At 38.3% G+C, this 72,089-nt stretch overlaps 3 protein-coding genes across 3 annotated transcripts in view; 1 reads left to right on the forward strand and 2 right to left on the reverse strand.

The window, feature by feature from the left end:
• Positions 1-10,880: 10,880 nt before the first annotated feature.
• On the reverse strand, positions 10,881-19,384 carry LOC130092439 (gastrula zinc finger protein XlCGF8.2DB-like). Its single transcript, XM_056260298.1, has 2 exons — positions 19,229-19,384; positions 10,881-12,602 (listed from the first exon to the last, which is right to left on the reverse strand). Exons 1-2 carry the CDS (start codon positions 19,311-19,313, stop codon positions 11,776-11,778), a joined length of 912 nt encoding a protein of 303 aa, XP_056116273.1. The 5' UTR covers positions 19,314-19,384; the 3' UTR covers positions 10,881-11,775.
• A 6,312-nt stretch (positions 19,385-25,696) lies between these two features.
• On the forward strand, positions 25,697-28,358 carry LOC130092584 (uncharacterized). Its single transcript, XM_056260486.1, has 5 exons — positions 25,697-25,978; positions 26,125-26,261; positions 27,343-27,480; positions 28,080-28,190; positions 28,296-28,358. Exons 1-5 carry the CDS (start codon positions 25,774-25,776, stop codon positions 28,356-28,358), a joined length of 654 nt encoding a protein of 217 aa, XP_056116461.1. The 5' UTR covers positions 25,697-25,773.
• A 40,121-nt stretch (positions 28,359-68,479) lies between these two features.
• The window catches only part of LOC130092446 (gastrula zinc finger protein XlCGF57.1-like), a 7,953-nt gene continuing 4,343 nt past the window's right edge, over positions 68,480-72,089 (reverse strand). The window contains exon 2 of the mRNA XM_056260301.1: positions 68,480-70,486. Coding sequence (XP_056116276.1) covers positions 68,814-70,486 — 1,673 coding nt within the window. The 3' untranslated portion in view covers positions 68,480-68,813. The remainder of the gene's footprint in view (positions 70,487-72,089) is intronic.

Below are 72,089 nucleotides of genomic sequence, written 5' to 3' on the forward strand. Positions count from 1 at the left end.
ATCTCCTTTTCTCTTTTTTTTTTTGGACTGCTTTTCAATACATTGGCGTTAAAGTTTTGCATACAGCCAGACGTTTTCTGCTGTTTGGATTATACAATTGGCGCAATGGAGGACTCGCATATCTCACTTGAAACTTTGTGGAACGCTATTCAACAGAATAAGACTGATATGCTGACTCATTTCGATGTAAAAATGGACGTCATTCATAGCAGATTGACAAGTATTCAGAATTCATTAAGCACTTTGGGAGATCAAGTTAATTTGTTAGAGCAACGTGTTGGGGCGAATGAGGACAACGTGCAAGTATGTGTCGTTCGGATGCAACAACTGGAGAAAGACAACTCCTACCTGCTGGACAAAGTTGACGATTTGGAGAATCGTAGTCGACGTTCTAATCTCCGCTTTGTTGGAGTTCAAGAGTCATCGGAAGGCAGTGATATTGCTGGCTTTATGTCCCGGTTGATTCCGCAGCTTTTGGGACAAGATCACTTTTCCATTCCGCTGATCATTGAGTGGGCTCATCGCTCTCCGACAGTTCGTCAAAATGATAGAGCCAGTCCTAGACCTATTATGATCAAGCTTCTTAATTTCCAGGACAAGGTGAAAATTCTTCGCATTGCGAGGGAGAAGAAGAAGCTAGAGTATAACGGGACACGCGTATATATCTATCCGGATTTCAGCGCTGACTTGATGAAGAAGCGTAGGAGCTTTGATCTTGTTAAACGAATGCTACGCGAACTTAATATGAAATACTATCTTCGATATCCTTGCACGTTGTGTGTTTTTGTTGATGGCAAACAGCAGCTTTTTAGCTGCCACAAAGATGCTGAAGCTGTCTACATGTCACCTCAGATTTCATAATAATGACTGCAGGTGAGGTTTGATTTTTCGGATAACCGAAGTTTGTTAGTAGCATAATTATATTTATTGTGTTGAGGTAGTTTTATGATGTAAAATACTATTCTGGAGCGTTGGATTTTGTATTTCCTCCCACAGTGCTACTGTTTGGCATAAAGTTATAGCCTATGTTTTCCTTTATTTAATTTTTTTTTCCCTTCTTCTATTTTATTTTCATTAAGTTACGTTCTTCTTTCTTTTCTTATTAATATTATTATTGCTGTTTGAGTTGAGTAAATGAGACGGGTTTTGACCTATATTAGTTGGTTCACTCACTGGAATGCCCTGGAACATGGTTTCTGGGGCAGCTGGGTTATTCTTGAAGGGTGTCGTGTTTTTATGTGTATATGTTTTGTTTGTAAATGTCCTGTCTGTTTGTTTTGTTGTGATCAGTTTATTTAATAGTTTTTGCACCCTTGTAATGAATTTTTGGGTTCAGTTATTTGTGTCCTTATATTTTACCAGTGACTTTTTTCAAGCTGGATAAGGTTAAGGGATTAAAAATTATTCACTTGAATATTAGAAGTCTGGTGTGTAAAATTGATTTACTTCGTGCATGGGTTAATTTAAATAAGCCTGATATTATCACTCTTTCGGAAACATGGCTCAATAGCAATGTTTCAGATATTGAAATTAACTTAGCCAATTATGTTGTTTATAGATTGGATAGGTGCTCCAGGGGTGGAGTTGATATGTTTCTATAGCAGGGGCGATTCTAGGATTTTTTCAACTGGGGGGCACAAGAGGGGCCACAATTATTACAGAGGGTCCATTCTTATGTTGTGTATTTATGTAGAACTGTAGATATCCAAATAATTTCAAGTTCAGTAAGCTTTAAAATCAGCAATAAACAGTGATACCCTATTATCTTTTAATAGCAGTTATTCACTGCTCAAAATCAAAACAATAAAATACAATTTATATTAACTTTTCACTTTACAAAAGTGAAAGAAAAACTGTAATAAATAAAATAATCCAATGTATTAGTGTACAACTCACAAATAATAATAGAACAGCCTTATTTATATAAATGCATAATTATATTAATCATTCATATAATAAATACACAATTAATGAATTCATATAACTGTAATAAAATGGTATATAATAAATCTTTTTTAAATCCTTGATTATGCGGCGATGGAATATGCAGGATATTTATGCAATTTTATGTGATGAAATTGCGGGAACTTGCAAAAACTGCGGTTTGATGAAAAAGAGAGAAAAAGTGATTCCCTAACACCCTGTTCTCACTAGGCTACTATCTTAATGTAAAGAGCTATTTCTTATTACTTCCTATGATAAGCAAGCATACTACATCACAGAAAGTGCTGGAATATTTCATTTTGTTTTATTTCAGACCTTAATAAACACATGGCTCAAACTTACAAAACATTTTTCAATTATGTTCATGTCGCGTAATTACGTCACTTCATAACGTTCCCATGGCAACAGGGGGAAATGGCTGCTCTTGTGTGAAGTAAACGCAACATTTTTCAACTTTCTGCTAAGATATATGTCACTTTCTTTTTTTGCAACAAAAATACGGGGATTATGAAATCATACGAGCCCCGCATATTTTGCGTGGAAATCGGCAATTTATACGGCAAAAGTGCGGCGTATTTGAAAAAATGCCCCCGCATAAATATGCAGACTTTGGCTGATTATGCATTGAATCATGCGATCGCATAATCACGTTTTTCTGGAGGGACTGAAAGGTGATGTTCATAATAATAAATTCTAGATGGAATAGCAATTGGCATTTTACAGCACCCTAGTGCCAATTTTGAGAACATGCCATGATAGCTTACAGCAACCTATTTTTGTAAAAAATTAATCGAAATAAAAATATATTGCAGGACTTGGGACTTTCGGACAACTGTGGACATCTATACTTTATTTTTATGAAACAAAGATATTTTATGATATTTACAATATTTCAGTTAAACTACACTTGAACAATAACTTTTATCTTAACGTTACTTCTTAACAGTTGGACAAAAAAAAAGTGTTCAATGAGTAGTATACAGATTACATCTAGCCTACAGTAAATTTATACAACAGATATTTTATAAAAAATATATCAATAAAACCTAAATCAATGTATTCGGTATTGGACATCAATTTAACATTGACATTAGATGTTGAATTTACATTGAATTTTGGTCACCCGACGTCGCAACTAAAATTTAACCAAATATCAACGTTTTATGACGTTGTGTGCCTGCTGGGAATAATCTGTTATGTCTCATTTAACAGACGCTTTTATCCAAAGCAACAAGTAGGAGAGCATTTAACACACACTCGACACAATCCGGCGCAACGAGGTCCGTCTTACTGCGTTACAGTAGGTTAAATCATAACAAGGAAACTTTACGTGTGATTCATGTCATCGCGACATACTGTAACACATTATACTTACAGTGTGTGTCAAAAAAATGATGTAATCGTCCTCTGCTTTTTTTCTGGGGTGCATCCATGGAATACATTAGACGGCCAAACTGCAACTAAACGAACACGAAAATTCGCAAGAGCAACAAGAGATTTGAAGCACATGGCAGACGCGCCCAATAGATGATTCGCGCTGTGATTGGCTGAATGTTAGTTCACTCAAGTCTAAGTAACAAATCAGAGAACACGGGCGGAAATATTGGCGCTTGGTCAAAAAAAATGAAAAAGAAATAGAAAAAACTCTAGCTCGCTATTCTTGGTCCTCGTTGAGAAGCATCGCGACGCGGAATCATGAATTATTCTACTACAAACTGAAAGATTATGATTTGAATTTTTGAGTGACAGACAAGTAGAAGGGTGGGGGCACACTGGGGGGCCAATCAGGTTTCAGGAGGGGCCAGTGCCCCCATGGCCCCTCCCCTGTCTACGCCACTGTTCTATAGGTCTTGTTTCTGAATTAATTATACCCTCGGTTGACCCTTTATATTTTGAATGTACTTTTGTTAAGGTGGTTTTCCATTTAAATAAATGTATAATTATTGGTAGCATATACAGACCACCCTCCTCACCAGTGGAGTCATTTAACTGCCTGATATCCACTATTAATTCAGTTTTTGGTAAAAATTAGTTAATTTTATTAGGCGATTTCAATAAGAATTGGTTGGATACATCATGTAATAAAGAGAAAAATATATTTAATAATTTAAATCTTACCCAATTAATTACTGAGCCTACTAGAATTACTTCTCGCACACAATCTCTTCTTGATTGGATACTTGTTTCACACCCAAATAGATTTCTAAGGTCAGGTGTTATGCCTGATTGCTTTAGTGATCATTCGATTATATTTTGTGTATGGAAAATTAAAGTACCTAAATTGCCACCAAAATTAATTAAAATCAGACAATATAAATTTTTTTTTATTTTTATTTATTCATGATTTGATTTCTATTAATTGGAATAGATATAATTTAATTCCAAATGTTCAAGACGCTTGGGATTTTTTTTATACTGAGTTTATAAATGTTGTAGACAAGCATGCACCTTGGAAAATTGTTAGGGTTAAGGGCAATCATCTTCCTTGGATTAATTCAGAACTTATTAGTCTCTTTAGGCAAAGGGACAAAGCATGGACAAAATTTCGTCAGACAAGAAGTAATGTTGATTGGGAAGTTTATAGGCATTTGAGAAATTCGAGCAAGACAAAAACTCGAAATGCAAAGTCTAATTACTATAAAGAATGTCTTTCTCTCCATTATAAAAATCCTAAACAATTCTGGAATAAAATTAAAAACATTATTAATACATCAAATAAACATTTAGTTAATCAAATTAGAGTTGATAATAATACTATACTTCATGACTCCTTATCTATTGCGCAAGAATTTAACCAGCATTTCTCTTCAGTTTGGTCTACTTTAGATTCTGCCTCTTACTTGAATACTGATATTTCTAATGTGACTGCATCATGTAATAGTTCATTTTCATTTGGGAGGATTGCTCCAATTGATGTTCAGAGTGCCATCGATGAATTAAAAGTGACTAGTGGTGAAGGATTAGATGGAATTGAAAATAGGTATCTTAAATTAACTTCACATATTCTTATGTATCCACTAGCTGATTTATTTAATCTTTCTTTGTCCACATGTGAGTTGCCGGTGATCTGGAAATGTGCACGTAGTACTCCACTTTATAAGGGAGGTGATGTACTTGATATCAATAATTATAGACCAATATCTATTATATGTTCTATATCCAAAGTTTTTGAAAAATTAATTTATAAACAACTTTCAAATTATTTATGTATTAATAATATTCTATCACCATCTCAATCTGGTTTTAGGACTAACCATTCCACAACTACTGCACTACTTAAGTTTACAAATGATGTGTTTTCAGCTTCAGATAATGGCAAGCTCACAGGTGCTATTTTTCTTGATTTGACTAAAGCTTTTGATTTGGTTGATCATTATTTGCTTTTAGACAAACTTCATGCTATTGGTTTTTCAAAAAAATTGTATTTTGTGGTTTAATTCATATCTGCATAACAGGAAACAATGTGTTGTCTTAAATGGAAACAAATCAGATTTTTTGATTCAACAAAGTGGTGTGCCTCAAGGTTCAGTTTTGGGACCACTTCTCTTTTCTATTTATGTAAATAATCTACCATTACTTCTTAAAAATTGTCAGGTTCAACCAGGGCTGGACTGGCCATCGGGCATACCGGGCATTTTCCCGGTGGGCCGACGTGCTTTGTGGGGCGATACATCTCGTACTTTTCTTTCTTTTTTTTTCGTCTTTTTTTTGTCTGAACGGCCCATAAAACTCGTACATCGTCGGCCCATTGTGTTTAGTTTTGTTTAATTGGCGGCTCTGGGATCTTTGTAACGGTGTAATGCATTGGACAAAAAAGTCAGCGTAGGTATTTTTTTTTCCTCACAGACCGGCGCATGATGAAACGCGTAGATCAGCGGCCCATTGGTTATTTTCTTGATTGACACTGGGCTGGTCCAATCACATTTTTAAATAGCTTTGAGTGAGCGAGTGTCAAAATAGTCAGAGCGATGGAGAAGAAACGCAAGGAATGTGCCGTGAAATAGCGTGAAAAAAAAAAGAAACTTCAAAGGCCCTTCAAGTGGCTGATGAGGATAGTAAGCAGGATAAGGAGAGAAATAAGTGAGTGTAGAGAACTGTGGTAAGCAGAACTAGGCTACTTTCAGAACACTTACGGTACTGATCCACTTGTCCGTGCGACACTTCAGTCGCGCCGCACTCCACTTTATTCCTATGGGTGACGTCACGCGACTTTAACGCGCCCGCAAAGCATCCCGGGAAGGCGGCGCTTCATTTGGAAAAATGCTGCGCGTCAAAAAGCTGGCCGATGCCCAGCTTTATGTAAATGAATCCGTCAAACGCGACGCGTCTATCCAATAGAAGTAGTCTCTCGAGGGGCCTTTGTTCTAGACTGGCCGCTGGGTCAAAACCACGCCCATAGCGGTAAACTTGAGGAACGCGCATCAACTTACAAATGTGGAGAGGGTGCGACACCACGCTTCAGTCGTGTCGCAAAAATGGATCAGTACCGTTAGGCTGTAGGAACCCACTACAGTTACACATTATTTCCACATCTGCATATTTGATGATTACGCATTATTAGAATTGTAATGAGACAATAATAAGTAATGAGTTTGTAAACCATGTTTTTCGCCAAAATAAAAGCTTGATGCCGTTTCCGTCAAAATAAAAGATCATGTGTTTATCTCTTTCAAGTATAGAAATTAGTACGAAACTAATTATGAAAGTTGCTTTTATTTTTCAGTGCATTTGTTTTACAACATATGGCTATTACTGCCATAGGATTAATATTATAACTATATAGTAGTGTAATGTATACAGACACTATATTACAACTAAAAGAGTTTTGAGTTTTTCTTTGTTCAATTTGCACACTGAATATGGGATGGAGCTCTTTATTTTGAACTCTCAAAGTGCACCAGATTGATGAATTTAACATTAAAAAGCACAAAACTTTCTTACGGGGAGGCATGCCCCCGAACCCCCCTAGAGGGACAGAGGTGCACTCACCACAGATTTCACTAAATCCTGATTCAGTTATAACATGGCATTACTGGTTTTAATAGGAGTTGGTATACATATTCAAGGGCGTGCAAAGTTCGGTTGTGTTTATGATCATATGTAGTGGGCCGGTCTGGGCCAAAATGCCCGGGCCGATTTTTTGTCCCAGTCCAGCCCTGGGTTCAACTTTATGCGGATGATACTGTCATATATACTTCTAATTCTGACCCTATACAAATTCAATTATCTCTTCAATCGGATTTTAACAGTTTACAAGACTGGCTTTTGGCTAATAAATTAGTGCTTAATAAAACCAAGTCATATACTATGATCTTTGGTTCTAGACATAAACTTAACTCTAAAACCAGTTCTTGTGCTATATTATGTAAAGACGGTACTCCTCTGCATAGAGTTGACACTATTAAATACCTTGGTGTATGGCTTGACTCTAAACTTTCCTTTAAACCTCACATTAATCATGTCTTACGAAAAGTCAATGTTGGAATGAGTATCTTGCATCGATCTCGAAATTGCTTTACTTATAGTGTTCGTAAGAAACTAGCTGCTCAATTAATATTTCCGTTTTTTGATTAACTGTGATGTGGTTTATCAGACGGCATTAAAATCTGATCTTGTCTTACTTAATTCGGCATATAATAGAATTTGCAGATTTGTTTTAGGATGTTCTTTTTCCACTCACCACTGCATAATGTATGATGCACTTCAGTGGCCACCTTTGAATGTGAGAAGGCAGATGCACTGGCTCCAATTTCTATTTAAATGTATTTACTTTGATTATCCTGGTTATCTACAACAATATTTTGTACTCTTTTCCTTAAACTATCAAGTTAGGCATTCTGTCCAGACTTACTTTCTTGTTCCTCGTGTTAAAAAAACAATTGGTAAGAGAGCATTTATGTTTAAAGCCCTATTAGATTGGAATAATTTACCTATAGATATTAGATCCATTACTTCACTTCGGTTGTTTAAACAATCTTTATTATTTTATTTGAAAGTAAATTGCACATGCTATCATTGAAACTGGTGTTGTAGTTTTGTGTATTGTTGCTTATATATATATTTTTGTATTTATTTTATTTTGCTTTTTTTATTTTTGGTGTCTTGTTGTTTGATGTATTGTTAATTGTAATTTTGTTATGTTTTTTTTGTTTTGTTTTTTTTGGTTCTAATTGTGTTTCATTGTAAGGATCCCCTCAAAAACGAGATGATACATCTCAAGGGGTTAATCCTAATAAATTCTAATAATAATGCCGGAGTTGTCCTTTAAAACAAAGAGAAGTCACAATTCACACTTAAATCGCTATTCTAGACATTAGCATTAGGCTATTAAATTGTTGATAATGAAGGAATTAAACAATTTAAGCTACATGTAGTGATATTTCTGACAAAAAAGTTTATTACTAAATATTTAATTATTTCAATAATTGAGATATATCCAGCTGCAGACCCGCAGCACCACCAGTTTCAGAACCCCAGTGCCAGAACCCCAGTGCCAGACCCGGAAGTGAGGGAGGGGCGGAATTATTGACAATGGCACTAGCATGGGTATTTTTGCAAGTATTTAAAAATATTTAAAATTGTTGCATCTTTTAAATAATATTTAGGGTATTTTTATATTACACAGTGAGTCTATAGGAATACCAGACTTACATTTCACTGCTCGTTGTATGAACTATAACTGGTATGTGACAAATAAAGAGCAAGACAGCGCTCGTGTTGTTTGAAGACAGAGTGCGCGCGCGCGGCCAGGGCTCGCTCTCTCTCTGCTCGTTAAGCGCCCGTCATGCGCAGCAGTCATTCTATTCTACATCACTCACCGATCAAAATAGGCTTTGGCGGGACACAAATTTGCTTTGGCGGCCGCCAAAAAGCGGACGATCTGACGGGTTTTAGAAGATTAAATACAACCTGAAACTAAAAAACAGACCCGACCTCTATTTGAGACCGGCCTTTATTGACCCAAACCTGCAGCCACACCAGGCGTGTGTAGGCTAAAGAGACAATCGGCTATTTGGGACTCGGCTATTATTTGAAGTTTTACGGTACATTTTTATTGTTTCTTTTAAAACAATGCCGAATGTTCAAAGATTTTGGACATTATTTTACATAAAGAAAAATGCATGCTGCACATGTTCTTGTGAAATAAAGTATATTTTATATAAAATGCCCATTTGCATTATTTTTTTTACCATCATGACCAGGAAGTAACTCTCATAATACAATGAAACGGATAACTATATACAATTATATTACACAAAATCATTGTTTTAAAATGCTTATTGTACTATACCTTAATGTATCATTATAATACGTATAAAGTATGACGTTTCGTGTGTAATAATGCCGTTTCGTGTCTAAGCAAATTACGCTCCAAAACGTTAGGTGGCGTTACTCGGTTTAGAACGTAAGCTCCGCCCCTCACTTCCGGTCCTGGCGCTGGTGTTAGAACGTAAGCTCCGCCCCTACTTCCGGTTCTGGCGCTGGGGTTCTGAAACTGGTGGTGCTACGGGTCTGCAGCTGGATACTATTGCAATAATTGAAGAAATAAAACGCTACTTCATTTTGGGCCAGCTTTTCCCAAGCAAAACTAAATATAATCTTCAAACATGTTCATTTGTTGTCATGAACAAAATGTTCAACTCAATATTAAATTCCACAGGGATCTTTGGATCTTTACAACCAGGGTGCATGCGATAAATAAAATAAAAAAAATCTCAAACCACAGTGCGTCGTGGTGCTGCTGTTAAACTAAATAACATTTATAGAATAATTATGAATTTAGATTAAATAATTTATTTGTCGAAATGTTGCGATATTTTTCTATTTGTTTTTACATTTTAATTCAGGGCGATTTAGCCTACATTTAATTAGAACGAGATGTTCACCCTTGCCTTGTCCTTTCCTCATTGGGAAGCGCTCACATCATAGCTAAACATGTTTGAGTAGACCCTCTGTACCTCTCGGTTTCAGATGGATTACATAATCAGTAGGGGTTTACAAAATTCACAGTTCGGTTCGATGCGATACACTTGTGTCACGGTTCGGTACATTTTCGATACAGCAAAAAGAAAGAAATGGCAGAGAAATTTCCTTGATGTAATTTTTTAAATTATATTTTTATTGAAACTAACATCATAAAGTATGATATTTTTTTACTTTGAGCAATGATGGAGCTGTACTTGACTTTTCTTAGGAGCTTATAAAACAAAACAGCTCCTTGGACAAAATGAAATGTAATATTTTAGTAGTTATAAACAAAGGTTTATTTTAGTTCAGATTAACATTTGAGGGCAGCAATTGTATATGTCAAAATAAAACCGACGTGATGTTACTTGAAAGCATTATAGCCTTCTATTCCTACCAAACTTCCATGGTTACAGTTAGTAGTGTTACTACAGTAAATCCATGATGAATGTTGCTGATCTGTGGACACTGGATAGTTCATTCATGGCACAATGTTTCTTCCTGGTTTCCACGTCAGCGCTGTTTGATCCGTTAATAACGGAGAAATGTGAATGTTTCTCACCAGATCTCGCAGCAATATTATTACTTCAGTGTAGCCTGGGTTTCCCCATGCTGACTTGCCGCAGTGCGATTTTATTCACAAGGGAATAAAACCACCAACCTCAGAGTCCATCATCCTGCAGATTTCGCCACTGTACAGAGAATAAGTTGTTTGTGCTAGTCCTGAAATGGGAAATGTTACAATAACCTGTTAACGGTTTATGTCTTTCTATGTTTTGTTTTTATTTTAGATCCCTTGATGTTTTTAGTCCAAAATTGTGCTCATTTGGATAAAAACTTAAGGATTATTGTAAGTTTACTTCAAATATCTTTAAAATGAATGTTTTGTTGTATTTTTACAAAGTCTGGTCTTAATGTTCCATAAATCTCAGAATTTTATCATTGATTTAATTAAATATGACAACAAGCTGCCAATGTTATCTTTTAAATGAGTCTACAAAGTTTTAAGTCCAAAGGCTTCCTGAACTATGTATTTCAATTTGGATATGCCATTTATTGGATTTGGGTTCCAAATGGGGATGGCTTATGGTATTAGTTGTGTTGTTAAAGCTTATTTATAATACTGTTGAACTTAAAACTTTTTTAAAGGTTTCAATAGATATCGCAATATATTGTTACCGTGAATTCTTTTGGCCACGATAATCACGGTGTGAAAAGTCTGATATTAGGGGCTTTCACACCGGAGGAACCTTTTCATAGTTCCAAGAACTATTGGCGAAAGTACCCGGATTTTGGCGCGTTCGCACCGCAGGAACTAGAAACTATTTTAGTTCTATGAATTTTTTTGGAAAAACTAATTTAGCTCCTACTTCAGAGTAGGGTCTAAACCAGCATTATAGGAACTATCCGTGACGCAAGTGTACGCTGATTGGCCGAACGCACGCGGCTGTGTAAACAAAGATTATAGCCTATATATTTACTCCAGAAAGTAACTCTGCGAACATGGAAAACAGTGATAGATGAGCCTCTTAACCTTTACGCTGAGGAGAAAATCCAACGCAACTTTGAACGGACCAAGAGAAACATGATTAGGCTATGTATTTCTGCTCAGCTAGCGACACTGGACATCAACCACACGGCATATGCTAATAACTTTTCACACAACTAAGTTCCAAGAACTATCCGGTGCGAAAGCCCCTGAAGTGACAGCCCTAGTTTGCATTGCTATTTCAGAGCGAGACAGAACTAATATTTTGATTCAGAGGAAGCAAAAAAAGAATGGAATGACTCCTCTATACAATCGAAATTAGAGGGAGTCAGTAGTGTTATGTGAAGAAGAAAAAAAGTCTCAAAGCCTCATAACATTCAGAATTCCACAATTTCGTGAGTTTGCAAATGACTTTTCAGGTCTCTTTGATATGTGAAACTCTTCTCGCACTGAAGACATTTGAAAGGCTTCTCGCCAGTGTGAAGCCTCATGTGAGTCTGAAGATTTCCTTTAAGTGTGAAACTCTTTCCACAATGAGGGCATATGAAAGGCTTCTCTCCAGTGTGAAGTTTAATGTGAGTGTTTAGGCTTCTTTTATGACTGAAACTCTTTCCACATTGAGGACATATAAAACAATACTCTCCTGAGTGAATCCTCATGTGGCATTGAAGGGTTTCTTTACAACTGAATCGCTTTCCACACTGAGCACATATGCAAGGCTTCTTTCCAGTGTGAATGTTCATGTGAGTATTAAGACTTTCTTTTCGTGAGAAGCTCTTCCAACACACATTGCAGGTGAAAGGGTTTTCTCCAGTATGAATTCTCATGTGGGCATTTAGGTTTCCTTTATGAGTAAAAAACTGTCCACATTGAGTGCAATTATAAGGCTTCTCTCCAGTGTGAACTCTCATGTGGGCTTTAAGGTTTTGGTTTTGAGTGAAACTCTTTCCACACTGAAGGCAGGTGTAAGGCTTCTCTCCAGTGTGAACTCTCATGTGGACTTCAAGGTTTTGTTTTGAATTTAAACTCCTTCCACACTGGAAGCAGGTAAAGTAACTGTTAGAGTCGTTCTTCTGAGCTCTTTTTCGTGAGGAAGTCTTTTCAGTCTTTGTGGATTTTTCTCCAGTCATGAAATCATGATGTTTCTCATTCTGATTTTCCATTTCATTTAGTTCTCCACTCTCCTCTTTTAGTGACATAAGGTCTAAAGTGAAAAAACAAACAAAAACAACAACAAATAAAAGCTAAACCCCCACAAAGCAATACGAATAGATCTACTATAAAATCATTGGACAACATAGACCATGGTATTGTTTAGGTTCTATGTTTCGCTAAAACTTTGCTTGCTTAAATGAAGAAATTAAGTGACACAGGGCTCAGTATTAAGTATTATTATTTTCTCCTTGTGTACTCTGAACTATAGAGACACAATATCATTAGTTTCACTGTTTTGGCACTGATACTTCTATAAATAAATGTTGGGGATACAATTTGCAAGTGGCAATACAACAGTTCAATAAACATGAAGTTTATACTAATAGACTTGCATTTTAGACACAATATTGTTAAAAGAAAGAGTTCCAAACAAAGCCACATCAGAATCTTTGCATATCCAAGGAGCACACAGAGGTGTTTTGTTAATGATTGATCCAGCGTTGTTGAATGAATCGAGTGAGTCAATGATTTAAAGGGTTCAGAACCGGAAGAGAATACAATGCTGAATAAAGCCGTAGTTTTTGTTATTTTTGGACCAAAATGTATTTTCAATGCTTCAAAACATTCTAACTAACCCACTGATGTCACATGGACTACTTTGATGATGTCTTTATTTCCTTTCTGGACAAGGACAGTATACCGTACATACATTTCCAAAGGAGGGACAGAAAGCTCTCGGACTAAATCTAAAATATCTTAAACTGTGTTCCGAAGATGAACGGAGGTCTTACGGGCTTGGGACGAGGGTGAGTCATTAAAGTCCCTGTAAAGTCAAAATTAAGTATGTGTTCTGAGTTGTCACACCACAGAAAAATGTGTTATTAGCCACCCAGCCAAATTTGAATGATAAAAAAAGCCGGCAAGTACATAAAATAAGCTATCGAAATCTTGAAATAATTAGCATTATTCTCTGCTCTCAAACGCTGGGGGCGTATCCACTGGCTGCGCTGAAACCACGCCCACTCGCGGGCAACCAGCCGACGGTGATATTAGGGGATACTGCTTTCGGGACGGGAGGATGAAGGCCGAGGCGGGAGATAGTCGGTTCGGCCCCATTTACCAGTAACAGCGGATTATCAGTGAATCCCAGTTGTCTCCGACGAAAGTTTATAAAACTATCCCGTGTAAATCACTACAGGCGGGTGTTGGTGGTGGTGATCCTCAGCTTTCCATCAAGGTTGGCTCTTCACAAAATGAATCCACCTTGATGTGTGGATGTGATGATCGTTTTTAGGAAATTTAAATAAAGACACCGATCTGTTTTGTACATGATCGCATCCAGTTAGTAGCCTACGCATTTCCGTGTCGAAGGCATAGCTAGCTAGCAAACTGTAGGCTGTAGTAACTAATAGTTCGGGATTGAGCGCCAAACTGATGCGAATGTGCTCTATTGTTAGGGGAGGGGCCAGCCTCAGTGGCCTTAGTCTGTCATCAAGTAGGGGCGTGTCCAGGGGCTCCAGTGCGTCATTGAGCCCTGTTTTAGCCCCGCCCAAAAAATCCGGAAAATAGCAATGGTGAAAAACTGTTTAACGGTCTAACTCCACAATTCAGTACTTCAGTTCACAGTCTTTGTATTATGTTTTAGCAATACATTTCTAACATTTATAATGTGTTTAGCAATTATTTTTTAGAATTGCCTTTACAGGGACTTTAATGACATCATTTTCATTTTTGGGCGAACTAACCCTTTAAAGGGTTAGTTCACCCAAAAAGGAAACAATTGTCATCAATTACTTACCCTTATGTGGTTCAAAACCCATAAAACTTTTGTTGATCTTCAAAACACAAATGAAGATATTTTAAATGACATTTGAGAGATTTCTGTCCCTCTGTTGATAGTCTATGCAACTACCTTTTTGTCGATTTGAAAAATTCATAACGGATTGTAAAACTAATCCATATGAATCGAATGATTTAGTCAAAATCTTCTGAAGAGACTAAATTATATTATATGCTTTATATGATGAACATATTGAATTTATGCTTTTATTCACATCTAAACATAGATCAGAAAACATAAACAGAAGCTCAACTGAACCTGCTTGACACGTGAGAACAAACCTCATTGTTTTCAAGCTCAAACGTGCTGCATAACACAAGAATGAACCTCATTGGTTCTCGCACGTCAAGCAAACATGCTTGACCTTCCGTTTACCACAACTGATGTGCGAGTTGATGAATGTTTATTTGTGAATAAAAGCCTAAATTCAATCATGTAATATGATCGTGTCTCGTCAGAAAATTGACTAAACTGCACAATTCATATGGATTAGTTTAAAGATCTCTTTTTGAAGCGTCAAAGTGGTAGTTGCATGGACTGTCAATGGATGGACAGAAAACTCTGAGATTTCATAAAAAATATCTTAATTTGTAGCTATGTTTCCATCCACACGTTTTTATCCGCATTAAGTGATATCGAATGAAAAATGCCTTATGGAAACAGTAAAATTCGATTGAATTTCATGAATATCGACTCCAATGAAATACGATCGGTCTCATCCGATTTTATCTTGATCGATATACGGCTTATGCGATAAACGTGGATGGAAACGTTATTATGGTGCGATCCATTTTGCCTAGTAAAACTTTGTTCGCAAATGTTGGCTTGAATGTTGTGCAATTAGGTGAGAAAATGAATGGAAACACCTTAACATGTCTCAAATCAATTTGATATACCAATTTGATCGCAAAACAGCATGTGACGTCATTACGCAGAGGTTTTTATCCGCTTTAAAGCCGTTTAATGGAAACACACTTTCACCAGCTTTATTCGCATGAGGTTTTTTACCGAACTTCAGATAATTCGATTGACAAGTGGATGGAAACATGGCTTGTGTTCCGAAGATGAACGAAAGTCTTACAGGTTTGGAACTACACGAGGGTGAGTAATTGGTATTTGAAAATAAAAAAAACTATTTTAATTTTTGGGTGAACTTTCCCTTTAATGACCAATTCATAGACAGTCATTTGTTTTTTCCCTGAATAAATCAGCTATTTTAAATGAATCATTTGAATCAATGATTTGATGACTCACTCATTAAGACGATGACTCGCTACCACCTACCAGTGTTAGTAGTTTCATATTTAAAAGTATTGTTTCAGTTTTTCATATAAATATCTTGTCTTTTTTTTTTGCATCTTAACATTAGTGTTTCTGGTGGCAAGTCTTTTATGAATGGTAATGAATGATTTTGAAGAGATATTTTAATCATCTGTACAGTGTTTTAATAATATTAGGCTGATATGTACATACAAACAATGTTCTAGAACAAAAGTAAAGTTAAACTCACCTGATGCATAATTAGGGGTTCTTAAACTTTTTGGAGCCAGGGACCCCTTATAGGGTAGAAAACTTTCCCAAGGACCGCCTCATAAATATAATGGCAAATAAACCCACAGTTATTGTTAGATGGGAGTAATAAACACAATATGCTTGTTTTATATGGACTAATAATACAGCAGCACTAGGTCAACCTTAAAGGGCATTTAAGGTTGCAGTAAATAAGTTTTAAAGGGCAGTAGCATTTTATTATTATATTCAAAATTAATGTAAAATACCAGTAGATAAAAGCTAAATATTTACAAACATTATAAACATGTATTTTATTTGCCCATATGTTTATTTTATAGTAGCCTATCAAATAAATGATAGTTGCATTCATTACAAACAACATTTATTTTAAAGCCTAAACGAATGTTATAGCATACTTGCCTCACAGACATGAGAACTGATATAAAACCTTTAACCCTTGTGTTCTGTTCGATTTCTGTGTACACCCCTTATGGACCGGGTCAAATTGACCCTAATTGGATTCAATACAATTCCTCAAAAATCACACTATGAAAAACAACAAAGATTTAGATACAAACTGTAAACTTTTAATAGCAACATTTGTCAAACATTACAAAAACATTATATCTGAAAATATGATTTATGAAAATGTTTTTTTGTTTGTTTTTGTTTTTACATTTTATGCTTTGAACATCGTAACTGAACAAAAAAAATTGCTGCATAATGAAAATGTTTCATTTTCCTAAGTTAACTTTCCCTAGTTTCCTAAGACCTATTTTCCTAGTTTCATTCAGGGCTCGAGACTAACGGCATCCTATCGTCCTGGGGACGATAGAAAACGTGTTTAGGACAAACAGAAATATTCTCCAGGACGCCTACAGGACGAAAGATATTTTTGTATGTGTGTTCATTTATTTCTAACTTACGGGCTAACTTACTTAGAAAATGTCAAAATTAACCGACCAAGTGCTGACTACAACGGAGCGCGTCTTCTCATGCTATATAGCCTAACGTTGCTATCACCGGCTACTCACCCAGAGACTTGTTCCGCGGTACATCTATCAAATGGCTTAATGACATCGTAAATATGTTGCGCTGGTTAAACAACAGATATTCAACGAATAAAAACTAGACAAAAATGTTAGATAGTGACGATTTGGGAAGCGATCAGTCATAATGATGTCCTGCGTGTAGATGCGCACATTTGTACGGTAACGTGCTGATCTACCCAGCGGGACACGGGTTGACATGCGCTGCATGTTTCATAAAACGTTAAAATATGTAAACGTCTGGGAGAATGAGTCGAGCAGATATATATATATATATAGATATATATATATAGATATATATATAGATATATATATATATATAGATATATAGATATAGATATATAGATATAGATATATAGATATAGATATAGATATATAGATATAGATATATATATATATGAATAAGAGTGACGACGCAAAAAATAGCTCTATTCGGTTTTCTGTGCGCACACACCCGACCGAAGCGTGCAGCCATGCACATAGACGCCTATACAGCGCGCGAGGACTGATTGAGCTCTCTTTCGTGTCTGAGTGGACAAATACACACAACATTATGTCTAAATGTCCGTTTTGGAGAGTATTCATGCAAACTATTTTGGTTATGTCTTAAACAGTTGTGAGAGAATCGGATGTGCATCAGTGCAATTGTATCCGCATGTCATTAGACATGATCCGTCGTCTTAAAGTGACAGTGCGTAATAAACCTAATGCGGTCTGTGTCCTTAATATTGATCAAGCAACAAAAGAAAAAGAGAAAAGCATTCACTGCTCGTTAATAGCTTTAATGTTATATTTAATATAATTAGTTCATACAAATAACTGTCTGCTGCTTGAAAGAATAAAGAATTATGTATGCAAGTAGTTATAAAGAATGCATTGCATATATCATTAATTGAAAAGAAGACTGTTCTATTTTAGGAAAAGTGGTTTTATTTAATTTTAAGATATTTTAAGCAGTTAAATCTGTATCTGTATTGCATGTTCAAACTTTAAAATCATTCATATTAACAGGTTAATAGATGTTTTCTCCAGCACGAAGATCTCAGTACAAAGACTGAGATGAAAACAGAATTTCCCCCAAATTCTGTGTTCTAGGGAAGTCATATTACACTTTTTAAAGCCCTTTCTCTTATTAACACGTTTCCAGATGATCAGCTATGACACATTACCACTTTGAGATATTTAGTCACCAGTATTTATTTGTTATTGTTTAATCCAACCAACTCAAAAACGTTTTGAGCTGTATGTATTTTTCTCTTAATTTTCGTAGCCTATATGTAAAAAAAGAAGAAAAAAGAAAAAGAAAAAATTATTCTGCATGAATACAAAAAAACTACCAACAACTATAACTATAGATCATAATAACAAAGTACAGAAACAACAGTTTTATTTTGGGACGTTTGACATTCACTTTAGGACGGTTCAAATTGGTTTTCAGGACGGTTCCAGGACGGAGGTGAAAAAAGTTAGTCTGGAGCCCTGGTTTCATTATTCACTCACGGGGAAGTGAGAAACCAAACATAACAAAAACATACATCAAATAAATGTTTTTTTATTTATTTTTTTGGCTCTGTGAAGCTGCCTTTGAAAATCCTACATAAAAGTTTTGGTTAAAAGCTAGGTATTTTAGATACGTTGAATATTGAAATGAGAGCTTATTTTACTATCTGTGTCTGACAAAGATTTTCATCTGTAATTTGCAAATAATTCTGAACACTGTAATTTTAGCTTTTTCAAGTGTGTTTGGTTAGGGTTAGAGCACTTTTAGATACACTTGCACGTTAGAACTGGAGTTGAAGTACCCTGACATACAGAAAATAAATGTTTTTATTTTGTGTCTGTACAGTTGCTTTTGAATGGCTGTCTATGAGTGTCAAATTGACCCGCGAACATCACGAACGAAACAGTAATTTTGTTTGTATATGTCAAAACACATCAGCATGTTGAAACTTTGCATGCATGTTCATCATGATAAATGAGAAAGTGTCACAAAATATCAAGAAAAAAAAACAAAGGTTAACCAGTATTTCCAACAACTTGAAAATCGAAACGGGTCAAATTGACCCGCAACATAACACAAGGGTTAAGCAGGCCTATCTACTTTTAAGCGTCTATGTTTATGTTATTTGACGTTAAATGCATATTTGTACTATGTCACCGCACCTTTAAAATGATACAAAAAAAACCCGCAACTTATTGTCCATAAAATAAGTTTTTCGACCCCACTTTAATAAGGTTCAAATGAATGAGTTCAGCTTTGAGAATGAAACCAACCTGTTTGTTCCTCAGGATCTTCAAGTTTCACTATGAGTATTTCTTCAATCTTCATGTCTTCACTCTCTTCTTTAATAAACTCCATCTTTATAACAGTATGTAATGTGGATCTCAGTTGCTTCACCAGGAGTTTTTCCGTGTGTTTGGACACTCTGTCATGTACAAGATGAGAAAAATGAACAGAAAAAAAAAAAATTCCAAACTAAATCTGCGTCTCAATAAGCTCCAGAGTTCAGAAGTCAGAGAGTTAATGGTTTCTAATTATGACTTTGTTCAATTTGTACACTAAATAAGGGGTCCAAGAGGGAATGAGGCACACCCACCACAGTTTCACAAAATCATGTGGGAAACACTGTAAAATCGTTATATCATCCAGCCCTAAATCTGATCGATGTTAAAGAGTTAAGCTATTATAAACATAATATGATTTTCTGTAAAGCTAACGTTACTTTGAAACTATGTGTTTTGTGGGAAGAAACAGATTTAACTTGACTGATTAATGTTGCACCAAACAATATTAATTTTATATAATAGACAGTACACTATATATCATTGTAAATTATGAAGGCACATTTTGGTGTTTTTAACTCGGTTCCACTTTCACCGGAGTTCCATTGTTTTTCTTCCACTCTGGAAAGCTCTCATCACTTGCTAATGCCCGAATTTGTAAAATGAGACGCATCTTTTCTGGTACTAGTGTTGTGAGGCTTTTCTCACAAAAATGACGTTCATACATGTCAGATAAAGCAAAACAGTTAATTTACATCGTTTGCATATAAAAAAATATAAACACCGAATGTCTTAAACACACACAATTTAAACAGTTAAAAACACAAACCTTTCTTCTGCGAAATGCAGGAGGAGCGCGGCGCCGCCTTATGACGTCATATCATCATGCCAAAATAAAAGTCCTAATCACGTTTTCAAATATCAAAACCAGGGGTGAGGGGTCGGGAACTTTTTTCAAAAACAAGCCCTTTATTTTTTTTTTAGTGCCACAGTAAAAACTATTATTTTACTTTTATAAAATGAGCAAGGATTAAACATGAGCCAGATTATTCAAAACAAAAAATATGCAAAAATAGGTAACATATTGCAATGTGTTATTATTAACTGAAAAAAAAAAAAAAATTACATTCCCAAATGTCCTATGTAGTAATCTCAGTGATCTATTATATAATATCATCACATTCCTTGTAGACCCAGGTGAAAAAAATATATACTTTAGTATATTTCAAACATATTCACATTTTCAATAGTACATTTTAAATATGCTAAGAAAGAAGTGTACTATCTGTAAATATGTAAAAAGTACACTAACATCATGCTTGGACCAATTTTGGAATTAAAACTTTGAACACACTTTAAAATAATTGTACTACAATACACTTTTAAGAAATATATTATATAAAAGTATACTTTTAGTTAATTGTATATTTAATTTCTAAAGTGTACCACTAGAACGTCTTTTAAAAACATGTTTTTTGTATATTTTAAAATGTATGCTTAAAATGAACTTTGTAACAGTTCACTAAAAGCTTATTTTACAAATAAACATTTAAATATGATGAAATTTTAGACTATTTTAAGTTACATTCGAGTAAATATTAAGTAAACTCACTCATGCTTGTATGTAAGTACATTATTTGTACATTTCCTTTGGAATGTTTACATGTATTAATGCATAATATATTGATAGCCCATTCATAATATTTTTCAATAAAATACACAAATAGCTACTCCCATGTAATGTTTAATAAGTTTATATTGTTACAATACATCTTACACACTAAAACCATGTCAAACACAACACTAAAAGCACACATCAAAAGGGTACTTGCACACAAGAAATTTAGAGTAACAGTAAGTTGTTTAAAGTTGTTGCAGCCACTACATTGTGATTTTGCAGGTGGCACCCCTCACACTACATTTGACAAATAAATGGTGGCTACATTGCATGCAAAAACAGTCCAAACATTAAAATCCTAACCAGTGTTCAAAAAATACGAACATTGTTTTTTTATTGTAGGAAAAAAATGGCTAATGCAAATAACAAAAACAGATCATGTGGGTCTTTGGTACAGGACAAATTAGGGGAAGTTGGTTTGGCATCAATATCTAAAATGCTGTAGAAGTAGCTCCTATATGATCTTATTACTTTTTAGTCACTTTCAACAGTGTTAGGTAGTGGAATGACATACATTTTGGTCTTCGACTTAACCATTACACATTTACGTTTCAGTGATTGAGGATGCACGGCAAATACATTGTTAGTGTGAGACACTTCATTTATAAATGTGGAGGATATATTTAGCTGAACATCTCTACAAACCTTTCCTCCGCTCTTGGCAAGCTCTTTTACTAAAACACAGAAGTCATTTGTGGCAGATGCTGAAGGTGTCCCATTGTCAGATGTAAAAGCCACTAGGGTCATAATTTCACATAATGTCCCATCACTTAACTGTACAACCGAATTATTTCTCTTTTTAAGGGTAGTGTTGTTATATGAATGATAAACAACACTGCTACAAATAAATCGGTCATAAAAAAAACCTGAATGAACTGTCACTCCTTTAAAATGTTCAATAGCCATCCTTTGCAACACAGATGTGCTACCTTTCTTTGGGCATCCAAAACCTCTGACATTATTTTGAAACTCCCTTGACTTATTTCTTAAGCCAGAACTACTTTGTAGTTTCTCAAATAATTTCCTTATGCTGTCATTAGCATTTGCCATAGTAGTGCCTGCTTTTATTGAGAGACTTCTCCACCTAAGGAATCTTTTCACTATTTGAGTTGGCACATGTGTTGTTCCATTGAAAAACTTAATCAACGTCCCATTAAATGATTCAAATGGAAATGTGGATGTGGCCCACAGTGGTCCCCAGTTGCGCACACTTGCTGCCAGGTGCATTAACAAATGAACATTGAAAGACACATTGGCAGCACCATACAGTTTCTCAAAGTTAAGTACAAACTTTCGCAGAGCTTGTTCTGCCACATCCACATGGCTCACTTTGATGGCATCCTGTAGAAGAGTGTGCATTGCAAAAACTAATAAAAATAGGTGATTCCAGTACTTTTTTTTCAAAATGCCATTTAAAACAGGCAGTGCATAAAACAACAAAAATGACCGCCACTCAGATGCTTTCCAGAATTTTCTGTCCTTCACTGATCTTGGTGCCCTTGTGACCTCCACAGGTGGACAAATGGCCAGCAATTCCTGGTCTATGTCACTGACCTTGGAACCCAGGTACCAGTCTTTATTATGGTGCTTACTGTCTAGCCACAGAGATGTAATCTGTTTAGTGACACCCAGGCATACACTGTGCTGGTACTCAGGAACAAATCCAGTTATCATATTGAAGCTCCCAAGTTCCATCAAAGGGGATGGGCCTTTCACTCCCATTACGGGATTAGCAGGTGTTGCCAGAATAGCATGCTGAAAATGATCTGTCTCGTTCCGTAAAGGTGGTTCGGGAGTTTCCCAGATGTATGGGCCACCGCCAGTGTGGAGACAGAAGTCACACCCGTATTTGCCATTAAACTGTTTTGTGTTTCTCAGGAGGGGGCGGGCAACTGAATCTGAGGAGCAGATGAGTGAATGAACTTTGCTTGAATGCTCTATGTTTTCAGAGTCCCTCCATTTAATTCCATTTTCTTCCAATTCTTTCAGCTGTGACACAAAAGCTGTTAAAAAAGTGACCATATATGGCTTGCTGTTACCAAACCATAAGCATGGTATACATATGTTGGCTTGACGATCTTTTGGTAACAGCTCGATGATTTGGCACTGAATTGGCCATATCTGAATGTTGTTACTATTGAAAACTGGAATTCCATCACAATTCCAGATGATGGATATGTCGTCAGCCCCTACTCGTCCACTCTGCTTGAGTTTTTCATATTCTGCCCCACACTGAATATCTGAAACAATGCCTGGAATTGATTCCCTTTTATTTAAATGTGTGTCAGATTTTTCCAGAACGTACTCTATTTGGGTTGATAGAGTAAGTACAAGAAAGTAAGATCCTACCCTTAGGTTTTTTTCAATGTCGAATTCAGCTCTACAAGAAAAACAGTTTTTTGGAGCTGTCTCACTGGGTCCCATGTAGCTTTCACAGTCGATACAATAAAAATGGGGCACATATTGGCCAAACTGTCCATAGGCTTTATGAAAAAGATATGACGTTGCTGGCACCAAGCCAGGGAAATGTTCATTGAACATTGCAAGAAGATCCTCCAGAGCTACTCCTGTCAAATTGTGCCTCAGTACATATGACATTAGTAACAGCAGACTCTGACCTTTAGTGAGGGGAGCACCGGGGTAAACCGGATCGTCATCATGGCATTTCTGTAATAGAATACAAGATTGATTACATTCTCACCTGAAACATAATATGATACAAAAGCAGAAATAGCAATGACAGTGTTGTTCTATTAAGACAGATGAGATACAAATTTAACTTAAACTAATAGTGCACAGATAATCTGTAATTACATGGTTATACCTTCGATCGGTTTGAATCTTGATTCCCGTCTTGCCTTCTCTCTTCTCCTGCTCTCTGTTCTTTTCCACTTCCATCATCTTCCTCTCTGTCCTCTTGTCCACTTCCATCATCTTCTCTGTCCTCTTGTCCACGTCCATCATCTTCCTCTCTGTCCTCTTGTCCACTTACATACTCTTCCTCTCTGTCCTCTTGTCCACTTACGTCATCTTCCTCTCTGTCCTCTTGTCCACTTACGTCATCTTCCTCTCTGTCCTCTTGTCCACTTCCATCCTCTTCCTCTCTGTCCTCTTGTCCACTTACGTCCTCTTCCTCTCTGTCCTCTTGTTCACTTCCATCCTCTTCCTCTCTGTACATTTGTCCACTTCCATCCTCTTCCTCTCTGTCCTCTTGTCCACTTTCATCCTCTTCCTCTCTGTCCTCTTGTCCACTTCCATCCTCTTCCTCTCTGTCCTCTTGTCCACTTCCATCCTCTTCCTCTCTGTCCTCTTGTCCACTTCCATCCTCTTCCTCTCTGTCCTCTTGTCCACTTTCATCCTCTTCCTCTCTGTCCTCTTGTCCACTTCCATCCTCTTCCTCTCTGTCCTCTTGTCCACTTCCATCCTCTTCCTCTCTTTCCTCTTGTCCACTTCCATCATCTTCTCTGTCCTCTTGTCTATTTCCATCATCTTCTTCTCTTTGATGTTCTCTCTCCTCAAAACTTTGCTCTTTTCCTGATGTTACATCTTGTCTCCATGTCACCATCCCATTTTCATCACTCTCTTGCTCCACTTCTCGGTAAGTATCTGCATCACTATGATCTCTGAGACGAATCTGAGACAAATGTAAAGTCATTAAGTGAAGCTCAGTCTTAAAAAATAAGCAATATTTAGATATAGGTCTAATGCATTCTACTCCAAAGCTCATTTAAAAAAAAAAAACAGCCCGCCAACCCAGTATGCTGCACAGAGCTGTGTGATAATAGAAAAGGCTGGCTATATGGCACTAAGCCTAAAGCCATCCAGCATCTAACATTTGATTGAACATTACAATATTAAAAAAATGTCCTATTCTACACATGTAGATTTTTTTCTTGAACATACCTTTTCAAAAACTTTTCTTCTGTAAGCAGATGTTCTAGGAATTGGTGATGTAAAGAGAAATCTCTTGTATAATATTTTTTTCTGTTTCTGCAGATACAGTACAAAGCAAAAATGTATAAAGTATAAAGTTGAAAATAGCAAATTATATATATATATATATATGAGTATGTATATACACACACACATGACACATGAACAAAAATCATATGGATGTAGGATTCAAAAATAGGAAGTAGTAATATGATAATAATATGATAAAACAATTGGAGATTGATAATATTGAAAGTGAAATTATCTCTCAAAATATATATCCATCAGATGGGCCTATAACTGGGGGCTTATAATATCCAAAAAGAAAAGAGGGGAGTTTTTCTGTAAAGGGAATCAAATATGACATCCTATTAACTTGGATAAAATGAAAGCAATTAGCTGCCACGTTGTTACAATTAGTATATAGTAAATAAAAATGTTATTGCTATGACATTACTATTTATCTAATTGTGAAACAATTTTACGTTACATTACGTTATAACCATAGCCTGTATAACATTAAATAACGTAATGCCTTTATTTTATTTTTATTTTTTTAGGGCGGGATAAACTATTCACTGCATTTCATCAATTGTGTTAACTTACCTTTTTCTGTTGAAGTTTTCTGTGTTTTGTTGATTTTGGCGTCCCAGATTGAGTCTTATCTGAATTCAAATGTTCCTTCAATTTTCGTTTTGATGCCATGATGATTTTGAATCACAGACTGTATTAAACAGTCTGTTGTATGTTTTAAATATTTCGGCGCCTAGTCTCTGACCTATCAAGTGTAGCGGATTTGTTGTTAACGTCAAACCAATCAGAGCTGCAGACGTGCCCGTTAATTGCGTCCTATCCTTTTACAGTCTATGGTCCTAGCTTGCTTTGTTTCTCACGTGGATGCAGGTTTACAGGTTAGCAGGACAAAATGTCGTTCCAATTCGCCATCTATTACTTATTTAATAAAACACTAAAAGTGGAAAGTACATCGGTCATTCTTGGTAATTCCGACCATTTCAGTCAAGTGACATCCCAGCCCGACCTTGAGGACGACGATAGCTGGATTGAAATAAAATGTGCCACGAGAAAAGAACCAGATAAGACAGTGCCAGCTAAAGTCCTGCTATTTGGAGGTAAGTTTGAAGTTAACTATTATACCTATTTACTTCCCTACACGTTTTGCAAGTACTAGCTAACGTTAAAGTTAACTGTTTATTTGTGCCATTTTATAGGGAGTAGGTGTCGGTTAAACTTTTTTTTACTCCTGTCTTTTTATCAGATTCGTACAAAGAACTCATCTCAAAGAAAAATGTATTCCTTCTGGGTAAAGATATATGGGCCAAGGAGGAAAGCAGGGGTGTGAGCATGAAGAAGAAAATGCGGGAGACTAACGTGGTGGCTAGAACGGCTGTGGTGGTGAGTGGATAAGGTTACAGTAGGCCTACATAAAAAAAAAAACTTACATGCTGTCATGCTAATTTAAATAATAATGTTAGCTAACACCCAGCTGTTTTTTTGTATGGCAGAGAACTTAATATTATGCCCTGCATCCTACGTAAGTAAAATAAATAACAATATCAGCTAAATGTTGGTTAGTTGATGTTATTTAAGTAAAGTAACTTACTGGTTTGTTTACAAAATAATACATTGTCATATGTCAAATAAGCTGATGATTATTATAATACTAAAGCATCACTGCGTAAGTTTTTTTTTTCTTTAATCTATGGTTTTTGGTGAGATATTGGATGATTTGAACATTTATAGAAATGAAGATGTGAGTGAAAAACACTATTTGATGGAGCTGTTAAATTCTCATAGGCATCTGAAATGTGACCCTGACACTGCTTACTGTAAAATATCAGAATCCAACAAGGTTGAACACCGTTGGGTTAATCATCAACAATGCGATTTAAAAACAAATAAAGTGTTATATTATCCTTCAGTGTGTAAAATAGTAATTTTGTACTAGTAACTAAAGCTGTCAAATAAATGTAGTGGAGTATAAAGTACAATATTTCCCTCTGGAATTTAGTGGAGTGGAAGTATAAAGTAGCATAAATGGAAATAATCAAGTAAAGTACAAGTACTTCAAAATTAGACTTAATTACAGTACTTTAGGAAATGTACTTTCCAGTAATGTATGTAGAAGCATCCACAATTTAGTTGCATGGTAGCTGCAGGGAGCCAGGTTGGTGTATATATATCACAAATTATTATTATTGTTGTTATTATTATTATTGTTGTTATTAGAACAATCATTCAACTTCATGTTACTCACAACTGCATGAAGGCTCTGTGTGTTGCCACTGCTGCCGTGGCAGACCCCTACTTCAGATAATGGGCTGTGGTCTGCGGATGCTGATTAAATTTAATATATCTTTTTATGTAAATTTACTCTGGATTTAATGAAGCTCAGTATGCCAATGAGACTTTCACATTGTGAGGCTGTTGTTATAAATCATTTATCTTTGTTTTTATCTTATACACATTTTTGCAGGCAAAACAAACCAAGATTAAAGAGGCAGCCAGGGACCTGGTATTACAAAACCTAAAGACTTCCCTGTCTCAGAAGAGGGCCCTTGCCACACAAGATCACCACACCAGTTCTGAGGATGAATCTCCACAACGTCATTGTGTAATGCATGCTTTTTTCCTGAGAAGCTGGCTACATTGTTAACAATAGCAAAAATTGGTGTGTTTCCAACACTACAAAGTGCTTAATAAACATGTCTTGATTTGAAAATATTGGGACATAATCTATTCCCCTTGTTAATCTACTATTCATAGTTTTCAGTCACGTGACATTTGCGGTACCTGGAGGGCAAAACAGACCAACATAGCGGCTCACGCCGTGACTCCCCCATAGAGAAGCCGTAAAAGCAGTTACATTTATTTGGATCACCTTTCAACTTAAGAAAAAGAAAGATATGAGCACAAACTGCAAGTGCTGGGCTCTTTCAATCCACGTTACAGCAAGCTGGCGCATTTCTATTGTTAAAAAGCGCCAGTTGCTTCCTAGTTGGCAGGCAGCGGAAAATAATGTTTTTTTTACCTTTCAATGGAGCGTTTTTCATGGAATATGATGTCACGTTCATACATTTTACTTATCGTTAGTTATTAAGGTTTCTCCCCCTTAATTCTCTAAACTGGTCAACCACGGTTTATAATGCCAGCATCAACTAATTTTATGAAATTGTTAACTATTTTTCTACTTTTCCCATATACACATGACAGGCAAAGCATGCAAAGAAGGCAGCCAGACGTGTTTTGCCACCCCCGGCATCCAATCATAACACCAGTTCTGATGATGCCACATACATAGGCAGTCCACAACGTCCTAACATTGTAAGTCATACTTTTTTCTTAGCTTTTTTTTCTATACTCTCTCAAACACAAATACTTTATCTGTTTAATTGCTATATTGTTCTATTCTTTTTTCCAAATTTTCAGGGTAATGAATCGGATCAAGATTTATTCTCCACGCCGAGAATGGTAAGTTACTTTATTACGTAATATGACATAATTTACACATAATCACAAATGGGCTGTACTCAAGCCATAATTCAATCTCACCTGTTTTCTCCAATTTAATGTTGTCACTCTTAAATAATTTAGATGACTTTAATTTAAAAGATTTGCATCACTTTTACAATGTATACACACCTCCAGATGTTATGTTCTGTTAGGATAACATGTTGTAAATTACAAGTTATTGGGGTTTAATGTGACTAATCAAATCTATTTTTCCAAAAATCCTGTTATTCTATTCTTGATTGTAGCAGCTGATGGATGATAAAACTGGTCACAGCGTGGGACCCCATGTGGATGAAATCATGGCATCACTTCGTGGTGGGTGTTCAGATTGGGATTGAAGGGTTGACATTTCAGAACACAGTGTGTTTATTAAATTTTGATTTAGGATCGTTCCACATAATGCATGATTGCCCTGTACTGAACTTAAGTACTATTATCCATCTACTTCTGGCCAGCTTTTATATTTAATCCATTTGTTCTGTGCAACATACACAAACTAATGAAACATCATCACATTCACCTAGACCTCCCGGAATTGATCAAATTAATGAAGGAGTGTGTGGAGTGCGTCAGGGCATTAATGCCCTCAGCCGGGGGCACCCCTTCATCTGTGATGTCATCATTATCTCTTACTGCGGACATTGAAATTGAAATGGTATGTTAGAATTAAGGGATGAATTTATCTGTTTATTACTCAGCAGCCATAGTTTATTCATGGATGTTTAGAATGCTAAATTTGCAGAAAGTTGCATTTTTTTATGTTGTGTAGTGTTATTGCTAAAATGGGTCTGTAATAATACATGTGTCACGGGTTTGGGTTGGTTGGGTGGGTGTGTTTTGTATTTGTTTCTGTGTTCATTGCCTGACCTTGAGTTTGCTCTTCTCTGTAGTAGTATGTATTTGTGTTACTTTGGTCATTTGTTCGTTCGTCAGTTGTCCTTGTTATGCGTTCATCAGTGTTTCTTGTCTTGTTTTACTGTCTCTATGGCTGCTTCTCAAGTCTCTTATTTGTCGTTTCCTCGATCCTCACTTGAACCACAAGTTTTCTGCTCCGCCATCTTGCAGACGGTCACAAAGCTCTTATTTGTGCTCCGAGGATCGAGGAGCGATCTCTGAGGAGCTATGAGCGAGGATACACCAGTGCATCCTTTGCGGAAGTCTTTTACTGACCGACGCGCCCCTTACTCGGTAGCCGTTATATTGATTGGACGGTGCAGCTGATCCGACTATTCTGATGCACGATCAGATAACATTAAAGTCAAGTTCATCACTGCAAAGAGTTAGGCTATATTTGATTTGTTTTATGAATCACTGTCTAGTTATAATCTGAGTTCATTGTAGGTCTGAACAACAAAAGCCCCACACACAACTTTCTGCATTTTTTAGAAAGATTTTTTTTTTTTTTTTTTTTTTTTTTTTCATAAACTTTTATAATGGAAACAATTAAAGTCAGAGAGCGAGTCTGTCAGCAGGAAACATGTTTTACATCATTTATCGTCATTACTATTCAGTCACATTATGAGGCTGGCCATTCTTGTGTTTAGTCGAAATAGACAACTATAAAACAGCCGCTCATCCAGCCAATCTCAATACTGCATCTGATGAAAGCAGCCGCTGCTCCGCGAGTAAAATCAGCTGATGAAAGTATGAATGAAAGCTATGTGCTAAAAAAAAACAAAAAACATCGGTTTGATATGAGAGAACGCAGTGATCGATCGGTGAAGAGTGATGTGACTTTTAATAAATGTAATGTATGCAGTAGGGCTAGTGTTAAAGGATATCAGAAGAGGAAATAAACTGAAAGCTAAAAATCGTGCATCGACTTAATTACAACATTTCATTTTCTTTTAAACATTTAGCCTAATAAATCACAAGACATATTCTGGGTTATTCAATAACGAATTCAAAATCAGAATCAATAATATAAATGCAGATAGTATCAGCATTCTGCCAGTAGAAATGATCCTGTGCCTCTGAGCAGGACACAGAAACCTATACGGTAATTATTATTCATGTGCAGGTGTTTGTTTATAAACAGGTAACAGCTACAGAGAGGATCGTGCTGCTGTGCACTGATAACTGTGAGACTTTATCAGAACAGCGCACTTGTGTGCAGACACAAACTCGAGAAGCAGCCTGTTTGTTTTACTTCCTGTGCTTGTCTCTGATTGTCTGAGTAGTGTCACCTGTGTGTAATTAGTTGTATCCCTCACCTGTGTATTTAAGTGGCTGTCTGTCTATCAATTGTTGTCAGTTCATTATTGATTTTGTCATCAGTGTTTCCTGCGTTTCCAGTGTGGCGTTTGCTTGTGTTGATTTCATGCATGTATTCCTACAGTGTACTCTCAATTACTTGTGGACTACTCTCACTTTTGGATTTAAATTTTCACCTTTGGTAGGGATAAACACCTTCAATTTACCTGCTTCATCTCTGTGTCTGCATTTGGGTCCTCAAACTCTGTCTCCTGTGGCTGATGGCTGATTGTAACGTGTTATACAATTGTTTATCTTTCTGTCAATGGGAACCTTTACACCACGCGTCAAACCACTCCGTAGTGCAATATATAGACTAATACCAGTGTTTTGTAAGGAGAGAAAATTGATTTAAGCACATTGTTTTCACGTTATTTGAATGTTAAATTTCTTATCGGTAGATAGATATCTCCCAACTATATATTAATTTGGTCAATTCATTCTCTCCCTTTCCCCCTCCCTCTCTTCCATACAGCACCACTTGGCTGGCAGTGCTGTGACCGTTCCAAAGAGGGCCTTCTTGCGGCTGAACCGATCTCGAATGAGCATTTTTGCTCAAGAGCTGGCTGTCCTGGTGTTCAAAAAGGGAGTCCTTGCTCAGTCCACCCTGACTGGGAAGTCTGGGAAAGGGGCACCACCAAAAGGACAGCTGGACGTTGCCAAAGTGCAGGCCATAACGGGTAAATTACCTTGACTCTACTTGGAAAGCTTCTGCAATTGTATGTATTTTTGTAGCAGCAGTACAAACCACCAGTAATCTTTAAATGTTTTGCTATGTACTGTAGTAGGGAAAGAGCCCGACCGATATATTGGCCAGCCGATATGAGCTAATTGCATTTCATCGTCCGTTTATAACGACAGATATGACTATTCAAAAAGAAACAGACTCAGATCTTTCACTCATGTCATGGGTGTTGCAGGGCTCTCAAGTGTCACGCATTGAGCGTGACAGTCACTCATTACGGTCTTTTGTCACACTCTCCCGTCACACATTGTATTTCTCACGGTGAAAAACTATTTGTATTATATTTAATATGCCGCAGCGCCCCAAACTCTGGCCGCGCCGTTCTCACTGTGGAACCGGCAGGAATCAAGCGCCTCTCTTCTGGTGTTGTTTGTCTGGTGTTAGCCAATCAGACAATTCGTCTGGTGTTGTTAGCAGTCTCTCTGTAGTTTATACAGTAAAGGGGTATACTATCCAAATTATTCTGTAAATCTAGATCTCTGCTCTTTTTTTACTTTAATACCGGCATCGGCCCCCAAAAACCCATATCTGTTGGGCTGTACTGTTGGCATGCCATACTGATACAATTCTTCAGTGCTAAACCTTTGAAAAATACTATTTCATTGCCAGATGGTCTTATTTTGTGAAAATAGAAGAAAATGTTTACCTTACCTCTTGTCTATTCTGCAGATGCTGTTCTTCAGGAGTTTCCACAGTCAAGTGCCTCTGATGTGCGTGCAGCCATCAGACGCAAGTGTAATAATGAGCAGTTCAACCAAAAAAATCTACGTAATATGTAGTATGTATGTTTGTCAAGTGCAGTGGTGCAATGATTGATAATGTTTTATGGTGTTCCTCACTGTTGTTTATTTTCACAATTTCTACCTCAAGTCAGACGTGTCAAAAGTGTTTTTTTTTTTTTTTTTTTTTTTTTGGCTTCAGCCACCAAAACAGTGGACATAACGATTCTGATGTCACAGGGAATCTTTACAAAATATAAATCCCTTTTAGTTTGGTGAGTTAGCTGTTTTCTAAAATGCCTACATCCCCATAAAGCTAGTTAAACAGTCATATATCACCCACCTTATCTAAACATGACAGGTTTAAGGATACATAAGAGCACTGTTTCATATGTTAATCAATGGACTCTTATAAACACATGACTTTATTTACTGAATTTGGCTTGTCAGTTTGCAAGCTTTGATGTCTGGCCATAAGTTCTTTTGCGACTTCTTCTGTCCGTTATCTTAAGTAATACTGTGACGTTGAATTAAAACTATTCTGTCCTAATACTTTCCATAAGTTTCTAGAAAGTGTACTTTCTTTTTATTTTTATAATGTTAGTGTTAGTGTTGTATACTGTGTTAGTATTGGCAATGTACTATTAATACTGTGTTAGTATTTGCCACCATACAAATTCACCACACAGTGGACTCAATCACCTCCCTGTTATCGTTGTGAATGCCCAAACTATGACCAATAAAGTACTTTTTTCACCTGCAAGTGTGTTGAGTAGTCCCTTATTTAATTCAGCCTTCATACTGGTAGCCTACAATAGCTAACCAAAAAGTAACAGAGTAATAACATATATTGATAAGTAGCCAAAAAGTGTACTTTGTTTCTAATTTGAATAAACCCAAAGTAGAACTGAGCATACTATAATCACAATAATAATATTTTAAAAGTATAATGCTTTTATATTTGTAAGACATTCAAAGTGCATTTTAAATGTACTTCTAACACAGATATGGTACACTTAATGCTTATTAATCAAGCATGTATATCATTACATACAGCGATATACTTCAAGTATACAAAGTATACTTGAAGTGGTTCCATTTTAGCACGTAAAAGTACACTAAGTACACTTCAAATTGTGCTTTTCTACAATTAAATTACAACTAAAATATATTAAGTAAAAAATTAGTTGTTCCAAAATAGCATGCTTCAAGTTAAATAATCATTAACAAACTTGAAGTATACTGATGATTAGTCTGGCTTTAAGTATGCTCAAATATGCTAAGATTTAATATACTTAACACATTTATTTTTCACCTGGGGAGGCTAAAGAAAAAACTTTGATCCTTTTGAGAATAAAAATACTGTCAACTGACAAAGAAATCTACGGAGCCCCGCATATGACATGCAAGAAAAAAAGTAAATTGTCTGCACGATTTATGATTTACTAATTCGTGCACATGATTTACTAATTCGTGCACATGATTTACTATTTCGTTCCTTCGATTTATTAATTTGTTCCCTCAATTTATAAATTGTGGGCACAATATAGCAAATCAAGGGAACGAAATAGTAAATCTTGCTCACGATTTAGCCTACTATTATTTCCCTGAATGTCATGTGAGGGGCTCCGCAGAAATCAGGGTTTTTTTTTGTTGTTTTTTTTTAATTTCAAACCGAATTTATTAACTATACAATAGAGACAGACACGTCAATGTTTAAGAAAGACTATTAGTGTTAATGTAAGGTTTGTTTATTGTTAATGTAATATTGTGTTAATGTATAGTTGAAACTTTACATTCATGACCCACTTAAGTATGGAGTTTAAAAGTAAAGATTCACAACTCCCAAACTATAGCAAGGAAAGTAAAAAAGGTAGGTTTTGTTTGATAGGAAACTTTAACTTTGAGGGGGGAAAATCATTACATTTTGACATTCATATATTATATTATATTACATTACATTACATTATATTATATATATATATTCATTTTACATATTTTCTTATTTGACATGCAAAAACACGCAAAGGAAATATGGTAGGAGGACAATTCTTTTTTTGGTGATGTTCCCTTACATGTGAGCTGCATCTTACAAGTAATCAAAAGTTACAGCATTTGGGACCAAGGTAGCCTATTTGTCTAGGACTTGACACCCCCCTAATGGGCATTTTTAAAAATAAATGTTTTTTTTGTTTTTTTTTTAACTTCAGGTTTAAGTCAAGTCAAGTCATCTTCATTTATATAGCGCTTTTAACAATGGAGATTGTTTCAAAGCAGCTTTACAGAGATAAACATACAATTTAGGGTAACAGAGATTGTTTTGGCTTTATAGCGATTTTTTAATAATGTTATTTCCAGCTAAAGTTAGTTTTGATTGATTCACTTCCAGCAAAATTATCATTTGTTATTACATTAGGGGCCACTAAGACGACGGCGTTCTCTCTAAACAGACTTTAAACGCGAACCTATGACCTGATGGCGTTCACATGCGCATTAAAAATTGATTCTATAGTTATATTCGTTTGAATATATGTGCGCAGGTTTGTAATTTCCCTACAAACCATGCCTAAACAAACTACTTGACTTGCCTATACATTTGATAAAGAATTGTGTTTTATTTTATCACTTCGGGGTACGCGAACCGGATTTTCAACAACGCTTTATCTGTAGAGTGGGAAAGGGATCCTCCATAGGGAGAGGATAGTTGACACTTCAGCACTGCATTGTCATCGGGTCCAGGCGAATCTCCTTCGTCAGATCTGGATACGGCCTGGATCCGGCAGGCTGCGGGTAAACCTTGGGATAAACAAAGACACTAATATTAGCGTAGATGCCATTCTTCTTATGATGTAACGAGTACATCAAGATTTAAGGGAAGTGTTCCCCGTTCCGGCTGACCTAATCTATGCAGCCTAACATCGAATTATCGAAGTCTATAATGTATTATGTGTATGCTAGGTCAAAGAGATGTGTTTTTAGTCTAGCTTTGAACTGACAGAGTGTGTCTGCTTCCCGGACAATGGTAGGAAGACTGTTCCAAAGTTTTGGTGCTAAATAGGAAAAGGATCTACCGCCAGCAGTCGATTTAGATATTCTAGGTATTATCAACTGGCCAGAATTTTGAGATCGCAATAGACGTGAAGGACTATAATGTTTTAAAAGCTCACTCAGGTACTGCGGAGCTAAACCATTTAGAGCTTTGTAAGTAATCAACAATATTTTAAAATTTATACGATGTTTAATAGGGAGCCAATGCAGTGTTGACAGAACCGGGTTAATATGGTCATATTTTAAAGGGTTTAAAGGGTTAATGGCTCTCTGCTGCAATAGGGTTAATGTCCCTCCCTGTGAAGGCCTCCCTCCCTTTACCTCTGTACAGATAATCGTTGTCGGGATCATTCCGGTTCACGTGGCTATGCCGAAGCGATAAAATTCTGTATTATACATTTTAAGGCCAGACAAGTAGTTTGTTGAGGGTTGTTTTTTTAGGGAAGGACTACATGCCTGCGCACATATATCCAAACGCGCATACCTATAGAATGAACTCTTAAAGGGGTCATATAATGGTACATGCACGTTTACAAGTTGATTGTACTGAAATGTGTGTTGGCAGTGTCTGTACACAACCATCATATAATGATAAAAATCCATCCAGTGGTTTTGTTTTAATCTCCTTATATGTTTTCCCCTGCCTCAAATCGAGCCGTTCGAGCGTGTGACGTCACAAGCTCACACGCCCCTCCCACGATTGTTGTCAATCATAGTCTGTGCGGCGCGGTCACTGTTGATATGCTGGAGCACTGTCTATGAGCAGAATGGCGTCTAAGCGATTGTGGTGTTCTGTTCTTGGGTGTAATAACAAACACAGCAGTCATTTTAATGTTCCTAAATCCGAACCGCTGAAGACGCAGTGGCTGAGTTTGTTTTCGAAGGGAATATTCCCCACGAGCAACGTCAATGCGTTCATGTTTGCGCGAATCATTTCACACACCAGACTGCTTATAAACGAGGGTCAGTATAAAGCTGGTTTTGCTAAGAAGTTGCTCATGAAAAAAGGATCGGTACCATCTATTCGTGTTCCTGCAGCTGCTCCAGAAGAACCGAAGTGAGTGTAACGTTTTATTAAACTTTATATTAATATTTATATTAATCTTTGCAAATCGCTAGCTGCACGCTTCAGTCGGAAAATACTGAAGGAAAAGGGCGGCTTGCTCACTTCAGGTTGGTGGAGAGATCCTTCCTCAAGTGGAGGAGTTTAAGTATCTTGGGGTTTTGTTCACGAGGGAGGGAAGGATGGAACGGGAGATTGACAGACGGATCGGTGCAGCTTCTGCAGTAATGCGGTCGATGTACCGGTCTGTTGTGGTGAAGAAAGAGCTGAGCCGTAAGGCAAAGCTCTCGATTTACCGGTCAATCTACGTTCCTACTCTCACCGAAATGAGCTTTCTCTGCAGGGTGGCTGGGCGATCCCTTAGAGATAGGGTGAGAAGCTCGGTCACTCGGGAGGAGCTCAGAGTAGAGCCGCTGCTCCTCCACATCGAAAGGGGTCAGCTGAGGTGGCTCGGGCATCTGTTTCGGATGCCTCCTGGACGCCTTCCCGGGGAGGTGTTCCGGGCACGTCCCACTGGGAGGAGACCCCGGGGAAGACCTAGGACACGCTGGAGAGACTATGTCTCCCGGCTGGCCTGGGAACGCCTCGGTGTCCCCCCGGAAGAGCTGGAGGAAGTGTCCAGGGAGAGGGAAGTCTGGGCATCTCTGCTTAGACTGCTGCCCCCGCGACCCGGCCCCGGATAAGCGGAAGAAGATGGATGGATGGATGGATTAATCTTTGCAAATCGCTAGCTGCACGCTTCACAATGAATGCGTCTAAGTTTACACTCAGGGTACATTACGGCATGTTTTCTATGTATGACGTTCTCAATATAATTCATAATCCCACGTTTATACTGAACAACACGTTATGGTTATTGTGTTACCCCAGATAGTCATGCAGTGTGAAAACAACAGTGACCCGATTATTTTGAAATCGTGCAGTCTGAACTCGGCATAAGAAACCAGGAAAACGCTCGATGCAGTAAGACACCTACAATACTGAGCCCCGAACAAAGGGAAAACTCAGGCTTAAATCAGGGACGCTCAATCTAAAACAAGTGCAACAAATGAACCATAATCATTAAAACATAATGGAAACAATAAACTAGGAAGGAGTGACCCCCAGAGGCTCAAGCGGGCACTCCAGCCGCAGATCTTCACAGTATGCAAGATAATTTTGCTTAATTAAGGTTTTAAATATATGACTAGTAGTTTTTCCCCAATGCGGTATTAGTGGTTATTAAAAGTACTTTAGCGCAATAAAGTATCTTAATATTTATTCCATGAGTCAGCCCTGCAAACCTGTTGGTAGACAACTTAGTGGACAGTGGAAATATGCACTCAAACACTCCCAGATGATCTCCTTCCCAGATGATGTCCCACCGGCAGGAGGCCTTACCAGGGTCTCTATTGTGGAGCCTGTCCCGGGCTAGCAGCACACCAGGGTCTCTCTGCTTAGCGGAATAAAAGTCTACAACATTTTTATTTTATTTTATGTACTGTAAATTTAAATGTTTGTTGATTTTGAGATGTTTAACGTATGTTTATGTAACCTAGAACAAATTATTTAATTGAAAAAAAGGTATAGAAGAATATGTTGCATGTGGAAATTAGGACTGTCATTACAAAAATAAACAATGTCCAGAGGAATGAATTCTCTTTTGCACATTTAATGTTGCATAAAAATAAATAATGTACTGAAATTATTTATTTTCCTTTTAAAAAAATATAAGTGAAAAAAAGTTAAACAAGAATATATATATATATATATATATATATATATGGTGCTGATGCTGATGCTGGTGCTGGCATGGAAGTCCCTAAAAAGCTTTGGGCTTGTGTAGAAATTGTCAACATACAAATGATACATACATACAACATACAAATGGTTTCCCACTCACAACCTCACCTGTCCCAGGACACTTGCAATCCTAAGGCAGAGCAAATAAAGCATACCTGTTAACAACAAAAACGGCACAATAAATTTAAGCAAAGATGTGTCAAACTTTCTTACTTTATATTTATATATTTTAAGTTGTCCCATTTTTTTTTTTTTTTTCCCACATGGGAGTCACCTTGCCCAGCAGACCTATTTTCTAAAGAATTCTCCTAAAACAAGACAAAAGGGAAACACTTATGAAAAATATTAAGACAGGAGTGCAATCTTAACATTAGTGCAACCTTAAAGGGGTCATATAATGGTACATGCACTTTTACAAGTTGATTGTACTGAAATGTGTGTTGGCAGTGCCTGTACACAACCATCATATAATGATAAAAATCCATCCAGTGTTTTTATTTTAATCTCCTTATATGTTTTCCCGTCTCAAATCGAGCCGTCTGACCGTGTGACGTCATTTAACATTAGAGTTTGTGTACTAGAGTTTGGTTTTTCCAGCTCGAAAGCCAACGTAGAGTTGCTAGACCACCCTGGCTGCAAAATAACATTTGCTGCCGCTAAGGTGTGTCTAGATTTGTAGGCTAACGGAGCGTACCACACACCACAAAACCGCTGGAACTTAAGTCCCTAAAAAGCTTTGGGCTTGTGTAGAAATTGTCAACATACAAATGATAACTTCTCCCCAAGAATTATGGATCCATGAGGCTGCTGACAGGGAGAACACAACCCTGCCCTGAAGTGAAGCGGCTCTTTCTAGTGTAAATGGCAAAATCACTGGTGTGCCCATTGCTGGAGTACACTGAAAAAAGTCTAACATTGCTGTTGTTTGTTTAATGTGCATTTTTTTGTTGAAATAGTTTAAATAGAAATTCATTTAAAGTAAACATTTTAGTTTATATGTATGGTTGAATCCATTTTTTTACATGGATATAAATTGGCAGCGGGATATTAAACTGAATTTATTCATTGGATCAGAGCATTTTTATTACATTTTCACAATTTTTCAAGTGCCACATTTGCGACAACAATCTACTTTCTACTGAGACAGACTTTTTTCGACACATTGGGAAACATTTGAAAAATCATGAATCTGTCAGTGGTATGTTTGCTGATTGCTCATACAAAACCAATCTACTATATGGAGCTTTCAATACTCACAAATGCCCCCCATACAATGAATGATTTAAAGCCTGGAATTGTTAATTGACCTGGAATTGTTAATTGACCTGTTGATAGTCCTGCTGTTGTAGAATCATTTGAAAGAGGCAATACTGAGCTGTCAGATGATGATTTACTATCTGAAGAACTTCCTGATGAAGAATCAACAAATTCGACAAATGTTATTGAACTTAAATTAGGCTCAGTCTTACTTAAGTTAGAAAATGCTTTTCTGGTGCCAAGTGCAGCTGTGAATGAACTACTTGAAGAGTTGCAATATTTAATTGGTACTGTCTCTGTGCCGGCCACCCAAAAGACTATAATCCACTTCTTAAAGGATCACAATTGCCAGATTGATGAATCACTTGTGAAAGAGTTGCCCACTGTACTTTGCACTTCCAATCCCATTCAAGCTGCAATAGGAAACCATGGTTCACCGTCAACCACTTGGAAATGGAAGACATACTATAGAAAAAACAGTGTTGTGAAACCAGTTGAATATGTGTTAGACCGAAAGAATGGAAAGTCTTTTCAGTATGTGCCTTTACTAAAATCTTTGCAGCAACTTCTAAATTGTGAACCTATATTACATAAGGCTACAAATTTGAATATAAGGAAAATATAAACCAGGGGATAGTGATAGGCAGGTATACAGATCATTTTGGGATGGAAATCTCTTTAAAAGAAATGCTATTCTCTCAAAAGAGTGTGCAATTTCTTTGATTTTGTACGTTGACGATTTTGAAATATGCAATCCCCTTGGTACATCACGTAAAAAACACAAAATATGTGCATTGGATTGGATTTTAATCTGGCACCTGGTTTTCAGTTATTGTTGTCATCTATCCATTTGCCTGCATTGATCAATAGCAATGATGTCAAGGTTTATTGTTAAGACAAAGTTTTAGAGCCTTTGACTAGTGATCTCATAACATTAGAACAAAATGGGGTTTTTGTGAGCAAGTTGGGGAAAACTTTGAAGGGCACAGTGCAGTGTGTTGTTGCCGATAACCTTGGAGCACACAGCATTGCTGGTTTTGTAGAAAGTTTTTCTGGCAGATATGTTTGCAGATTTTGTACGGCAGATAGGTTAGATTTTCAGACCAAGGACGTTGGAGCTGGAGGTTTCTCGCAGAGAACTGAAGAGATTCACACAAGTCATCTTAAAACCCTTGAGGAAAATTCTTTGGCCAACTGTTATGGTGTTACGAGGAAATGTGTTTTGTCAGAAAAACTTTCCCATTTCAATGTTACTACTGGTTTTTCTCCAGACATTGCCCATGATTTATTTGAGGGAATAGTTCCTGTTGAAATATCTCTCTGTCTGACTGTATTCATTTCCAAAAAGTATTTTACTTTGGCCACTTTGAACAAGGAAATAGAAGATTTTCCCTTTAAATGGACTGATAAAACAAATCGCCCCCATCCTGTTCCACTGACCTATTCATCCAGGAGAACAATTGGTGGAAACGCAAATGAAAACTGGAGTTTAATAAGATTTCTTCCACTACTACTTGGACCGAAAGTTCCCACTGATGAACCAGCCTGGCATCTCCTTGCTGACTTAAAGGACATTGTGGAGCTTGTTGTTTCTCCAGTTCAAACTAAAGAATCAATTGGCTATTTGAACTTTAAGATCTCTGAGCACAGAGTTAGATTTAAAGAGCTTTTCCCAGAGACAAATCTTCTGCCTAAACACCATTTCCTGGAGCATTATCCTCAGTTAATCTGTGAGTTTGGACCGTTAGTTGCACTATGGAGCATGCGTTTCAAAGAGAAGCACAGCTTCTTCAAAAGAGTTGTGCGCCATACAACGTGCTTCAAAAATGTGCTCCTGTCCTTAGCAGAAAAACATCAGTTTCCCATGGCACATAACCTTTACATGTGCAACTTTCCTAAATCCCCCCTGGAGGTAGCAAATGTTTCAACTCTTCCCATAGACGTTTTGAAAAACGACATTGCATTTGCTATTAAACAGAGGCACCCAGACTTGGATTGTGTGTGCTTGGCTAAAAATGCAACGTATAGTGGCCTTAATTATAGGAACGGAATGAATTAATAAAAAAAAAACCTGGTCATTTAGTTCACAGGTTTTTTTTTTTTGGTGGGCGTAGACATTTTTGTCCCCTCAGGACATCAGAGCAATGTTTTTTTTTAAGTGTTGCACAGGGGTTCTTTCAGTGGAACACAACACAAGTACAATTAAATTCATGCAGGTTATTCTTGTCAGCTATCAGAAAAAGTATCCTTAGTCATTGGCAGAGCCGGATTAAATAAATGGACTACACTAGGCAGGCTGCATTTTTTGGGCCCCCCCTCCATCAATGTTATTTATGAATTGAAATCTGAAACTTACCAAAGTTACTAATAAAAGTTAATTCACATTTTACATAGCCTAGTCTTTGGTTACAAATTGGTTGTTTGTATGCCAAAATAAGTCATGTGTTGTATATTAAACAGTCTATCAGACTATTTTTTGATATTCGTTATTTATACGTCATTACACGGCTCTGTTAAATGCTTTTAAATTATCCTCATTTTATCCATTGGGAGCGTCATTGTTAAGGCAGTAGTACCAGTAAATAACCAATAGGTGTCAGTAAACTATGTAAACAGAGCAAATAAGTTTATCTTATTTGCACTGTTTACATTTAATCAACACATTTAATTAAGATTTTCTGCTAAATGCAATAGCTTACAACATTTATAAATGTTGTAATTAAGATTTTCTGCAAAATACAATAGCTTACAACATTTATAAATGTTGTAATTAAGAACAAGAAGGCAAACATGACCCCTTCACATTCATCAAGACCATTTAGAAACTGTCTAACAATAAATAATAATAAATATAAGGATGAAGGATTTAAACTATGGAAAACTAAAGGTATTCAGACAATTAAAGACTTGTATATGAATGGAATACTTCTTACGTTTCAAGAATTGTGTGATAAACACCAGATTCCCTCAAAACATTTTTTAAAAATATTCACAGCTTAAAAGTTTTATGTCTTCCAGGTCTACAGATATTATGTACATTCCCAAACTGTCATTAATAGAGGAAATAATTGGAAAAAGAGGTGAAAAGGGCCAATTGTCAAAATTTTATAATTTAATGATGTCTAACTCTAAAGAGTCTGCTGTAGACAAATTAAACGCATGGAGGAAAGACATTCAAGAAGAAATAGAGGAATTTGAATGGACTGAAGCATGTTTAAAGGCGCAAAAACAAATCATAAACACGCAGCTTAAATTATTACAGTATAAATGGTTGACAAGGGTTTATATAACACCTGAAAAACTCAATCATATGTCTAGCAATATTCCTGATACATGTACAAAATGCCAAAATTATAAAGGAACTCTAATTCACGGTCTATGGGAATGTTCTGATATACAGAAGTTCTGGAAGGATGTCATAAACTGTTTGTCAGAACTGTTTAATCTTAAAATACCACTTTGTGCCCAACATGACATCATGACTTTGCGTAAACATACACGCCACTTTCAATTCAAGTGGCGTGTTATCTATACGCATTTTGAGCTATCCGCGTGTATGTCCACGCCGAAATCTTTTGCGTGTATGTCTACGCCATTAAACGTCCGAGTGATTCCGCGTGTATGTGTACGCCGTTAAATGTCCGAGCGAAACGAAGCAAAATCTATATTCTACATCTGTGGAGCGATATTTCTTTTCCTAGGATGGTAGGAGAAGACTCATAAATGGTATTAACCCCAGTGACGGGTAGGTTTAGGGACGGGGTTGGGGTAGGTCATATATTTATATGTACATAATACAGTAATATAACGTTAAGTCAAAGGCGTTGATAAACACGCTGAAAAGCGATTATGCGTGTTGATAGCACGCCAAAAATGGAAATACGAATTGGCGTGTCATACATACGCCATTTCATGAGATCAGTCTGTTGTGCCAAACTTTGTGTACTGGGAATATATCCTACAGGTTTCTCACAAACAAAGAAACACACTAGACTATTGGACTTTGGATTGTTACATGCCAGAAGAGCCATTGCTTTGAACTGGAAGAGCATGGAAGCACCTTCAGATAAAAGAACTTTCAGAGTGCATTGGACTGGAAAGGCGGACTTGTATCTCCAAGGGTAAAATAAATGACTTTGTACAATTATGGGAGCCATACATGATTATTATATCATATGTAAAGTAGGGCCATGCCATTATTCTTTAAATTTTTTTTACATTTGTTTTTATCTTTTATTATCATTTTGAATTAGATTTTGTTGTAACTTAAAACTTGACACGGTGACGGAAATGTTGTTTTACTTTATCTCTGATAGGTGCAGGTCTCTGATTATGTGAATGTGTGTGTGATACATGTTTCGTTTTTTTTTGTTATGTTTGTTATTATTTGAAAATTAATAAAAAATATTTGGGAAAAAAAAACAGCAACACTTACTAAGGAAATCATTTAGCATGCTCCACTCAGGGATAATCTTCAGCCTTCCAGCATAGCAGAAACACGTCTTTGACGGCATCATCACAATCTTGTGGAGAAATATAAAAATGTATACATAAGACAGCTGTTTGAGATTTGAATATACTTGGTTTGTTTCTCATATTTCATTTCATTATAGTAGAAAGTATAGCCCTATATTATACATTTAATTTATATGCATCTTACATTTGATTTTAATATTCACTTATTCAGATTTAGATGTTTAAATGGAAAACTTACATTTACAGATGCTTTCTCCTGAGTTTTGAAGAGGTGAAACCAAATTTCTCCTCCACTTTTTTGTATGCGTCTGTGCGTTGTTTCAATTCTTGTGACAAGCAGTCACAGATGACATAATGTGTGTCAATCAAGAATGCTTCACGGCCTGAGCGCCGCACCTCTGGACCTGCAGACTCATCAAACATAACTTTCTTCACTCGTCTCCTTTGGCTATCTGCTTTGTATCCCTCTGTCGCTGTGAGAGTCTTGGCCTCTGCTTCATAGACATCGAAATCATTTCTGGCCTGTCCTATGTATTCTATGAGTGAACTGTACAGAATAGGAACAGTACATACATCAACTTGTACCTGTTGCAATGCTTTGCTGGTTAAATTGATTCTTCTCAGCAGTTTATCCCACAGTACTGTCATAACTGCAGTTTCAAGGGTTTCCATCACTGTTATTAATTGACTCGCCTCATATTGAGCAGCTCTGGGGGTTCCATGGTCAACTTTGATTTCGTTCAAAGCATCCTGTATAGTTTTGTAGCCAAATCTCAGAGCTTTTGTTGCATTAGCTCTTGCAGACCACCTTGTGCCGGAAAGGCTCTTCAGTCTCAGACCTCGCTCACATTTTGTGAGATGGACTGTTAAAATCTCCCACCGCCAAGTTGAAGCTGAGAAGAAGTTGTAGAGATTTTGAATGAAGCCAAAAAATGAAACTGCTTCTAGGCAACATTGTGCTGCACATGCACCAACTAAATTAAGAGAATGTGCAGAACATGGTATGAAGTCAGCATTAGGATTATTTTTTATTCTAGCTTGGAGTCCAGAATATTTCCCTGCCATGTTACTAGCATTGTCGTAGCTCTGCCCACGACAGTCCATCAAATCAATGTCCAGTTCTTTTAACTCAGATTTGAGTGTTTCCTCCATGTGTTCTGCAGTATGACCATGTAGTGGTATGAACTCCAAAAATCTCTCGACAGGCTCACCACTTTTCTTCAGGACATAGCGAACTATCAAAGCAAGCTGATCAACATGCGTGACGTCAGGTGTTGAGTCCACAATGATGGAGAAATACTTGCCATCTTTAACTTCTTTTACAATGGCACGCAGAACTTTCTCAGCCATCAGCTGAATAAACTCATCACAAACTGTAGAGGACAGGTAACTGGTATGTCCGCTGCCCTTGTTTCCATATCTGGCTAGATGCTCTGACAGAAGTGGATCAAAGCGACTAATTAACTCCAAGCAGCCCAAAAAGTTCCCATTGTGGGGTGATCCTACTAACTCATCGTTCCCACGGAAGGGCAGTCCTCGTGAAGAAAGAAACTGAATAGTTGCCACTATACGTTTCAAAATGTTGAGCCAGTATGCTCTCTCAGACTCCTGTTGCTGTACTATGTTTGAATCTATGCGTGCATTTTTATTTCCAAGTGATGATAGACTCAGCACAGGAGTACGATGATCCATACTCTCATGTTCATGCAAGTGTAACGGGTGTCTGCAGAATTTAACAATTAATTAATTAAATGAATTGCTGTTGGTGCAGATAGATTTAGCAGAAGATTTTTAGTTCGTAAAGGAGGTAGCGGGTTGTGGTGAGAAACAACAGACAACACAAGTTAGATATGAACTGGTATGCAATTTAGTTTCCAATGAAAATAAACGGAATCAGGAAAGGTAATTACAATGTCAGTCAATTATACACACAGTTCAAACATGAAAATTTCCCCTAGAGTGCACTCTTCTTTTATCCCTAAACATACACAGATGATTGGAATGACAAAACAAAATAAAAGAAATGAATTAAATGAATAATGGAGTGGTGTCTTTTTTCTCTCAAAACTCTTTTCTCAAAACATCACAATGTCAATCGTTTGATTGAACAAGAACCTCAATATTAATCAAATTTAGCTATGGATAACCACACACCATAACGAGTATTCACTGCTTCTCAAAGCACATATCAGTTTCTTATCCGTCTCTGTATTCGTCTGTCAATCTTGAGAAAAAGAAAAAACTCAATAGTCTCTACATGTGAATTGTCCCGCTACTGCAAGACTGGAGAAGGAAAGAAAAGGATATTGTCCTCTTCCCTACGAATTGTGATTCTTTCACTGTAGTAGATTCTCAACGTAGTAGATTCGGGTGGCTCGCCATCAAACTGGAAACCTCTCACAGGATATCACCGATCATCACAATTCGCAGCACCAAAGACAAAATAGAAATACAAAGAAAAAGAAAGAGAAAACAAAAAAACCTGGCCTGATCACAGACCAGAACATTGATTTAGTGATTTCAGAAATAATTTCTCATAACAGATCAGATCAAAACAATCAAAATAGTAATGACACATTCAAATATCATTTTTCAAGAAAAGATATTACACTATGTACCTCTAGAACAATCCTATTTGTTTTTCTCACACAGGCGCATGTGACCAATAATGGCGCCGGTGAACTCTATAGTAATCGTCTTTTGCTTTCACCCAGGCGCGTCTCACAGGCCCGCATGGCCAGCAATGGCGTCGGTGAACACGAGGAATATCCACACGATTCACTATAATCTCTAACGTTGAAATTGGAAATAACACTGTTTTAGTCAAACGAATTAACCATCTTTCATCGTGTTAGGAAGTTTATACATTAACTTTTCCCATTTAAGAAGTTATCGCTGGAGTAAAATGCAACTCAACACTCACTCAGCTTCTCCATACACTGCACGGTATGAAATGAACTGAATTAACGTCTTTCTACTTTTCTTTCAACTATATACTTTTAACTTTTATCGCAAAGATCGACTCACGTCTCCTCTCCTCTATGCTCAACTCTCTTTTTTGCTCGTTACGAAGGCGCGTCCACACACATGCACAGCGCGTGATGTCGGAGTGTTCTCATTGGTCAATCAAAACTCAACTAATAACTGCTTTTCTTAAATCGCTCACTATTTTTCTTAAATCGCTTTTACACATCACTATTTTACCTTTATTAGGGAAATTAGATGTTAATAAATTGCAAATAAATTCAACTTAACTTCCTTTATTTAACCCGGGTTACACAAGCGATTAGCACAGTTTTTCCAGTCATTAAATCCAGTGACAAATTGATTGTCTCTTATACTGAACAACTTGCAGCAGTAACAGAATACAGTGCCAGTAGACGGTGTGTACACTAACCATTTTCTTGACAGGGTTTCTCCATTTAGCTTTTTTCTAAAGAAATGTTCCTTGGTTAAGCTTCGGTTAATGTCTCCATATTTCCTCTGTGATGCAGAGAAATCTCCAATATTTTGACTGGGATGGTTTAGTGCAAAGTACTCACGCATCCTGTCATCAATTTGGTCCTACTTTGCAGGATCAGATGGGTAGCTTGTTAATACCCTTTCTGGGTCTAGAGTCTCCTGCTGCAAAACGATATTGGGTCACACTTTTGGCTGGCTGCTGTTCTTCCATCAGTTTGTCCTTCTGTGACGGCGCTGATGTTGACATTTCCCGCCGCATCTTCCACCGCGTCTTCGGGCCGTGTCTCCGGGCCTGGCTCGGCCTCTGGCTCTGCTGACTCGAGCAGGTTCACAGCTGTCGGACGGCTGCCCGACAGAAACTTCTGTAAAGCCCCCCTCTCTTCTTTTGTTCCTCTTCATTTTTTTCTTTTACGTTTTGCCGCACCCGAAAGCATCTTGAATGTTAGCCTACTCAAAACACACCTGCCTGCTAGCTTTGTTGTCCCGCTCTGACCTCTGACCGCCGCTGACGTCCCCTCGGACTTAACTGGCTGGCGCGGTGGCGCCTCTATATATATACAGTCATGGGCTGGCGTTAATGTGACGTAATGTAACAGTCTATGGTTAAGATAAACATTGTCACTATTTTTAGTTAATTAATAAATATTGAAATAAATTGTAGATAGGACATTTGTAATTTTTATTTTTATTTTATTTTTGTCCCTCTGTCTGGGCCCCATCCTGCCAATCGGGCCCTAGGCACGTGCCTAGTTTGCCTTTGCGTGAATCCGGCTCTGGTCATTGGCTATAAAGTGTAAAGCTGCGTCGCTCATTCCCTCTTACCATGTCTCTACCTCCCCTCTGTCTCTCTTACTCACGGCACCATGGCAGATATTGCAACTGTTCGATTGCTGATCATCTTCAGCGAAGACAACAGTGTAAGAATGGAGCTACGCAATGGGATTCCTAACTCACTGGAAGAACTCATCGAAGAGGTCAAGAATGCATGTGGATTAGGAGGACACATAAGGCTGCAGTACAAGGACACTGATTTTGGGAACATATTTGTGAATCTGACCTCTACAACTGTAAATAAGGATCTCTCAGTTATCAAAGTTGTCCAATTAGACCCTGATACCACAACTATTGTCTTGTACCCAGTTGATCCCACAATAAGTAGCATCCCTTCAGGTGGACAGGACGGTGAAGATTCCACCTCAGGATCTGCACATACAGATGACACCATAATTCTTTGCAGCAGTACCCCAGAATCATTAAGAACACAGCAGTGGCCAAAAGTGTTCCCAATCCCACTCTTCTCCTATGACACAGAATGTCAACTACAGAGGGGAAATGAGGAGTACACAAGAAGCAAATCTAGGTTGACACCCTGCTCAAAAATGCTGTCTGACATACTGGAGAAAGTGGCTGAAAAAGTCTACACATACAAAGCATATCCTACAGATGCTGACTTCAGCGATGGACGAGGAAGCACCCCTGCCTGAGAGTGGCCAACTACCGGACACTACTTAGGGGACATGGAACATCTGCAGAGCTCACTGTGAATTCTTTGAAATCCAAATCTTCAGAGGAGGCCTACCCAGCAAAGAATTTGAAGAGACCTAGACGAGCTGAGGTCAACCATTTTCCACCCTTGCCAAGTGGTGAGACTCCAGAAAGCCTTGAACAAGAGAGGATTTCCCTTCTGGCAGAACTACAGCTAAGAAACAACAGACAAGCTATAAAAGAAAAGATGGCAAAGACGTTTGGATACCGAAGAAAAGAAATTGTGCATAGGAAGCCGAGCAGAGACGTCTTCGACACATTCGAGAGATGGCCTGCACTTTTTCAGATGGAAGAGGTAGGTTTTTAGAAGCAAAGCACCTCACACGCATTAGTCATTTACTCACTTAATAGTTAGCCTGTAGTGGAGTTTCACAGGCATGACACTTTGTCTAAGAGGTCCTGAACAAGTTGCCCTCGGTTGCAACCGCTTTTGCTATGGTCTTTGGGCTCATATACACACTTAACCTAAAATATCCGAAAAGGCTCCAGTTCACCTTTGAATTTGTGCAAAAGGTCCTGATGGAGCTTGATGGAAAAAAGATGACCCCAAAAGTCACTAGACTGACCACCCCGCTGTACAGCACAGAGTAGGCAGAGCTGAATTGCACAGACTTGCTTGATTTTATTTTCCATTTGTGGGTTAAAATTTATGGTGTTTTTACAGCCAAGACTGAGGCTCATTCTCTGGGGTGCCCTTTTTCCTGTCATTTTCAATGTCATGTTCTGGGTTGCTCATGTGAACAGTTCTGCTTATTGCAATATATCTGTCTCTGGTCATGACAGAAGCCAGAAAGTGTACACTTAGGTGTGATCCCATTCTCCAATAGTCTCTTAACTCTTGGCAATTTCAGAAGTGCCTTGTAAATCACAAGGCCGAAATACACCAGGAATGTGTCAGGCTTCAACTCTTTCCAAATAAACTTCTTGTAAAGTAAATTCCTGCAATGCGGAAAATATCCTATGTTCACAATAACATATATTTTGAAATGTTGTTAAGCAAATTACATATATATAGTGAGGTTCACTGTGACTGTCTCTACCTGGTCGATCTTCAGCAAGGGCATCCTGTCTTTTTTCAGTGTACTGTTTTGCTAGGGGGAATTTTGCCTTGGCAAGTTTCAGCTCATTTATCAGAACTCTGGCGAAGCTCTCTATGAAGTGATAACAGAAGCTGCTTGGTGAAGGATGTGTCCTGGATGTGTCTTCTGATACTCGCTTTGTAGCATGTTCACATGGGCCTCAACAGACGTTGAATCCTCCCCAACACACCAACGCAAAATTACAACACAGTTATAGACGAATAACTGTAAAATACACACAGACTCGAGTGCCTCCAAATGTGTGGAAACCGAGAATAGTCAGAACATTGCAGTTTAGCTTAACTCTATGAATGCCTGCTATAGCTAAACTGAGATAAACCAAAAGACAGCTGTGTTTACATTACAAAAGTCAGTGTTCTGAGACACGTGCCTAAGTTCACACAGAACGTGTCTTTGCATCTGTGGCAGTATGAGTTAGTATAATGAACTGGCGTTCCTTTGGTCACTCCCGGTGTGAAGCTCCGCCCTATAAATAGCGAGTAACTCTTCTGACACTCTCTCTTGCTCCTTGGTGACAGGAAGTTGTGTTGTGCTTCCTGGCCTCGCTCTCCGTGTGCGGTACTGTGCTGTGCAACAGGTAGGGTAGCGGCTTTGCTGTCTCCGTGCGAACATTGTTTCCTGCTGTCTTGGTTACTGGTACTATGTGGTTACTTGCGTTCGTAGATCTCCGGTCGGATGGCCAAGCTTTCATCTCGTCGTTCAACTCATTGAACCACTGAACGTACTGCATTATTAGTGCCGTGGGCACTCGTCGAGCGTTCTCCCTCGGGTATGTCTGAATGATGGGTATGTATCTCAGATGACGTAGGATTCATTTATATTTTGTTTCTTATTAATTGGGGGTTAATGGTAATTTTTTCTTTGTGTAGCTAACAGGAATGAGGCCAGTTTAGCCGGAGATCATCGCTAGCTGCACAGGACCGATTCGCTGGCTGCTGTTTTGTCTGCTCTTTTGCTTTTGGCCGTTTTGCCTGCGGCTATATTGTGCATTTTTGTTGCCTATGTTTGAGGTGCTGTTTCGTGTACATCTCCGTGTTTTGTCTGTCTCCGTCTGACTGGCATACGTGCCGATTTGCCTGGGCCACTGCCTTGTTTGTGTAAACGTATCAGTGAGGGAGTAGATCGCTGGATGCTCGTCTTGCTATCACGGCCACTGGGTAGTTACGGCTGTTTGGCCAGAAGTATGTGTTATTTGTTTCAGGAGTGCTATTGTTTTTATGATATGTGAATATAGCTCAAGGGGTTGGGGCTTTAAATCATAATTTTGTTGATTTAAGAAGTTTGTTTTCTTGTTTTTGTGTTTTTGTTTGTTTTGATTTCAATTTAGATTAAATTTGTATTTATATTTCATTTGATTTCTTTCTTTTGATTTGTTTATATATATGTATATATATATATAGTTTTCTTTATACTGTCGTATTATAACCATTGCTGGTTTTGGCAGTCATTTTGTATTTTGTAATAAGTTTATTTTTTTTATTTTTTTGAATTAAGAAGTTTATTTATTTGTTTACTTCTTTTGTTGTATTTCTACTGCCTCTCTAGAGCCATTGTGGGTTCTGGCAGTTATTGTTTATATTTCGTGATAAGAACAATACTATTGATCTTTTTCTTTTGTTACAGTAGCTGAGCGCAGGTGGTGGTATTGGTGTCTGGGTGGCATTATCCCCGTTTGGAGTGCTGTTGACTTCCCTGTTTGCATTGGTGTTTATTGCGGTGTGTTTGTGTGTTTACTGGGGGGGGGGGGACCTGGGATTTTTTACTGCCTGTTAGTCCTTTGCCTCCATTGGTAAGTCTCAGCAATTATATGTTTATTTGTTTTGTGTTCTCTTCCCCGAAAGATGACTGTTTTAAATTGTTAAATTATTTAAACAAATAAATGGTGTGTCTTCAGAATTGAACATTGTCTTTGGCTCTAATTGTATACGTACCTGTGTGTCTTCAGCTGTTAGATTTATAGAACTTGGGTAGTAAAATCATTCTCTGGGTGAAATTCCCAGGGTGGCGTAGTCGGTGTTTAGTCTGTCCTGGTTTAGAACGCCACACATCTAAAAATGAGAGACTATTTGAAAAAAGGAATAGTTTAAAAAAAACAGCAGAGAATGCGAGCTCTCGCCATGTTGCCGTGCCATGCCAACTATCTACTAACAAAAGCTTGCAATGCTTGCCCCGCCTCGGAGGTCTTCTTCTGATTGATTCACTGTTTTGGAAGTGACATTGATGAGTGGTGCTGCAAATAAAAGTTGAAATTCTTTTAACTTAACAGAGTCTTAAAAACGCTGCGCTCATGTGCGAGACACAGCAGAAGACGCGCGTGTTTGCATGGAAAAACAGTGGAAAAAGAGCAGATTGGAATAGAAAAATGCATAGTACAGACTGCACATGCATCAATATGATGAAAACGATAAAATACTGTAGCAAAGTTCGTTGTTATGGGAAGAAGGAGGTGGGAACCGGCGAACATTCAAAAGACTTTAATTACAAAATAAAACAAATACAAAACAAAAGTAAAGACAGCAGCCCCTCACGGACGACTACTGTCACATCTAATAAAACATAAACAAAACACAACATAAATCCAGGCCTGTTTCTCTCTCGTCCTTCACTGTCATTGCTCCTCCTTTTATGCTTCCTCTCCTCCGTGAGAGATGCGAGATCGGTGCGTCGCGCTTGTGTCACTCATCAGTAATCACGCCACCGGCCTCGCGCCGCTCTCTCACGGCCCTCGCCCTTGTCCTGCTCGCCACAAATACATATTGTAAAGTAGAAAAAACACTTACTTTCAAAGTTTTCCCTGTTAAAGCCACCTCCTCGTCTGCTCCTCATCGCGAGTCAAAGAAAATGTCTCTGAGAAAAAGTTGACTCATTTAGGTGTGCACACCATATAAATATCGGTATAAGTAAATTTTTTATGTTAGAAAATACATTGTAAATGAGATAAAACACTTACGGTGTTTTCCGTCCACGTATGCTCTGCATCGCGAGTCAAAGAACATGGCGTCTGTGAGAAAAGTGTCAGCTCGTTTAGGGGCGCACAGCACGTAAATGTCCCGGATGTAACTAATTACATTCACAGTGTTAATGGAGTTTAACTCTCCAGCCAGAGGGGGTGCAGTTTACATTAGCCATGTTAATCCATTGAAATTCAACACCAGGGGCCAAATCAGTCTCATTAATAATTCACACAAAAAAACACGAATCACACATGCGTAGCCAATTTCACATGCATGAAACAAATGCCCCGTTTACACGAAGGGAAGACGCAGATATTTCCTTGCGGTTTGGCCTCTCATTTACACGAAAACCCCGTTCTTATCACAGAAAACAATTATTTCTAAAAACTCCGTCCAAAGTGGAGATTTCTGATAACGCCGGTTATGTGTTTCCGTGTCAACTGGGAGAAACAGGGTTTTAGGTTCTCAAACGTCACATTATGCGCCAGAAAATGCTTAACGTCATGCGAGCGCCCAGTTTGGCATAGTTATGATGGCGCTCGACGGCGTATTTATGGGGGTTGAAGTAAATGACAACTTTTTTGAAAACGATGTTGTGTGCACGATGTTATTTTTGAAAACGATGTTGTGTGCACGATGTTATTTTTGAAAACGGAGGGGGGGAAATATTCGTTTCTCTAAATACCAGCCTATGTGTAAATGTGGCCCAAATTCACGTGCACAAAAAAACAATTCACATGCGCATAACTATATATTCATAAAATACATTTCACAAATGCAAAACACAATTTTTAGATATACAATTGTGCACAAAAACCTATGAATGTTTAAAATGTATGAGTTTATCCTTGAATGTGCAAATCGTCATTCACGAAAGTTCATGGCTGAGCAGAGGTATGTGCAGTTGATCGGTTCATTTCTGTGTGTGAACCAATCAACTGCACATACCTCTGCTCAGCCATGAACTTACTGTGGTCGCAAGCTGATGACGTAACATGCAGGTAGGCACGCCCTCACATGATTATGATTGGTCGATTGATAATCTTAAATCTGATTGGCTAAAGAGTACGATGAGTATCTGTGTAGGAGGAGAGGGCTGCCAGGAAAGTCTCAAAAATAAACACACAAATCCAAGGCGATTCACACGTGAATGACGATTTGCGGTACTGATGTTCCTCGCTGTCATCGCGTCTAAGGTCACAACGAACCAGTGACACATTTTTCTCAGCAAAGCCAGGGCATCTACAACAACAATTTGCCAAGAAGGAAGGAAAAATCAGGTGACGAGTCGCCCATTGTGAAAAAGCCAAGACAACAATATTTCCGACAGGAATGGGTGAGTGAGTTTACATGGCTTCGATTTTTCAAAATCAGCAACACCATAAACTGTGTCTTCTACTCCAGATGTGGTCAGCATACAGGAAAAACCAAGTTTGCTGAGGCAACCGCAGTTAAAACACGATACATTGGTGAAGCACAACATGAGCCTGAGGCATAAAATGTGCCGAGACAGATACGTGAATCAATTTTTTTTCGCCAATTCCAACTGCATTTCGCAGACAAGAAGTCAACATCCAGTCAGCAGATGATGCTGAAATTAGTGTAAAATTTAACACAGCATATTTTATTGCTAAAGAGGAGCTAACATTTACCAAATTCAAGAATCAATTTGAGTTATTAAAAAAGAACGGCGTAAAATTTAACCCTACATAAAGCATCGACACAGCATGTGCACAGTTCATTGGCGCTATTGCGGATACACTCAAACAGAAGACTAAGAGAAGATTATGGACACCACTTATCTTTCATGATTGACGGTGAAAGATGTTTCAACTAAAGAATGTGAAATAGTGTACGCAAGGATCCTGCTACAAGGGAAACCAACGAATATTCTGATTGGCCATGTGGAAGTCCAGTATGCAAATGCACAAGGTATTAGGGCTGGGCGATAAATCGATTTTATCGATTAACTCGAATGTGTAGTTTACATAGATTTGTTTGAATGAAAATCGGTTTTCTCTTTAACATCCGCCGACGCTCCCCTCTGGGCTCCCGTAGTTTTGAACGGGTTCAGCGTTTGCCATAGAGATACACAAACAACATGGCCAATGAACAAAACCGCGGCAGCACAAGCACACCCGCCAAAAATATTTACAAACTGAATCTGCAGGGCTGCCAACTCTCACGAATTCACCGTGAGACTCACGCAATTGTCACTTTTTACACGCTCTCACTGACACCAACAGACAAGACAGAGAAGGTTACTATTGATATGAAACAAATTCTCAGTTCTCAGATTCTGTCAATTTAATTACGAAATGCAAACAATAAACACCGTTTTGACGCTTGTAAATGTGACGTGACAGATCCCTGACAGATCTCAGTTCAAGCGGCACGTGAACCGATCATCTGTTACTCTTTACTACTAGTTAATAGTAATAAACACGAATGATCAATAGGTAATTTGAAAGATACAGTACAACTTACTGAAATGTAATAAAATCGATCGCTCAGTGTTTTTCAACCACGGAAAGGTCCATAAAACAGCTGGAGAACAATGTCACGTAACGTTACATTTACCTCAGGAAAGCCATTTAATGACCAGCACATCAGTTGGACTTAAAAAAATTGCTATAGAGAGGAGTATTTTGCTAAATATAACTATATTACATATTTATTATATTTTTACCTATATCATTAAAATATTATAACGTTGTTACTATAAAAAACGCATTATATTTAATTTGAGATGTTATTTTTAACCTTTAATAATAATACCAGCTGACATTTAATAATAATAATAATACAGCCACGCCGGTGAGATACTTATCATCCTCTCCGTTTGAGTCCTGTGAGTGAACAGCCACGCCGGTGAGATACTATCATCCTCTCCGCCTGAGTCCTGTGAGTGAACAGCTACGCTGGTGAAATACTATCATCCTCTCCGCCTGAGTCCTGTGAGTGTACAGCTACATTGGTGAAATACTTCTCATCCTTTCGGCCTGAGCCCTGTGAGTGTACAGCCACACCGGTGAGATACTTATCCTCCTCTCCGTTTGAGTCCTGTGAGTGAACAGCTACGCTGGTGAAATACTATCATCCTTTCTGCCTGAGCCCTGTGCGTTGGTGAAATGCTGTCATCTCCTCCGTCTGAGTCCTGTGAGTGAACAGCTACGCTGTGAATTATTGTCATCCTCTCTGTCTGAGTCTTGTGAGTGTACAGTCACGCTGGTGAAATACCATCATCCTCTTCATCTGCGCCCTGTGGGTGAATAGCTGTGCTGGTGAGATACGGTCCTCCTTTGTGCCTGAGTCTGGTGAGTGCACAGCTACATTGGTGGAATACTTATCATCCTTTCTGAGTCCTGTGAGTGAACTGCTACGCTGGTGAAGTACTGTCATCTTCTCTGTCTAAGTCTTGTGAGTGTACGGCTACGCGGGTGAAATACTGTCATCCTTTCCATCTGAGTCCTGTGAGTGTACAGCTACATTGGTGAATTATTTGTTATCCTCTCCATCTGAGTTCTGTGAGTATACAGCTACGTTGGAGGAACCCTTATCATCCTTTCCGTTTGAGTCCTGTGAGTAAACAGCTACGCTGGTGAAATATTGTCATCCTCACCGTCTGCGTCCTGTGAGTGTATAGCTACATTGGTGAACTACTCGTTATCCTCTTCATCTGAGTTCTGTGAGTGTACAGCTACGTCGGAGGAACACTTATCCTTTCTGCCTGAGCCCTGCGAGTGAACAGCTATGCTGGTGAAATATTGTCATTCTCTCCGTCTGAGTCCTGTGAGTGTATTCATACTTTGCACGTTACGTCACAAGTACTGGCTGGCGGCCAAGAACTTCGTTCTCCAGCAACGAAACCCAGTAAACTAATCAAGGATCTTGCCAGGACGTCGCCAGTTTTACTATACAAAAGTTGGTGTTATGAGGTTTGTGATGTCTATGGTTTTCAATGAGAACCAGAGATGACCCAACAGTAGAGCTAGATTATTTACGGAGGAATTATTACTGCTCGATTATCTTAAAAAACCTTGTCTGCTTTACACAATTTAGTTACCTTGGAGTTAATCCTATTTCGAGTCCATAGTTATGCAGCTAGCTCGCTAACAGACTTGATAGCTACTTAAAGACCCATAAGACCTGGAACTACAGGACTCTACGTTGAAAATCCCGATTGTTGCCCACCAGGTATTCATGGTAGTCATGTGACTGCAAAGTATGAATAGCTACATTGGTGAACTACTTTTTATCCTCTCTGTCTGAGTCTTGTGAGTGTACAGCTACGTTGGTGGAATACTTATTATCCTTTCTGCCTGAGTCCTGTGAGTGTACAGCTACGCTGGTGGAATATTGTCCTCTCCTCCATCCGAGTCCGCGAGTGGAGAGCTATGCTGGTGAAGTACCTACCTTCCTCGCCATCAGCGTCCATACTCACCTTCCACGCCTGAACTTCGCAAGTATCCAACTACATTGATGAAACTCTGACCTCTGGCCGGCTCTAATTGAGCCTCCCCATACTCACCTTCTTAGAGTCCCGTTGCCAACGGAACAAAGATTGTTTTTCTAGACTTTTTAATTCAATAAAGTACTTGTTCTTATTTAACTTCATTTTGTCTGGCTGCCTGTTGTGTTCTTGCGGTGTCGCCTCCTCACGGTGGTGCACGGGTGAGGGGCGTGGCCGGTCATCTGGTGTCCGCCCCGACCTATGGTGGTGACAATAGCATACCAGTCATTGTACCATGTAAGCATTGTGTTGTCACTGAACTTAATAAAATTCTGTTTAGTTAACAAATATTTTGACAATCACAATACACTTATTGTGATGCAAGGTTTTTTTTTGGGTCGAGCAGACAGCGGCACTCAGCTCAGAGCGCAGCCGAGCCCAGGACTCTGATAGTGGGTGACTCCATAATCAGAAACATTATTAGCAGGGACACAACTACATGCTGCCTTCCACAAGCAACAACTTCTGATGTAAATAGGGAACTTCAGAACATTCTGATGAAACATAAGACTGCAAATCGACTCATCATTCATGTGGGGAAGAATGATATTCATAAAGAGCAGTCAGAACTCCTTAAGAAGGATTTCAATGAACTTTTTGAAACACTGAAAAGACTGAAAGTTCAGACATTCATCAGTGGACCACTCCCAGCTAGAGGAACAAACAGGTTTTCACGGTTGCTTGGGCTTAACACATGGCTGCAAAAAACCTGCAATATAAAAGGAGTGAACTTCATTGACAACTTCAATCTTTTCTGGAGTAAGAGGCAACTGTTTCAACAGGATGGGCTCCACCCAAACAAACTTGGTTCAAGAGTGCTAAAGGACAATATCTACTTCTCCCTCCATCATCCTTCTGCAGTGTGTGCCAATCCACTCAACCTTAATGGCACACACACACCTGGACACAGTATGAATGACCACAGGACTTCACTTCTGCACCTGAATGGACATGCGGTTGACACATCACACAAGGACAATGATAACACCACTCAGCCACAACAGCCTCTGCTCACGGATACAATCTCAGCTGAGCCCTGCGCACAGAGCTCACCACAGACAGACTGTGACATACTAGAACTGCTAGAAGATTCAGCACCCAAGGACGACTTTCTGGAAAACAGCCAGGAAATCCAGGACAGCATACTACAGCCTCCGATAACACCAGAGCAACAGCCCCTCTCACCAGACATGTTATCCCTCTCTCCAGCAACTCCACTTCTGTGCTTCTCAGAGAAAATGGAACAACTGGTGTATGCTGGAACCAAACTATCCCACTCTTTTGCTGCAAGCCCCCAGATGTCAACCAAAAAACGGCAGGCCCCACAACCACCAAAGCCTGCGGGCCCAGCTCGCCCTCCCCCTCCTCCTGTGAGAGCTCTTCGGCCTCTGCCATAGCGCCAGGGCCCACACCCTCCTCCAGCGGCTCGAGGTGAACCAAAAACAACTGATACCAGCTCTCAGTGATATGTGTCGGGTCCCCGCTATGATAACAGTAATTTTCTTAAATGTTTACAAAACAAGCTGTATGAATTGCTGTTCAATTACATGATAGAAAATCTAAGGCCTTCAAAAGCCGTACAGCAAACCCATCTAATCTGGTGCCTATTACATGCCAAACTAAGATCGCTGTGGGGACAAAAAGTAAGACTGTTAAGTTAGCACTTTTAAACATCCGCTCACTTAAAAATAAATCACTTCTAGTCAACGACTTAATAACCACATACAACCTGGACTTTATGTTTCTAAATGAAACTTGGCTAGAAGACAGCTGCAGTCCAACAGTCCTCAATGAATCATCCCCTCCTAACTTTACTTTTATGAGTGTTTGCAGAGCGGGTAAGAGAGGCAGGGGCTTAGCTGCTCTTTTTAAAGATGTCTATCAATGTAAGCAAATATCATTTGGGAATTACCCGTCTTTCGAATATCTGGGTATTGTGTTAAAAGGTGCTCCACGTATTTTACTTATCATTATTTACAGGCCTCCAAAATACTCTCCAGCCTTTGCTGAGGACTTTACAGAACTGTTATCAACAATTTCCTCTGAGTTTGACTGTTTTGCCATTGCTGGAGATTTTAACATTCACATAGATAATGCAGAAACCAATATGGCAAAAGAAATCAAAACTGTTTTCAAAACTTTTGATCTGACTCAGCATGTACATGGACCCACACATAATCGTGGACACACTCTAGATTTACTTATCAGTAAGGGTCTAAACATCTCATCGATTGTTAAGGATGTAGCACTGTCTGATCATTTCTGTATTTTCTTTGATATATTGATCTCTCCTGCCATTGAAGCTAGATCTGTGTCTGTCAAGAAGAGATGCTTAAATGAGAACATTAGTGTGCTATTCATGAAGGCTATATCTTTAAAACCAAGCATATCTGCTGACTCTGTTGATTTTCTCCTTGAATCTTTTAACTCAAAAATTAAAAGTGTAATTGATGATATTGCTCCTGTGAAAGTCAGGAAAAATAGTGGTAGACAAAAAGCACCTTGGAGAAACTCAACAGCTGTGCAAAACATGAAAAGACAATGCAGAAGAGCAGGACGCATGTGGCGGAAGACAAAACTTGTAGTCCATTATAACATCTACAAAGACAGCATCCATGCTTTTAATATGGAACTAGGCAAAGCTAGACAGACTTTCTACTCTAATATTATAAACAGCAACTTAAACAACACACGCACTCTTTTTGCTACCGTAGAGAGACTGACAAACCCCCCATTCCAGATTCCCAGTGAAATGTTCTCAGACAGCAAGTGCAGTGAGTTTGCTTCTTTCTTCTCTGAGAAAATCAATAATATCAGAAAGGTGATCAGCTCATCCTTGAGTTGCACTGGGGTCAGACAGATCAGACCACAACCGGAGAAAGTAGTTACTATGTCTGTTTTCGAAGAAATTGATGGCAAAATTTTGGAAGAAACCGTACAGCACCTTAAAACATCAACCTGCGCCCTTGACACACTTCCCACATTTTTTTTCAAAAGTGTATTAAACAGCTTAGAAGCAGATCTCCTAGAAGTGGTAAATGCCTCACTTCTCTCTGGGAGTTTTCCAAACTCCCTGAAAACTGCAGTTGTCAAGCCCCTCCTGAAAAAGAGCAATCTGGATAAGACCATCTTAAGCAATTATAGACCGATCTCAAATCTTCCTTTCATAGGCAAAATCATTGAAAAAGTTGTCTTCAATCAGCTGAACAAATTCTTAAGCTTGAATGGATACTTTGACAAGTTTCAATCTGGTTTCCGATCGCATCACAGCACAGCACAGAGACAGCTCTCATAAAGATAATAAACGATATTCGCTTAAATACTGATACAGGCAAATTATCAGTACATTATCAGTACTGGTACTACTCGACCTCAGTGCTGCATTTGACACTGTCGATCACAACATACTTCTTGACAGGCTGGAAAACTGGGTGGGGCTTTCTGGGATAGTCCTAAAATGGTTCAGGTCATACTTAGAAGGGAGAGGTTATTATGTGAGTATAGGAGACCATAAGTCTGAGTGGACATCCATGAGTCCCTCAAGGCTCAATTCTTGCACCACTCCTATTCAACCTATATATGCTCCCAATGAGCCAAATAATGAGAAAGAACCGAATCTCTTACCACAGCTATGCAGACGACACACAGCTCTACTTAGCCCAATCGCCTAACGACTACAGCCCCATTGACTCCCTGTGCCAATGCATTGATGAAGTAAACGGTTGGATGTGCCAAAACTTTCTTCAGTTAAACAAAGACAAAACTGAAGTCATTGCGTTTGGAAACAAACATGAAGTTCTCAAGGTGAATGCATACCTTGACTCTAGGGGTCTAACAACTAAAAATCAAGTCAGGAATCTTGGTGTGTCTCTAGAGCCAGACCTTAATTTCAGTAGTCATGTCAAAGAAATGACTAAATCAGCATACTATCATTTGAAAAACATTGCAAGAATTAGATGCTTTGTTTCCAGTCAAGACTTAGAGAAACTTGTGCATCCTTTCATCACCAGCAGGGTGATTATTGTAATGGCCTTCCTAAAAAGACCATAAGACAGTTGCAGCTCATACAGAACGCTGCTGCCAGGATTCTGAGCAGGACCAGAAAATATGAACATATCACACCAGTCCTCAGGTCTTTACACTGGCTCCCAGTTACATTTAGGATTGATTTTAAAGTATTATTACTGGTATATAAATCATTCAATGGCCTAGGACCTCAATATATTGCAGATATGCTCACTGAATATAAACCTAACAGATCACTCAGATCATTAGGATCACATCAGCTAGAAATACCAAGGGTTCACTCTAAGCATGGTGAGTCCGCTTTTAGCTATTATGCCAGCCGCAGCTCAGAAGAGATCAGATGTGCTCCTACAGTAGTCACATTCAAATCCAGACTCAAAACACATCTGTTTAGCTATGCATTTACTGAATGAGCACTGTGCCACTGTTCGTCCGACTGTTTTTACTGTACTTTATTTTATTTTTTATTCTAAACTGTTTTAATTATTCTTATTTGTTTTGATTATTTTATTTTCTCCTATGTAAAGCACTTTGAATTACCATTGTGTATGAAATGTGCTATATAAATAAACTTGCCTTGCCTTGCCTTGTTGTTTCTGATTGCACTTTAACCCCAAGAGGGAAATCCAGATCAAATCCCAGAAGAGAAAATCAAAACAAAATAAAGTTTCAGTGTGATGACGGGGTTAACAGATGAAGCTGTTACTGTTTGCTGGTGGTTTTGGTATATAGTGAATATCATTTAATTGTACACAACAATTACAGATAACATTTAACACAATTACACATAGCCTTTAATTAACTAGGGACAGAAACAGAGAAGACCGTTGCCATGGGAGCTGATGGTGCTGCAGTCAATCTTGGACATAAGGGAGGTGTAATAGCCCTCCTCCAATCTGAGGCAGGGACTATTATTGTCCCATTCCATTGCTTGCCACATATAGGTTATGTAGACAATTAGGCTAAAGTTAGGGGTAGTAAACTATGTATGTATTTGTAAAAGTAGCGGAAAGTATGCACAGCACTTCACTTTTTCCACATTTTGTTGTTACCTTATTCCAAAATGGATTCAATTCATTATTTTTCTCAAAATTCTACAAACAATACTGCATAGTGACGACGTGAAAGAAGTTTGTTTGAAATTGTCAATTGTATTGTCATTAAACGTATGCAAAGTGCATAAAGTAAAACTGTGCAAAATGATTGCTGGCATAATATGATATTGTTTCTATAGCCAGCTTGTAAAAAAAATTTAATGATTCAATTGTGTATGGTCAAATAAATCCTTCTTTCCCTTGTGGAACTCATTTGCATAAAGCACACAGTTAGAAGTCTTTAAAGTTTTTCAGATGCATTTCTGACATTTCAAACCACCACCAGAATACCTTTCGCCTTTTTTCCAAACAAATAGTCCAAACAAGATGGAAAAAGTTTAAACTGTCATGCATTTATTCATGTGTACATTAACAGATGATTTTGTGTAAGATGTTACACTACTGTCACTGAGAATACTTATTTCTTTCAATAAGGATGACATGAATGCGTATAGTTTGCATCAGTTTTAAGGTTTCCAAATATGGCTCTGAATGGATTTGGATGGGCCAATGTGTCTCTGTTTCACCTACTGCTTCTGCATCCGGAGGTCCTAAGGAATTTTTATGGCAGTCACAGGTCAAAATCTTAGGAATTAGTCTTTAGATGGGTGAAGGGCAGAAACTGCATGTGGACCAATGAGAAGTCCCGTCCTTCCCAGGCTTTGCTTGGTACTAGAGGTCTTCTTCTTGAACTCTAAGAAGTGTCTGGCTGTTGTCCTAGCATCTTTATCTGATAGCATTGGACAGTTTGTCCACTAAGATCCAATCAAAATGTATCAAACCTTTGTCCACTTTTACGGACAGAGCCCCCGGCCATAAACTGGGTCCTGAAATTTCTGTTCACCACAATGACCATGGCAAAATGTGCATCCATGGCAAATCCAGTTGAGAACCACTGCTGTATTGGATACATAAATTCAAAATTCCCAAACAACTTCACAAAAAATGTTTATTGCATATATTTGTATGATTATATGATAATACCTAAATAAATGCAACATTACATGCAGAGATGAGTAGTGGTCACATGACAACTGAACGAAAGTGATTCGGACTGAAGGACGCAGGTGGTGAACTCATTTCGGTTTCCTGCTGTAATGATCATGTTCTGTTTGGGACACTAAAGCCGGGGACACACTTACCGACTGTAAGGCCGATTATTATGAATGTAATTTGCGCTTTTGGGCATGATCAGTCGTAAGTATCAGAGTCAGAGACAGTTGCGTTTAGTCGGTGTTCACAGTCGGTGTTTAAAATCTGCTCCAGTCATTGGAAACACTCTGCAAATGAGTTCAGTCTTAGAATTTTTCAACTAGTCGTTAAGTGTGTCCCTGGCTTTATATTGTATTTCCTTTATTCCCGTTCATCATTTGTTGCCAAAGTTTTTGATTCTTTACTTATGTCCTGTTAATTATCTTGTTTCATCTGTCTATTCAAGTCTGTGTTTCCAGTTCAGAGTTAGCTCTCGCCTGTGTTAAAGGTATACTCCATCCAAAAATTTAAATTCTGTCATCATTTATTCACCCTCAAGTTGTTGCAAACCAGTATAAGTTTCTTTCTTCTGCTGAACACAAAGGAAGATATTTTGAAGAACGATTAGAATCAAACAGTTGTGGGGTACCATTGACTTACTTGCATAGTCATTTTTTTTTTTCTACTATGGAAGTCAATGGTGCCAAACAACTGTTAGGTTCCAATCGTTCTTCAAAATATCTTCCTTTGTGTTCAGCAGAAGAAAGAAACTCATACAGGTTTGCAACAACTTGAGGGTGAGTAAATGATGACAGAATTTTAATTTTTGGGGGGAGTATACCTTTAAGGTTGGTATGCTTAGGACCATACCAGCTCCTGTAGCTCCTGTTGATTGTTGTTATGTTTAGTTAAATAAAGACTGCTGAAATTGAGATCCTTGCTTCATCATCCTTGGCTAACCGTGACACCTACAGAGACTAAGCCTGAGGGTAGGCGAGTTCGGTCCTAGAGAGCCACTATCCTGCTCCAACCCTGAAAAAAACCTCTCACCTCTCTGTAGCCTTATGCTACGTTCACACCGGACACGAATAGCGCGTCAAATTCGCGCCTACCGCGTCTAGTTATACGCTTGACCACTTTGAATCCATTCACGCGTCAAGAGCGAAATTGACGCGCGTAAAAAACAAAACTTTGAAGCGAAATTTACGCGCGTCTGAATCGAAACCCGTTGGCGGCCATCTTTTTTTATGTTGATCGAGCATTCATCGAGAGAGTCACCGCTCTGTATTTGCTCTGAATAGCATATATTCTGAATACGAGAGCAGAACGGCGGCGTAGGGGTCATCGTCGCCGTATTTGTGGCCACCAGACCCTTCAAAGGCGAACCCAGTGTGGCGAGTTTCACCATTTGCTCGCTCCAGGAGCTGCGCCTGGATGACGGCCGCTGTCAGCGGTACTTCCGCCTGTCCCGCGCCCAGCTTGATGACCTGTTGTCCCGCATCGGAGCGAGGATCACCCTCGCCCTCATCCACCTAATCTGTCATTTATTTTTGTTTTGATGATAAATGGAGCCAGCCTCCAAAAGTGATTAATCTGTCCTGTGATTTTTTTCTCTCTCACACACATCACTGTCCAGACACGAATGTTGGTTGTCTTTACATTATAATAATATTTCATATAGGCCTAATCTAGATATGGAATACATAGCATTCAATACAAAATGAAAATGTCTCATAGGCCTATATTGAAATCAAGTTTTATGTGATAAAATATTTGCTTTGTTGTGCATTAGAACTACATTAGAACCACCGTCAAATTACAAAATAATTTATTGAAGCATCCAGATACTTCACCACGTGACAGCAGCAAGCAGCTAGGCTCCTGATTGGTTAACGCGGCGCGATTTGACGCAGAAGTTCAAATTTTTCAACTCAGGCGGCAGACGCAAATTCGCGTCAAATGCGTGAATGCACAAAATGCACCATTCGCGCGTAACGCGCCAGACGCTCAATTCGCGCGAACTTGACGCGCGAATGAGGCGTATTCGCGTCTACCGCGCCCTACGCCTTATTCGCGCCGCAGGAATTTTTTACGCGTCTTTGCATTGACTTAACATTGAAATCACTTGCGCCTGACGCGCTATTCGCGTCCGGTGTGAACGTAGCATTAAGCCTGGTTCACACGGGACAATTTTAAAATTGTCGGCCGATTTTCCAAACCTGAGAGACCCCACACACGGCGCTAAAAAAAAACACTGGTTTAACAGTTTTGGTCGTACAGTGTGTGGTGCGCAGCCACACGGCAAAATCAACATATCACACACGAACCGACTTGACTCCCGAGCATTCCCAGGTCAGACGAAAAATCTCGCAAAATCCCTTGAGATCAAACGTGACTTCAGAGTAAATAATCATGGCGGACGAAGAGGATGCAGTGGCGATAGTTTGTAGTTTGTTTTAACTGAAAAAAAAAACGTTATCAAAAGAAAAGGCGATGGTCAAAGAAGTGGAGACAACGCGAGCATAGACAGCCGCCAGCTGTTTTGATTTTGTTTCCCGGTGCTTCCTCTGCGCCTCGTCACCTCGCTTTCTGATTGGCTAAACGCCACAGTCAACAGGCTGCGTGCTCGGTTGTCCCCGGGGGACACCACACACGAGGAGAAATCGGGCCAAAAAAATCCAACATGTTGGATATCCCCGATTTGAGATCGGAGCGGTCCCGACGTCCTTCCGAGCAGACGAGAGCAGTCTTAACACACCACACACGGCAGGAATATCTGATCAGAATATTTTACGATAATCGGAGCATCCTTAAGATTGTCGGAAGGGGTAAATCGGCCTAATTATCCTGCCGTGTGAACCAGGCTTTAGGAATCCTGAAGGCATTGATTAGCTTGTTCAGGTGTGGTTGATTAGGGTTGGAGCTAAACTCTGTAGGACAGCAGCTCTCTAGGACCGAACTTGCCTACCCCTGGCCTAAGCCTATGTGGCTGTCACGTGACAAGGAACGACTCTGACCTTAAATTAATAATTCCGTTTCTCATTTGTCAGTAGCTGCACTATAATTTTCACAGAATGTGAAAATTCACTTCCTTTACAAACAGATTACTGTGTGTGTCCAGGAGAAAGAGAGATGCTAGTGTGCTGATTTATTTGTGCTGTGTGTGAAATTAGCGCATAGCTTAAGGTAAAATGATGCACAATACTTCAAATCCCGAGCTGAAATTCAGGCACTGAAAAGATCGATACTTGGCACCTGTGTATTGACACAATATCCTCACAAAATATTGCAATACTATGCATTATTGATTTTTTTCCCCACCCCTCTAATATGTGACCTGATCCAGCAAAATGAGTCACAGTGACCCAAATTTAAAAATTGAGATTTTGGTATTAATGGAAAGAGGACACCATAAGCTTTCAATTGATATCCTAGTCAAAGTCATACCTTGAATGGTTGTAAAGATATACACATTTGAATTATGGTCGTCTGCCCTCTTTTTCTAATTGAAAACCTGAGAAAATCGCTTTTAAAGTTTTTTGCCCGTTTTTTGTTGATATCTTTCAAATTCCATTACATTTAAAGGGATAAACTATTTATTTTACAGCTTAATTTGACCAAAGACATTAATATATAAATGCTATTAAACCAGGCTGAAGCTCAAATTATTTTAAAAGTTTTTATTTGAATAAATAATTTAACAGTAGGCCTACCTTTTACAAAAATGTACTAAAATCAGAAAGATTGAACAGAGGTGCTACATTTTTGCTTGAGAGAGAGGGTGTGTGTGTGTGTGAGAGAGAGAAAGTGAGAGGCAGAGAGACAAGGAAACAGAGATCAAATAATGCTAGTCTATGCAATCATATCTTAGTGTAGGCTAGTTGACAATAACAGCGCAACAAATTCATAACGGAGATACCAACAGTTAAATATTGGGTTAATCAAACACATTGTAATGGATTCTCCTTGCAGATAAATAGCTACACTCATTCACATTTGTCATTCACGTTATGTCAATCACGCGTGCACACTACGAAACTTTCATCCGTTATATAAAAACAATCGTAAGTTTTTCGCATCTGTAGCAAGCAGTTTGAATGGTGTTTTGACAATTCGGAGCCACCGAATCAATACGAAAAAACGCGGACTCAGTGTGCAATGGCCAGGGGGCTTGATGAGGCTTTGGCAACTTTGCTCGCTTTTGACATCGACATTTCTCAAATTAATAATATTTAATCTTTCTGAGGAGATCTGCTAGCTTGTTTATTACACAGAGCGCTCGCTGCGAGACTGACAGGAGGGTGGCTGGACCAATCGCGTGCCGGTCAGTCGAAACGGCTTCCCATCGACAAATGATCAGCATTTGTGTACATTTCTAAGCTTTTTGATTGGTTCTATACAACGTGTAACACCATTTAAAGAGCAGAGATAGTGACGTTTCAGGGGATACCCGGGAAATGCTCAGAGGTGACGAGAGGAGTTGAGAAAAGCATTGTTCATTTCCAGCGAATTTAGTCAAACTTTGTACACTTTAATAGTAATTTAAATACCTTTACTCAATTATCTGGACTACGAAACTTTGGGAGATTATTTTTGAATGTCTGTTCTTTGAAATTAGCACAAAAAAAAAAAAATCTATTATTTCATTGTTTTTCCACATAATCGGCCCATATCTTAAAATAGAACGTTGCGACTTCCGACTCATTTCGCCAGATCGGGTCACATGTTTACCTGTGGATTCACTCACTTAAAGTTGAATCAGATAATGCAGTGCAAAGTTCATTATCTTGTTTCATTCAGTTTGTCTCTTTATTTCTGATATTTGTTTCCAAGGTATTTAAAGGGATATTTGTTTCCAAGATATTTAAAGGGATATTTCACAGCTGGAAAGATGAATGTGCATTTAAATTGGGTTATTTATGTAGTAGAAATATGAAATTATTTTAAAAGTTGGTGCCTTCTAGACTGAGAAAAGCCAGAAAATGTTTTTTGGCTCATGTGGATGAAAGACAACAACTCCCAGAATGCACTTGCTTCGCTGGCCTACGAGGCCACTCCTACCGGTTACAAAAGGCAGTATCGGAAAAAAAATGATCCAACTAAGCTACTAGTTGACTCGAAACTGAAAAGACGCTGTTTTTCCATCGATATTCACCTTCCCAGATGACAAACAGCCTGGGCCATCTGGTACTAAACTATTTGTACATTCTGTGAGTGAGATCCCACCCCCTCCCTATGGGCGGGTTGAAAACATGCGGCACTATCTCCTAATGCTGGCTGTAGTCTCTAGCCTCTTGCCAAAAAAGCCTCCGATGACGCTAAATGACGGTTTTTGGGTTTCTAATGATACAAAGCTTAATGCCAATCGGTGAAGTATCCCTTTAACTGAATCAAATAAATAAGCGAGGGCATATTGAAATTGAAATTAATTTCGTACTATACATGTTTTCTGGTGCCATTTTAAACTTCCAAGCCATTTAAATCTCCTTCCACACAAGGAACACAAATAGGGTCTCACATATGCATGACTTTTCAGGTGTATCTGTAAGTGTGATGGCAAAATAAATTTTTTATTGCACTGATCACAATTAAATCTCCTTCCTCCAGAGTGAATACGCAGATGATTTTTGAAATTGCTCCTTTTACGAAATCTCTTACCACACTCGGAACACCGCAATTTCTTTCCAGAATGAGTTTGCAAATGACGATTCAGGTCTCTTTGATATGTGAAACTCTTCTTGCACTGAAGACACGTAAAAGGCTTCTCTCCAGTGTGAACTCTCGTGTGAACTTCAAGGTTTCCTTTACGTGTGAAACTCTTTCCACATTGAAGGCAGATGAAAGGCTTCTCTCCTGTGTGAACCCTTATGTGAATATCAAGGTTTGCTTTGTTTATGCAAGTCTTTCCACAGTGATGGCACATGAAAGTCTTCTCTCTAATGTGAGTTATTACATGATTCTCAAGTTCTGTACTGCTTGTGAAACTATTTCCGCACTGATGACAGAGAAAAGAGTTCTCTCTTGAGTGAATCCTCATGTGGTAATTAAAGGTAACTTTATGTCTGAAATTTTTTCCACACTGATCACATGTGTAAGGCTTCTCTCCAGTGTGAATTCTCATGTGAACCTTGAAGTTTCCCTTAAGAGTGAAACTCTTTCCACAGTGATGGCACTTGAAAGGCTTCTTTCCAGTGTGAGTTATTACATGATTCTTAAGGTGATTCCTGTTTGTAAAACTCCTTCCACACTGATGACATTGAAAACGACAATCTCTTGTGTGAATCTTCATGTGCTGATCAAGAGTTTCTTTACATCTGAAACTCTTTCCACACTGGCCACATATTAACCGATTCTCTCCAGTGTAAATTCTGACAGGAGCCTTAAGACTTACTTTATGTGAGAAGCTCTTGCTCTTCAGTTTGCAGGTGTTAGGGCTCTCTCCGGTGTGACTTTTCATGTGAGAATTAAGGGTTCCTTTACGTGTAAAACTCTTTCCACACTGATCACATGTGTAAGGCTTCTCTTTGGTGTGACTTCTCATGTGAGACTTAAGACTTTCTTTTCGTGTGAAGCTCCTTCCACACAGTTTACAGATGAAAGGGCTCTCTCCAGTGTGGCTTCTCATGTGGGTATTAAGGGTTCCTTTACGTGTAAAACTCTTTCCACACTGAAGGCATGTGTATGGCTTCTCTCCAGTGTGACTTCTCATGTGAGTCTTAAGACTTTCTTTTCGTGAAAAGTTGTTACCACACAGTTTGCAGGTGTAAGGGCTCTCTCCACTGTGGCTTCTCATGTGGGTTTTAAGGTTTCCTTTAAGTGTGAAACTCTTTCCGCACTGAAGACATGTGAAAGGCTTCTCTCTGGTGTGAATTCTCATGTGGACATTAAGGTTTCCTTTTTGAGTGAAACTTTTCCCACAGTGAAAGCAGGAGAAATCACTTTTAGTTCCTGTCTTTCTAACTCTTTTTTGCGAGGCCGTCTTTTCATTCTGTGAGCACTGAGACTTATCTTCAATTATGAAATCATGATGTTCCTCATACTGTTTTTTTTCTTCCACTTCATTCAATTCTTGACTCTCCTCTTTCAGTGCCATCAGGTCTAAAGTGAAAAAAGACAAAGACAGATAAAAGTTAACCCCAGTATAAAGGCACAAAGCACCAGACATCAAAACCAACATAAAATCATTAAATAACCATCTCCTCTTTCAGTGCCATCAGGTCTAAAGTGAAAAAAGACAAAATACAAATAATAGTTAAGACCAGTTTAAAAGCACAAAGCAACAAACATCAAAACCAACATAAAATCATTAAATAATCAAACCAGCATAAAGAATCAAAACCAACAACACTTATGCTAGATCATATATGTACTAAGCTACCAAAGAGGTGCTACCTGATATCTCAAAACCTCTTCTCAATACTGTAAACTACTTTCTTTCTTTAGGATACGTCCAAAATATTTAGCAGTTATCAAACCCTTTATCAGTGACCCAGAACTGGTTTATTATTTAGACCAAAGAATGTGCAAGACCTTGATCATTTTCTGTACAAGTTTAAATTCTCAGGACAAACAAGGGGACTCATGAACGACTATCCAAAATTGCAACAGGGATTCCTCTGAGAGAAAGTGCTTATTGAAAGTTTGCAAGTTTATGTGGAAAGTTGAGTGGAAAAAGGCCAGGACCTTGGGAAGCACTGGTTTAGATCAGTGCTTCTCCAAAAGAGTCTATATGGTGTACTCACAGGGGCGTCAGACAAGGGTTCAGAGCCGTCGCTAGTACATAATATTTAATATATAAAGCCGCGTTTCCACCGCAGGAACTTTGGGGTGGTACTCTGCGTGTTTCAACCGCAGGAACCAGAGTCTAAATAAAGTTGCGGGTAAACATTTTCCCCTCAGAAATTGGGGAAACTACCCTGCTTGCGAGGTAGTACTTTTTCAAAGTTCAGGAACTTTGGGGGTGGGACTTGGGCACTGAACATGCTTATTGGTTAAGTAAATGCCACATTTTGATTGGTTGACTCCACGCAGCATTTCATTTCAACCAGCATTTTTAAAAATCTGTTGCGGTGCATGCAGTCCTACATTCCTGGACTAATTAGCCTAATCTTCACAGTACATTAGACCGTGGTGGAAACATAGAAAGCAACAGGTCTGGGGTAAAAAAGTTGCTGGGACAAATTGTTCTGGGTAATTTTTGTGGAAACGGGGCTTAACATGCTACTTGTAGTAATAAAATAGTCTCTAGTTTTCCTAATCTTCTTACAGTTAAATTCATCTAAAGAAAACAATTCACCTTTGGCTAAGCCCCGCCCCCCTTAGTTACTGTTGCTACGTCCGTCAAACTTCATCTGGGCTCTGGTTGGTAGCAACATGGCTTATGCTGTGACAACTCTTCCTGCTGAAATTTTATCAAACTTTTATAAAGCAGCAAATAAAGTGTCTGATAGAAGTAGGCAAAAGGGGCTGCAATATGCAATCGAAGTCTATATTCAAGACATGCAGGTGAAACGCAAGGAACAACAAGGCATCCAAATAGAGGCAAAAGCATAAGTTACCGGTCAGTGTCAAAAAATTTACCACCGCATAATCGTGACGGAGGCTGGCACTAACAATATCAACGAGCAACACTGTTCATGCAAAGCTGGGTAGGTCTTTATTCACTTCTATAATCGTTATTACAAAGCAAACGGACTACGCG

This window comes from Rhinichthys klamathensis, unplaced genomic scaffold, assembly GCF_029890125.1.
Source record: "Rhinichthys klamathensis goyatoka isolate OS25496 unplaced genomic scaffold, OSU_Roscu_1.1 h1tg000176l_1, whole genome shotgun sequence".
NCBI classification, from domain to species: Eukaryota; Metazoa; Chordata; class Actinopteri; order Cypriniformes; family Leuciscidae; genus Rhinichthys; species Rhinichthys klamathensis.

Excerpts from the sequence above, each read along its gene's own strand:
- LOC130092439 (XM_056260298.1), bottom strand. The coding sequence starts at position 19,313 with ATGGAGTTTATTAAAGAAGAGAGTGAAGACATGAAGATTGAAGAAATA. Across the intron at positions 12,603-19,228 it reads AGATCCTGAGGAACAAACAG|ACCTTATGTCACTAAAAGAG; the intron begins GTTGGTTTCATT and ends TTTTCACTTTAG.
- LOC130092584 (XM_056260486.1), top strand. The coding sequence starts at position 25,774 with ATGTCGTTCCAATTCGCCATCTATTACTTATTTAATAAAACACTAAAA. Across the intron at positions 26,262-27,342 it reads TGGCTAGAACGGCTGTGGTG|GCAAAACAAACCAAGATTAA; the intron begins GTGAGTGGATAA and ends ACATTTTTGCAG. Across the intron at positions 28,191-28,295 it reads GTCCACAACGTCCTAACATT|GGTAATGAATCGGATCAAGA; the intron begins GTAAGTCATACT and ends CCAAATTTTCAG.